General features: G+C 38.1%; 2 protein-coding genes across 4 annotated transcripts in view; both read right to left on the bottom strand.

The window, feature by feature from the left end:
- The window catches only part of TRPM7 (transient receptor potential cation channel subfamily M member 7), a 69,948-nt gene extending 43,751 nt beyond the window's left edge, over positions 1-26,197 (bottom strand). The window contains exon 1 of the mRNA XM_072402426.1: positions 25,995-26,197. Within this exon, the coding sequence (XP_072258527.1) occupies positions 25,995-25,997 (3 nt within the window). The 5' untranslated portion in view covers positions 25,998-26,197. The remainder of the gene's footprint in view (positions 1-25,994) is intronic.
- Positions 26,198-38,439: 12,242 nt separating this feature from the next.
- SPPL2A (signal peptide peptidase like 2A) lies at positions 38,440-69,653 on the bottom strand. Of its 3 annotated transcripts, XM_072402423.1 has the most exons (16): positions 69,392-69,650; positions 62,905-63,024; positions 59,610-59,792; positions 59,042-59,125; positions 57,178-57,311; positions 56,787-56,938; positions 55,875-55,971; positions 55,677-55,778; positions 52,978-53,059; positions 52,288-52,362; positions 51,255-51,311; positions 47,708-47,761; positions 44,282-44,381; positions 43,808-43,885; positions 42,835-42,995; positions 38,440-41,889 (listed from the first exon to the last, which is right to left on the bottom strand). In XM_072402423.1, the coding sequence occupies exons 1-16, from the start codon at positions 69,446-69,448 to the stop codon at positions 41,821-41,823; spliced, it is 1,605 nt and encodes a 534-aa protein (XP_072258524.1). In that variant the 5' UTR covers positions 69,449-69,650; the 3' UTR covers positions 38,440-41,820. The 3 variants fall into 3 exon arrangements, with proteins under 3 accessions (XP_072258524.1, XP_072258525.1, XP_072258526.1); XM_072402424.1 differs by lacking the exon at positions 47,708-47,761; XM_072402425.1 differs by lacking the exons at positions 38,440-41,889; positions 42,835-42,995; positions 43,808-43,885; positions 44,282-44,381 and having other exon boundaries at positions 44,388-47,761; positions 69,392-69,653.
- Positions 69,654-72,089: the final 2,436 nt, after the last annotated feature.

The raw sequence follows: 72,089 nt of genomic DNA, 5'->3' as shown, positions 1-72,089 counted from the left end.
GAATGAATTCCTACGCGCCTCCCAGTCTGGCCAATAAAGATACCAGATGATGTAAACAAGAAGGAGAATAAGGAAAAAAGATGGCATTGCCCTGCCATGGAACAGGGACAGGCAGATATACACAGAAAAGTCTACAAAGAGCCTGCACCTTAAAAAAAAAAAAAAAGCAAATTTTCAACACTTACCATCAATTTAACATTGCAAAAACCTCTAACACAGCTTTGTGTATATTTCCTTTTTGTAGTAATTTTTTTTCAGAGAATCTGAGGTCATTTTGGGTAAAATTGTTAAACCATTTAAAAGCGGTTTTCCTAAGCATCCATAATTGTTAATTTGACACCTTGGAGCTATACTTAAATCCCTAAATGAAAATTAACAGTTACTCAGAGCTCTAAATTATTAAAAAAAAAACAGCAATCCAAAGAGTGCCAAGTATGGCATGATGAAAATTATACAGTATAACAACATTTTACACTTCATCTGCAAAATGAAGCACAGCCAGGGGAGTTTGATCACTACAATATTACATTACAGCACACCTAACATTAAAGAAAATAACATCCTCAGTAACAAACAGCAAGTTAAAAAAAAAGATTATATAGGGAAGCTGTAACTATAACACACTGACTGCTATGTGTAGGCATTTTGTACAATTTATCGTGTTCAAGACTAAAGATTAAAATATTCTTAGGCAAATATAGTTTACATTTACTAGGTGCACAAAGCAGGTTTGCTGACTGCAACTTTTCTGTAGTTTTTAAATAAAAGCTTTATTAACTTTTTTTTGCATTTATTTCTGGTATTGCAATGTCTTCATGTGTTTGTCATAATTATTTGTCAATAAAACCCTGGTATAGGAATGCACAAAAATATATATTTGGTTAGATAACCATTTTATGTAGCTTTATTCTTATACCCATTTCCTATAATAGAAGTGGGCGCTCTGTGCTGACAACACAGAAATCCAAGACATCCATGAGCAAATTCTCATAAACCAAAAAGACTTCTAATTTGACTGCTTTGTCAACTTGGTTTTTTAAGTGTTCATAATCACCTCAAACCATCTGGCTTGAGTTTTTAGTATCCAAATTAAACAGGATAGCCAGGTCTACCGGTATGTCGCAAAACCTATCACATAGCCAACATCAGTGGATGACATATAAGAATTTTCTCTTTTGCATGGTTAAGTATGGTTAATGTATATTTTTGTAAAAAAAAAAAAAAAAAAACTGCGTGTAGTAGCAAATAAACAAACTGGCCCCATTCGCCTATGTGTTGCTAGCAATTGTGTGAGACTTCCCCCACCCCCTAGACTGTGAGCTCTTCGGGGCAGGGTCCTCTCCTCCTCCTGTGTCACGGTCTGTATCTGTCTGTCATTTGCAACCCCTATTTAATGTACAGCGCTGCATAATAGTTTGGCGCTATATAAATCCTGTATTAATAATATACCAATGAACTTAGAATGTGGAATGTTAACATATTGAAAACAAATTGACATGCATTATTTTAGCAAATACATTGCATCACAACACCCAGCACATTCACCATCATTTTACCAAGTATGCACCGACATAAAGCATAACAGGGAAAATAAGAAAAGTAACTTAAGTTGTGCCAACACAGAATGCAAGCAATTTAAACAAAACGAAGTTCTGTTAAAGAACAATATACTAAAATATATGGAATGCCCAATTTTAAGGTAGAACAGAAACAGCAAAATTAAGGAAACCTGAAATGTTATATATTTATATAGTGCAGCATTTTAAAGAGTTCATAGTCATGTTACTAACCAGCATCGACAGGAGTCCACCATCCAATGTCCCTACCACAGTCTAATGATCAAATGTATATTTGTGATTCACACACCATGCTCTACCAAACCAATATAAAAAGTCACTTGCAAGTGCAAAAACAAATCCTTAAGATTTTCATGGATCAATAATACCTCTTCCACATAACATTTCGCCCTGGTTTTAGTCTTCCGTCTTATGTCCATCAGCAAGCACTGCTAACTACTTCAGCAGACACACCACTAAATCATTCTACATTCACTCTCATAATTGGAGGTTTTTTGGACGGGCAGGTTAAGACAGGTGTACAACATTTGGACAATCCCTACGTACATTACAGTTCACTTAACACAAACTACTAAACATTTAAATATTATAAGAAAAAATATGAACCAATAAATTAGGACAAACAATTTACCAAAATTAAAAGCAAAGCAGACTTTTTATCTCCTGTAACTTTCGTGAAAAGGCTAATCTAATAAGGGAAATTAAATACTTTATTTCTGCTGAGCAGTGTAACCTCGGAGTGATAACCGATTCATCCACAACACACCAAATTAAATCAGTGCGTTTCTTTTCAACCCACAGTCTGCAAGCCATGGAATCACTTAGTTACAAGAAACAAAAAACTGTGAAATTAGGACTTAGATTAATCTGTCAATATAGAAAAATGGAAGCTGCAACATCTGATCTATCTTAAACGTAGCATACTCTGGGGTTGCAAACTTGTTCCCCCACTACCTGGCAAATGACATACCTGAACACACATGTGAACAGTAATGGAACACTACATATGAACACGCCTGCTCCATCCTGGACACGCAAATAGCAAAGCAACCTTCACACCTTAGTATTGTCCGAGAAATGCAATGCACTGCCCTTCTGACCAACGGCAGGCAGGGGATATAACTTTCTAACATAAGAAACAAATAATAGCATATAACGCACGTTTTACTCTGCAAAATACAAGACAGCACATTCATAGACCTCTAAAAGCCAGTGTGTTGCCTATAACAGCCATCTGTAAATACACAGATCACAGGTCAGCGTAAATTGAAACTATGGACAAAATAAAAAAATGACACATGATTTAGTCTGTCTCTAGGCTAAATGCTGCAGGTTTTGCTTTCCTTAACTGTTACTGTAACAGTTTTAATAACTATTGATCATATCAGCAGATTTGTGACTAAAACCTTCTTTAAATAGGGTGGAAATGTTGTTTACACTGCAGAATTTGCACAGCAGCATTGCCCCCTATGGATGGGGTAGTCTTAGTCCTAAGTAGATGTTGGAGGAACAACTTTGAGTTAAAACTTAAAAATCAAATAGTTTAAAAGCTTTGTTTTTTTTCTTTTGAAAGGTGGTTTAACCCAATTATTAAAAGCAGACTGCTGAAATCCCAGTAGAGTTGCCAACCTCCTCAAATGCCACATATGCCTGTTAAAATTTCTTGGTAAAACATACATATGATTGGCTTGGTTCCTTTTCATATACTACATTTGTCTTTGCTGAGATCAAGCTGGTTTCAGTCATGTGCAACCTCTCTTACTACTCCATAGTTATTAAAGTGAAACTTCAGACAGATTCCAAGGAACTTTCTGTCCCAACAGTTAAGGGTTCAGAACTTTGACCAGAACAGAAGGTGAAAGGAAGTTTTTAGACAGGGAACCCTTAAAGCTAGGCCTATACTAACATCAGAAGGGAATACAATACAGTAATACTGAACCTTACTCTGTGGTCCTCGGCCCCAAGTATAACAAAGTGCAATAAGCCAACTCTTTTAGAAGTTTGCTGGCTCAGACTTTGCTACCCCACTTGATTGATGCTGATTCCACTAGCAGGCAGTGTTCTCAGTGTGGCCTATGTACAGGTAATGGACATGTAACTTTTCATCCATTGCCTGGAAAGAATTTCAACTCAAACTTCACCATGCAATGTCTACGGCAGGCTTAGGATACCCTTACAGCAGCAGATTTCATCATGTCACGTATGACATTTAAGAAAGAATTATGTGCAAGTGCTGTAAATGAAGATAAAAAAAAAAAGGTCCATGAAAGACGCCTTTCTTTCGGACAGCAGGGACAAAGTGGAGATTGGTCAGAACCTACTTCTGGATTTCATTTTCTTTTCCCCTCAGGGACTTCTGCTTTATGGGGAGGGGATGAGCCCAGGAAAGGTGTTCAGAGATATTCAAGTGCTTCCTAAAAAAACAATGAAGAGATTTCCCCTCACTCTGTCTTGATGACAGTTGGAGTGAAAGTGAATCTACTCGATCAAACAAAAATTAAAGGTCTTGTTTTACACTCCCAACTCTCCACAAGTAAAAATGCAACAAAAAAATAAAAATTAGAGGGGAAACAAATTGAACAATGCCCTCCACCTACAGGAGGACTACAACATTGGGTACTTTCAGCAAGATCCTAAGAAAGTGGAGGAGATCCCAGACCTCAGAGGACAATGCTCCCGTACAGTGCCAGCACAAACCTCAAGACGAGGTGGAAAGAAGTCCGGGGTAGAAGGTAGGGGTTCCCAACCAGAATCCCTCCAAAGGTTTCTAGGGGTTCCTTGAATAATACCCATGTTGTGCCTCTAAGGTCAGTTTAAATGACACCAATGATAGAATATCAGAAAGGGTGACATGCTTCCTGCTGACCAGCAATGTAAGAGGATTTCTTCCTACTGACCACAAGGCTAAGGTACTGTGAGTTGTGGGCATTGTAATTACTGTAAGGGGGGTTCCCCAAGACCTTAAAGTTATTTCAAGGTTTGCCCCAAGGTAAAAAGGGTTGAAAAAGGATTGAACATTTACATGCAAAGCCCCCTTAAGAATAACTAAATACACAGTTGTTAAGAATCACACTGCTTGGTAGTACCTTAAGAAAATCCATGTTTAAACCTTAAATGCCAACGTCTAACTTTTATCAGTGCACTATGTTCTGTACTTATATTCCATTTAGTTTATTTGTTTAACATAATGACAGCAATAAACGGCAAGGGTAAGTCCACCTGCTGGGAATAGAGCTTCTCCCATCCGTTTCTTTTTTCCATTTGAAAGTTTAAAGAACACGTGATAAGTCACAGGTCTGCCTTGTGCTTAGTATCCAGCTCAGTTAATCCATAGCCTGAAGCATAAATTACAAACCCCAAAATATCTTTATCTCACAATCTTCATGGTGGAAACTAAGAGTTTATCAATGAACAGCCAGACAAGAAGAAATTTACATTGCAATCACCAACATCTTTGTTACTAATGCAAGGTGGCTAAAAGGGTATACATGCACATATAGGAAAATTGATCGTTGCTTAAGTATTAACTGCATACCTATGTTTGTACAAAACCTAAACCACCTTATAGTCAAGATCTCCCTGCCGCAATTTCCAACCACCATTGTTGAGTTTTGCACAACGAATGAGATTCCAGTATAACAAACGGAGACCAGACTTATGCCACTACTGATAGGCTTTGTAAAAGGTGGTTAGATTAAACAAAACATCCCCCTATGTAATGAAGAAGAGGTAGAGGGAATGTGGTTTATAGTGCTAACCTACTTCACGTCCTTGGGGAACAGTGCTGTTCCTTCATAGATACTAGATTGTAAGCTCTTTGGGGCAGGGTCCTCTCCTCCTCCAGTGTCACTGTCTGTATTCGTCTGTCATGTTCAACCCCTATTTAATGTACAGTGCTGCATAATATGTTGGCGCTATATAAATCCTGTTTAATAATGACAATAATAATAATAATAATAATAATACATGGTGCGAGATTCACATTCTAGGACAGGTAGCATGATACTGAAGTATCACCAGACATAGTACAGGGACAGCAATGGCTGCAACACCTCACCCCTAAAGTCAATTTCAGTACAAGTAATAAAGCCATAATTTAGTAAATAGCAATGTAACGGACATATGTTTAAAGCATACCTAAGCTCAAGAATTTTTACTTTACATAAAAGGGTAGACAACCCTTTTATTTAAAGTAAAAATTTTGTTTTTTGTTTTTTTGTTTTTTAAATGCAACACCCTTTTTGCCTAGGCGATCAAGAATGAATGGGGAAGCAAAACCTCCTGCCATACCTACGTCAGGCATCCCGGCTGGCTCTTGGCTGCTCCTTTTGCGGGATTGAAGGTAAGTGTGATTTTGTGGTTTTGGGTTTACTTCGGCTTTAATAAAGGCTTTGTAAAAACGGAGAACTTCTGATGTAAAATAAACAAATGTAATACTGGACCATATAAAACCCTAAATTGTTTACAACTTAAAGGTTCTAACCCAGGACCCCAGAGGGATACTAGGCAGAAGTGCTAAAAACTTGGTGCCCACCTACACCCCCAACACACAAATACACACACCTGTGACAGGACTGCAAAGTGCTGCAGAAATGCTCATGCTATATAACACACTTTGCATTATTATCACTAATCTTTGTGCACAAGTATATCACAAGACCAATGGGGGTCTTCAAGAAACTAAGATGCAAATAAGCATTACAAAAGTGTCTAAACTCCTTATTTCTATGCTTGCTCCAAGAAAGACTCAAAAAAGTAATAAATCCGAAAGTATCAAAAGAGCAAGGAAATGACGATTGTAAAATAAGTCACCAATATCAATACAAAAGCCAATATTTTAGTAATAAATTCATCCAAACAGTGCCATTGCCTATATGTTATATTAGCCAACACCACAAAAAGGTTCCTGATGAATAATGCTTTTGTGTACTATATACATTAAACATGTAAAAAGCTGGTAACAAACAAAGCTGAATGTCAGCTGCCCTCACAAGCTGATCAAATACATAATATGTAGATGGGGAGGATAAATATGACATGGGAACCGATGCCAAGGAATACACCAATCATGTGGTATGTAATGGTCTGGAGACATAAATAATGATATGTCAATACTATACAAAACGTAGACTAGAAACACGCTGTGAACCTTTCTCTTTCATCTGGCGAGCCATCCAAGCTCATCACACGGTATTCAGTAAGCTAATGCCTGAAATGTGTTTGGCTTATCGATTTTACTAAAGGCTCAAAGTGGATTTTAAGTCTCATGACAGGAGACATTGTCTGAAAATAAACCAACTGCTAACCTCTCTCCCCCTCTGTAAATACACATTTCATTTTTTTTGTTTTTGTTTTCAAGATTACTTTTGCAGCGCCGCACTCACATACAATGCAGTGTGCTTTTGTACAGTCCATCTAATCCCGAATATTAATAACTTTCACAGACCATTAAGTATACCATTTACTCTGCAAAGACTTCCAAAATGCTCTTACCAAAGATCAGGGCCTGTCATCTCTACTTGATTTTCAATCTTTCAACAGTTTCTGATAAAGCTTCCCTTAGTGCTATAAACAATTCATTAACTTTGTATCAGAAGCAAATGTTCCTATCTGGCCCTGACCTGTGTCACTTTAGGAGAGATGTCGGACAGCGGTCTTGTGTGCTGCATCTTAACTGAAATTTTTTAATTATTTTTGCCCTTTTACTGTAGTTATGATATTGTCCATTGTCAACCTGACAGATGGCAGATCATTCTATAACAAGGTTGTTTCTTACATATTACTGAATGATGGGAAAACCCTGTGGTTCTATGGGGGGTGCACAAAACTACATACCTATTATTGGATATAAAACATTTTACCAGTCATGTACACACTCTACATTTCTGTTGCCCTAAATAATTGTTGGTGATTGATATTTAAATACCAAACAACAATTCCTAACTACTCATACACAAACCCAGCCAGGGGGCATAAATTATTACACACACACAAACCTTCCCTGCCTTTCACGCCAACACTCACCAGACTACTAAGTATGTCACAAACTGCTCTATATATGATTATTATTCTACAGGATTTATATAGCACCAACATATTACACAGCGCTGTACATTAAATAGGGGTTGCAGAGGACACAGGTACAGACAGTGACACAGAAGGAGGAGAGTACCCCGTCCCCAGGAGCTAACAATCTAGGAGGTGGGGGAAGTAACAAGCAGTAAGAGGGGAGATATGTATTATTATTATTATTATTATTAAACAGGATTTATATATTGGTGGGTAAGTTGTGAGGGCTTTAGGAGACAGAAGAAAATGGGTAGGCATGTTTGAAATTATGGGTTTTGAGTGCGCCTTTAAATAGGCTGAATGTAGAAGAAAGCTGAATAAGACGAGGAAGACCATTCCAGAGAGTTGGGGCAGCTCTAGAAAAGTCTTGGAGCGGTGCATGTGATGAGTTAATGAGTAAAGGAATTATTAGTCATTAGAGGAACAAAGAGAGCAGCTAGGGGAGTATTTTTTACCAGGTCAGAAAGGTAAGTGGGACATAAACTGTGGAGGGATTTGAAGGCAAAGCACAAGAGCTTGAATTTGATTCAAGCAGAAGAAGAGTGGTGAGATAAATAGAGTCTGGATGCAGCATTCATAATAGATTGTAGAGGAGAGATATTATTTAGAAAATGTAAACACTTTTCTGATTACCACAAGAAAATAAACACATGAAAAACCCTTTTTAAAATGCCCCAAGGTCTCCCCCATAATCAACAACATTATAATGAATTTCAATACACAAAGGACTTTCTGTTCTGTTCCTATAGATCAGACTTTCTCAACCTTTTTAATGTAAGGGAACCATTGCGATAATTTTCAGGTCTTCACCCCTCCTATAATTTCTAAATCCACAAATACCAGTATATTAGTGTGGGAGTCAGTGGGAAGAATGCCTCTTAAATTGGCAGGCCCTTAAAAAGGTAGCCAAAAAGATCACGGACGTCACAAACTGACCTGAGCAATTTGTGCCTCTCAAGAAACCAACCAAAACTTCTAGAGAAACCTCAGAGGGCAGATCCTCCTTCATTGTTTAATTACAGGCCATGGTGCAGGTGCCCAATCTGTGGTTACCAATTTCTGTAAAAACAAGGTTAACCTAGCTGTGCTTCCCAGCACAGCTGTGTAAACTTCAGAAGAGTCTGGACAACCCAACAGATCCAAGATAAAACAGCTCTTATATGTGTATTTAGACTGTACTAATGCACTTGGCTGTTTGCCTGGAATTAAACGTGGATGAAAGAATATATGTCCATTGTGCTCATCCTGGAGGGACACAGTGTCACCAGTATAGTGCTATTTGCCTTACTTTAGATCACTTCTCTTCCAGACTTCCTGCACCATTCTCTCCTGCCTGTGTATACCAAGTGCATGCAAGCTGAACAGCTAGTGGTGACACTTTGTATTTGTTACTTCTATGCACAGCTTTGCCTTAAACCACAAACAGGTTCCGCTATGAGGAATTCCTACCCAATAATGACTAGTAAGTACTACTACTGGATTTAGTATACTTGTGGTACCTTCATCAACTAGGAAGCTAAATCAAAATCATCCAGATAGCTAGAGATCAGAGGTACTCAGAAAACAACAATTCTTACTGAGATTAAATTTTGTTGGATCGGTCAAAAATCCGACCTGAAATTTGGAGTTGGAAGTCATATTTTTTAATGATGGATCAGCCATTCCAACCATGACAGCTGTCATCACCTGGTGGCTGGGTTGGGTGAGCAGGAAAGAAGCCCAATCTTTATACAGTTAGGTCAATAAATATTTGGACAGAGACAACTTTTTTTCTAAGTTTGGTTCTGTACATTACCACAATTAATTTTAAATGAAACAACTCAGATGCAGTTGAACGTTGAGCTTTAATTCAGTGGGTTTAACAAAAAGATTGCATAAAAATGTGAGGAACTAAAGCTTAAACTTTTTTTTTTTTTTTTTTTTTTTTATTAGCAACCAATAAAAACAGACAATTACAAAACTCAAACCAGTGTAAAAGGTGAAAATAAAATGCTAATTTCTAATACTTGGTTGAAAACCCTTTGCTGGCAATGACAGCCTGTAGTCTTGAACTCATGGACATCACCAGATGCTGGGTTTCCTCCTTTTTGTAAAAAAAAAAAAAAAAAAAAGGCTTTAGTTCCTGACATTTTATTGAAATCTTTTTGTTCAACCCACTGAAATAAAGCTGAAAGTCTGCAGTTCAACTGCATCTGAGTTTTTTCATTTAAAATTAATTGTGGTAATGTACAGAACCAAAATTAGAAAAATATTTATGGACCTAACGGTGTAAATTTGCAGTAAACAAGCCATGGCCCGGGCATACAAATTATTATATCTGCCACCATGTACAGAGCTGTCATTCTCAGACTGCCTACTATACCCATCAATGATCAGAACATAATGAAATTCAGAAATCCAATCCATGATCAGAAATCAGAATTGACTCAGATCCCCCCACCCCCCCCCAAAAAATCCACCCAATACTGAAAACTCCAGTAATTACGAATCTAATGGACAAGTAGGTGAGAACTGAACTATTTTGAAATCGCTGTGCAGCCTATTGGATCTAATTCTGTTTCCTGACACGTTCCTGTCAGAATGCCAGTTACAAGGCTCAACTCTGTTGCTCTCATTTTCCTGCTACTGTGCCAGTAGACTGTTATAACCCCTTGCATGCAAACATATTACTTCTTTTGACTGCAAGACACAGCAAAACCAAATCCTGTCTGTTTACTTGAAATTTCTGGCATGCAAGCGTCTAACTTCTAGATAAAAATCTAAATATTTTTTAGAAAAGAGGGTTTTTTTGTACCCTAGTTGCCTTTTGCCACTTGGCACCTCCTACCATTGCAGATACCACAGAAGTGATTAGATGAAGGGGCTTTGTATGCCAGGAAAGTGTGTATGTGAATGTCCCACCTCTTGCCCTGCTTATTTCCATGCACAAAGAAGGTAAAGAAGACCCTTTAGTTAATGGATAACCATGGGACACCATGAGCATGCACAGGAGGCATAGAAAAGGAAAGAGGTCAACTTTGCCAGTACAGATGTTGGCAACATGAGAGTGACAGTAGATAAGAAGACTACATGCTGATACAAGATGTCACTGGAATGCATGGAAAGACGAAGATTTAAATGCACACTGTGGGAAGCTGTGTGCAATGACCGTAAGTAACAAGGGTGGGGCTGGATTTGAGCTTCATAGTTAAACTGCAACCCTACCTTACTTTTGGCTCATTTGTAGATAGCCATCTGTCGTGCTGAAAAATTGTAATCTTACTTCTTGCACACTCTATTCCACAGAGCAAGTTTTAAAAGCTCCAGCAACAATCCTGATCCTATCTTGACTGACAGACTACAAGTGTCTTCAAGCCATCTTCATCAACAGGACCACAGCCTGTCCATTCCTTAAATCCATTTGTTGCCTGCAATATCACCAATGTATTTAGCACCATGTGTAGGTGGGTGGTCTGCAGGCTAATGTATTTCCTAGCACACATGTCAAATCCTCCCACAGGTGAAGATGAAGTCATCAATTTTAGTTGAAAAAGAATACAGCATTTTTATTAGGATAGGGAAAGGGTGCCAATGATGCGCAGAGACCAAAGATTACACCTGAACCTTTTTACTGCCAATGTTTTCATCATTGTATTGATTCTTTTAGACTTTAAAGATATGCAAACCCTAACAAAAAAAAAAAAAAAAAAACTTAATATACTTTCTTTTGGTCTGTCCATTCCAATGAAGCATTTTCAGACATCTGTTTTCTCATAAGATGCTGCATTCTTATTAGTCACATTGTTCCAATTAAAATAATATAGAGAATAGGAGGAGGTTTCAGAAATCTAGTTTCTGCTGTTACAACACAGTTTGGTACACAAGAGTTGTCACTCCAAAAAAAAAATGCAATACTGGCAGAATCACCAGGCAGGCAAAAAGGGAAAAAAAAAAAAAAAAAGACCCAGGTTCGAATTTTGGCCATGACACCATGGAGTTTGTAGGTTCTCCCCGTGTCTGCGTAGATCTCCTCCCACGTTCCAAAAATATGCAGTTAGGTCAATTGGCATCCCACCAAAATTGACCTTAGACTATGGTAGGGACATTAGATTGTGAGCTCCTTTGAGGGAAAGCTAGTGACATGACTATGGACTTTGTACAGTGCTGCGTAATATGTTGGCGCCATATAATAATAATAGAAATATGATGGAAAAACTAATGCAACCTTCACATCTTCTGTCTAGAAAACTGCAATATATTAACCTCCACTGTCTCGTTACCCAGCCTTACAGATCACTGGCCCTTAGGAACTGTAGAATCATCCAGCTACATTCCTTGGCTACAATGCCGTAACAAATCCAGAGTGCTGGACTTTCCAGTCACATTCCTAGGACTATACTGACGCCGACACTGTCCAACAGCATACCCAGGAAACTACTGGCTTCCCTGTTCCCGGTTTGCATAAGCCCAGACACTGGTCCACATCATGTCCAGAATTCCCAATCATTTGACCTGATATTTTAGTTCCAAAATTCAGATCATTACTATAATAACAGTAAATGCTTTGCAGTATATCCATATTATTACACGGTATTTATATAGTGCCGACATATTACGCAGCACGTTACAAAGTCCACAGTCATCTCACTAGCTTTCCCTCAAAGGGGCTCACAATCTAATGTCCCTAACATTGTTATATGTGTTTATTAGAATGTAAGGTCAATTTGGAAGCCAAAAAACCTAACTGAATGTTTTTGGAATGTGGGAGGAAACCGGAGTACCCGGAGGAAATCCACGCAAATACGGGGAAAACCTGTAAACTTCATGCATATAGTGTCCTGCAAAAGCCAGAGTGCTAACCTCTGAGCCACCATGCTATCCATATTCATTATATCACTATTATTACTTCGGTATTGCCACAGTTGCATTAAAAAAAAATCAAAAGAATAAAGTTCAAAGATTTTTTTAAATCTCTAAGCACAACACCTCATGTCCAGGTGGTCAGTATAGGGGTCCAGGTTTGAATCCTTTCAAAATTGTGGTCACGATCCCACATTATAAAAGCTGTTTAACAGAAGCTTGCATCAATTTAGCAGAATTTTAAAGTTGAATTTTCGGTGCACTGATCAAAAGAAATCCAGGCTTCCAAGAGAGCTGGAGTAAAACAATACAGAGATAATCTTTATCCTCAGGAATTTACAGACTTAACATTCTGAATTCTGCGTTCTAGCTACAGCATGGCTGTGCCAAAGCATCAAGTTTCATGCACAGCACTATCTGAGCTGTTCCAAGAAATTCGACTTCATAAAACCCACTGATAAAAGCCACTACAAACTCAACGGCTGGGATACCATACTACTGAAAAGCAGCAAGCATGTCACTAGCAGTACTAAGTAGAACTACAATTCAAATGAAAAACCAATCGGTGCTGCAGCACTATTTGGATTATTTGTTTATAGATCGCAAGTCTAGGGAGCAGAAATTTAGCTGTGTGCACCTTTATGGAGTATGTACGTATACAGTAGTAGAGTCATGAATGCCCAAGTCTATTTAAACAGGCAACTCTAAGCTGTCCACAAGTAACTTTATTAAGATTTTGTGCCACACTTGCGTTAAAAAAAAAAAAAAAACACACACACAACAAAAAAGAATTCAAGTTAAAACAACAAAAATGGCTCCACAATGAGTAAGCTTTCAGTTAGTCATAAGGGGTGATGACTAAACACTGCCCATCTACTGTAACTGTAAGCCAGGAAAACCATTATTATATACTGGACATCCTAAGAAATTGTGGCACTAACACACACACCGACATTAAGGTTTTGTACAAAATACAAGTTTTTGACACTTGAATTGACCGTTTGCAGTGACAGATAAACGGACGAGTGTCCATTCTGTTTAAGATGGGGGGGGGGGGGGGCATGAGCGAGCAGCACCCCATGGTGCTCTATTGTCTTGATTTTGGAAGTGCTTCTTTCTGATCATTAATAATAGATCCCCAGTGATGATTGATGAGCGACGTTGGGCAACTGCTGTACACGTCAGATTTTCACACGAGCCAAGCACGACCATTCTCCTTTCTGATGTTTGTATACAGCTTTAAAGCGTAACTAAACTCAAAAATAAAAAAAAATAATAACCTGTCAATCCATTGGGAGGTTTCTTTGTTTGAGTCCTGTGTCATCCTGGTATCCTTCTTTGGCTCAGTGCACAGACAGCCTCGTCCGCCACCATCTTCTTCTCACTTCTTACGTGTTCTTTATAATACGTCACCCGTTCTTGCATTGCACAGGAGCGAGATCAGGTGACATAGATGGGGATGCATGACATATGTATCCCTGGAGGCTTCTCGCCCCCATTCTGTGTTGATTGCCATGGAGATCAAAACTAAAAGGGTAGGTGATGCACCCTTTTTTTTTTTTTTTTTTTTTTTTTTTAAATGGTGTGCACTAATACACTAATATACACATAATATTTTTACCTTACATTAAAGTGTTGATTACCCTTTTACATACAAGTAAAAATTTTGAGCTTAGGTCCACTTTAAGTAGGAGAAGTTTATCTTTACAATGACCCCTAGGTAGTGATGCCCTTTATGCAGTAACTAATTTATTCAGGCCAGACTGCTTCTGACAGGTATGGAGAAGAGGAGATTATATATATTTACACACACACAGTTTTTAGAACCTCCTTTACCCAAACCCAAGGATTCTGTTACCAGTAAACCTACAAGATTTCTGGTAAATGTTGGACCACCATGCACTAGTGTGGACAGGTTTGCTTTATCCCACTGATATTTGGAGAACATTTATAGGCAGTGGTTTTATTGTTAACATTTAAAACTAAACTTAATTGCTACACAATGATGTGCGTCTATTTTTTTCCAAAGGATATTCAAACACAAGTGGCAAGTGTGGAGAGATTCACACAAAATCCATCAGCCTCCAGACTTTGACTGAAAATCTAAAGCAGGCTAAAAAGGGATCATAAAGCTCCACCAGCTTGAGTCTGAAAAAAGATAATTATGCATATCCAACATTGGTGTTCCTGCTGGCTGATTTACAATGAGCAAACACTTCTGACATTTGGTTAAAAAAAGCACTCTAGGATGACTGAAGTTTCATCTTTTTGATAAAAACCTGTCATGATACAATACATGGCATGCCACTGATGACTTTATACTGAAAATTTGAGCAAGCTGTCTGATCTCTAACTATAAAAGCGTATGGTCAGTTTAGGAAAGGTTTGTCTAATCTACAAGACACATGCAATGGAATCCAGTCTAAAATGCATTGTACTTTGTCTGTGCTATAAAGGGTAGCAAATATTGAATTATTGGACTGTTATAAATACACCAATAATTAAGGCTTGTAAAATGCACTTTGGGTCATTAAAGGTCTACTGCATTATACAGCCCATTAAAATATACCCGTGACTTAATCTGCAAGCAAGGTGAAGTTATACATATAATTAAACATGTATAAACATCATTTTACCAGCACAATAGTTAGTTTAAAACACTGTTTTTCAAACAACTAGACACCATATTATTACTAAATAACACACCTGAAATAGAAAAGTGCTTGTAAGCAACTTTAGAAGTCTGGTATTTATCTTTTACATACAAAACCAAGATTCTGTATAGTTTATAGCACTTCAGAAGCACAAATCCAAAACCTAAAACATAGCTGAAGTCTTTTAACATAAGCCATGCAGATTCTTAAACATGCTCTAAATTTGTAATGAGGCCTTTTGCGATAAATTGCAGCGTTGTAACGCATGTTCAACCACACTTCCATTGAACTGTATGGGAGCAGTTGGAAACCACTTTGTGTGAGTTTGCAGGTGGTTGCATCTGCTACATGGTTCCTGAAAGACATTTTGCTTCTGGATATGCTGTTGCTTTTCTTTCTCCAGAAGAACTGCACCACAAGGTGTTTGTCAAGCACTGCTGCTGGCACTATAAACGGATTCCCGACACATTTATGGGCATTCAGTTCTGGCTAACCATTGGGTTTTCAAATACAAGTCCAAATGGGCCATAGTCCCAGCTTAAGTCTGGTTCTGGCTGTACAAGAATTTTAAAGAGTAAATGTCCTAAACCTTGCAATGCATATGTGAAATGAATGTCTGGAAAAGGAAAAAGCTCTCCAACAAGAATACAAGAGCAAAGTTGAAAATGTTTTGGATATTGTGTGTTCTTCCCAGTCCCTTTAAGCTAGGTAGTTACTGATGAGTTGGGTCACAATACAGGGGCTACCACTTACCTAAAATTTATTCTCACCCTGCTTAAAAAAAAATTCTGGGTTAAGCACTGTGTGTGACTGAAGATTCAGCCTTAGTTTCTACACTTGTGACAAGAGACCGTAGATTAAAAGTTGAAATTGTTTGTATTCCTTCCCTGCTAAATCAAACTAATTTAAAATAAGTCAATGTTCTTATATATAAAAAGACTAAAATTACTCACTGTTTATACTAAAGTCTATTGCTGGCCACCAAAGGGCCCGACGGGAGGTCGACATAAAAATGCTATTTACTTGCCTGTCATGTGGACCCCTCTTGTTTAATACTTTAAGCCACTGACCCTGAAGTATGCAAATAATCTTTTCTTTGAACATTTCCTAAAACCACTTGCAACAGACTTTTGCTTCCATTATAATACCAGTTACAATGCCCTTTAACTTTTTTTTTTTTTTTTTCAATCCAAGATGTGCTAAAAAAGTTATCTGTGATGAATTTGTTGGTCACCCTCAATGTGGCTGTGTAATATTTTATTATGAATCAAGAATTGTTTTGGTAATTTTATTTTTGTTTTGTAGGCTTTCAAATGGCAACATTTTTTTATGCCAAGCCATAGATCTTCCAGCAAAAACAGTGCAACTCCCAAAGAACTAAGTTAACTTTTACTAGATGGTACTTGCTGCAAGTAGCATCTGAACGCTTTAAGCTCACATCTCCAAGAGCAAACTCAATTAGGTAATAAAGATGTGACTGTACAACTCAGTGTGTTGCCATTTTTATCATAAAGCAATGCTGACCTCATATTTGACTTCTCAAGTGCTGTGTACATGATAGAGATATAAGTAGCTATACCACTTGGAATGACCCTCTGTGCTAATAAGGAAACTAGTACTGTGCTAATAAGGAAACAAAATTGTGGGCAGCTACCACTGGCCTTTTTAAAATGCTATTTGTCTGGATGTTTCTGGCTACAAAACATCCTAAATCGCTATCATGGAACATATGTGCAGCAAAACATGTTGAACTCCTGATATGTATATCTCTTCTGAGTCAGATAAAAACTTAAGTATTGTCATTTCAGTGGCAATGCCTTTACAAAAGACACATGGTCAGCGTTCATTGATCTTACCTAGCTGGAAGTAAACTTCCTAGCATCAGTCGCTAAAAGTTGTGTTAAAGTTACTCCCTTGGCAGTGTGGCAGAGAGAAGACTTTGAGAATGGCTGCTAAACCCAAATACTGTCACACAAGAGAAAGTCGCTCCCTCATATTTGAAAGCACCAATATTGTTCCCAAATAAAGCAGATGAAGGTGCCTCTAACCAGTAAATTTATTTATGGATTCCTATTACAGTTCCAACAATTCTTGGCAACACAATAACATTATATGCTATTGCAGATAATACATCTGAATGAAGCACATTGTGAAAAAAAGAAAATATTAAAATGTAGAATATTACAACTTGGAAATCATTAATCATTGAATACCCTCTAGCCAAAGCAGCATGTTACCAAGTAAAGAGCTAAAAAAGTTTGCATATTTAACACAACCTTCCAAAATAAAAAATAAAAAATCCAACACTCCCATATGTTATGAGTACATGTCCTTTCTCGTTGTCAAATTAGGAATTTGACCTGAAGGCACAGTGACATGCCTTAAACCTTTCAAACCAACTCTTAAAAAATTTCACTAAAACAAGAGAAAAGAGAAAAGCAGTAACTTTGAACAGAAGTTTGGCAGAGTTTGAACTAGAATATTTACACAATTTATTTTGTAAAAATTCATACAGCCTTTAGTAAATCGGCATCAGTCTGTCCTAACTGCCTGAACTCCATGCCAAAAAGAGTCTCTAATGGTGACCTGAGAAAGAAAGAATACAACTTGAAGAACTAAAGTCCACATTGTGATGGTTGGTTCATGCCACAATGGCACACCTTCAATCTTTACTGGTCACTTGGGATGGTGTAACCTTTGGAAATATGCACATAAAAAGTCTCCTCTGTAATAAGCATACCTGCCAGAAAAATTTCAGAGTAAACTAACTTTTCCATTTGTAATGCATAAGTATCTTCTCCCATTTACTACAGCAGAGATAGTGCCATTAATTTTTATTTTGTTAAATAAAATATATACATGTGAAGTTGCTTATCATGGTTGCAGACACCTTCATCGAGTCCTTTATCAGGTTGTCTTTGGTCATCTCGATTTGCCAGGTTGGAATGATGTCACTGCCACGCAGCTCCTTTTACATTAAAAAAAAATAGGTAACAGGCAGGCAAGTTTATTTTATTGCAGAAGGGACGTCACCTTTCTGTTCAACAATAAATAGCCTACCTGCTCATAATTCATTTTTCTTAGGCTTAGTTCAGCAGATACCAGTTTAGTGTAGGAGCATCCCACTGCCCGACTCATCACCAATCCCTGTGGGTAGTAACACTGAATGGAGCATTCCCGCCCCAACAGACTTCAGCTAATGGCAACACTGTACACTTTAATAGAGGACTCCTCGTTTACAAAGGTAGGCTAGGTACACAATGGGGAGCTTTCTGTTTGACTGATGGTTGTCAGGGGTGGAAACATTCTCCCTCTGTGCAATTTCCCGCAAAAAAGTCTACTATTCTGTGATTTGTGTGCAGAACTCAGTTCCTTGTGTGCGAAGAACTAAATATCTAATTTCACACACTTGTGTTGAGGCGCTGTGCTACAAAGACTTATACATAGTTCAGGCTTCAGATGCCTGCTGTTTTCTACAGCTAACCTTTTCAGCCATGGGTTGATTTCCAGCCACAATGCAGAAAACATACTGTGCTGGGTGCCCTTCTGCATTCCACACAATGTAAACATACCTTTGATGTTTTCTGTGTTCAGAAATACATTTTTACTTTTTATATATTTATCTGGGGTTTAGTTCAAAATGTTTACCATACAATCTTTTCTATATCTACCATGAAAACACCAACAATAAACACTATTACTGAAGGGAATCTCACAATACGGCCAGGGCTGTGAAGCCGATTAAGACTTTACTTCCAAGAGACTTAAGTAACTACTTGTTGGCAGTAATCGTATCTGCAGAACGATGAACTCATTGCATTGCTATAGAGATGACCGTCATTAAAGGGAGCCCATAATGAGAGAATTATAGAAGCAGCCACTGTTGGCCTTGACTTCCGTAAATGCTAGTTGCCTGACTCATGCTGAGGGTTGGAGTTAATTGGGTTCTGAGTCACTGACCCGGAACAAGAAAAAAAGATGAGAGATTTTTCTGACACTTTTACAGCATGCATCTTCCGAGTCTGTGACTCAAAAATATTGGCATTGCTCGAATTGGGACAACAAGCATTTTAGGAAGGAAGACTGGGCAGCACGGTGCCTGAGAGGTTAGCACTCTGGCCTTTGCAGCACTAGGTCCCAGGTTCAAAGCTCAGCCAGGGCAATATCTGCATGGAGTTTGCAGGTTCTCCCTGTGTTTGTGTGGGTTTCCTCCAGGTATTCTGGTTTCTTCACACATTACAAAACCATGCAGTTAGGTAATTGGCTTCCCCCCAAAATTGACCCTAGACTGTATTAAAGACATGACTATGGTATGGACATTAGAGGGACCGTTGGAAGTCCTTTGAGGGACAGTTAGTGACATGAATATGGACTTAGTAAAGTGCTGCGTAATATGTCAGAGCTTTATAAATACTGTGTACTAAAAATAATATTTATTTTCTTTATGACTGGGTCACTTTAAATTAGATGACACCTAGGTTGGCCATCAGTACAGCTGATCTCCTGCAGTCACAGCATGTCTATATGCGCACATCCCAGCTATAGCTTCAAGGCTTTTGTCATTGTTACTGATGGCAACAATGGGACACGCCTGTGTAAGGAACGTTGAAAAGGACACTAAAGCTATACAACAGTTACAAAGGGATAGCACAATTTGAAGACAAGAACAGAGAAATGTCATTCTTTAACTGCAAGGATCTAAACTAGCGCCTTGATGGGAAGACCACCAAGTATGAAACCTGCAATGTAAATAACTTTTGAAATACTAATAATTTGTTAAAGTTTGAGTTCATGTAGTCTTGAAGCATGCTTGCTTATGAACTCATACAAGCTTTAGACAACTGTATCCCAACTTTTCATCCCTAAAATGGAACTAGTCCCTTGTGACCAGGCAGGGCTTTATTGCAGAAAGATAAAGGCGATGTCCCTTTTGCAATAAGTCTTCTTACCTGCCTGATCTGTTAAACATCACGGCACATGTACAGCTCAGCGTTGGTCACCAGGATACCCGGCACATCCAGGCTTCCGCTGCGACTGCCGGCAATAAATCCCAGAATATCAAGATAGCCAAAGATCACAAGAAAGAAGAGAAGAAGAAAAGAAATGGCGGCACCATGCATAAGAACAGGGAAAGGTGAGTATCAGAGGGTTTAAATGCACTCCAACCCCACTCTGCACAAAACAGCTGATTTTAAAACATCTAAGCCACTTTACATTGGACAAGCTGAAGCATGTTCAACACATACCTAGCTTGTTCTACATTCACACCAACATACAAAAAATAAGATGAAATACACTAGCTTTTGGAGCGCAAGAGAGTCACATGAATGCAACTACAAACATATTAATATTTTAATTTTGTAATTAAACATTTCAGGCGAATGGGAAGCCCCAAGGGCTAAAATACTTAGGAATTCCCCAAAAGCTTTCATCTTCAAATGGTTACATGAGCTGCTGAGACTGATGATCTCTGTTTATTCTGTCAATTGCAGTGACTTACTGTACATAATTCAGGTCCACTGCAAACTTGGCATTGAACGTATTTGAACAAATGTTTTGTTGACCATTCTGTATACAAGGTAAACACAATAATCCCATACATGTACACACATGACCTACAGAGTTAAGGGCCAACACCAAAGCTAAAACCATACAAGCAAAATAGCAATATGGTTGATAAGATAATACAAACAGTGTACAGATACCAAGTGGTGCACAAAATACCTGTGCCATTTCCCGAATGTGTTTGTTCACTGCCTCTCATCTTTCAATTGAGTTGGTAGGAGGGTGAATTAGTTGTGATCATGTGCACCCAAAGTAGGTAGAACAATACACTGCTGGCTACATTTCCCAGAGTGCCTTCAATACAATGAAACCATACGTCTTGATGAGGAGGGGCAGGAATTGTAGTCAAAGGAAGTATGTGGTGAGCTGTCTGACCTCCTTAATCTTGTAATCAGAAGCTAAAAGGCATGTGAGGTCCTGAATACGGAGATCAATGTATAGCTAAACAATGGATTTTTTAAATTTGTAAAGTTTAGTCCCAGGGTGATTACCTACAGTTTACAATAATCAATATGATTGCTTTAGGAATTTGCCTTGATTTTAGGTTTTGCTGACATGAGTACTGGACATTACTGGCTGGCTAAGAGAGGGACAGACTTGATGTGAAGCCATTGTTCTGGTTAGCCAAAGACATTCTCCTCGATCTTTAAACCTGGCAATGCTCAGTTTTAGGAAATTACATGTGGTTTGCTCACTAGGATGCCCGATAATGGGGAAAACATTGGTTGTCTGTTCAGACCCCTGATGTTTTTTGAAGGGGACCAGCCACCCTCTCAGTATACTAGCGTCAAGGAGGTTTCCTACTAATTCCCCCTTTTTGGAGAGCATATGGGAAAAGTAGTGTCTGGAAGTAAAGCCCTAAAGCCACACTCCAGCTAAAACTTTTTAGTTTTGGACAGGAGGAGGGTTAGAACTGCACATCTGAATGATGATAATAACCCTTTGTTAGGTTCCACCTCTTAATCCTTAACAAAAAAAAGTTAAAGTGAGAGTTTTGTTTTCACAGTACACTTTCATTTTCCCATTAGGGAAAAATTTAGTTTTGCCATTGATGGATTTAACTCTAGTACTACTTCTGCTTTAATGTACAAAAAAAAAATACATAAAAAAATACTTCGAATGCCCATCATCCCCCCTAAAACTTCCACTGATCTTTTTCCGTTCCCAGCTATTACCAAATTCCAGAGCCTTTTTCCTTCCCAAGACCCTTTTCCTCTATTAACACTTTAACCCAAAACAGCCTGCACCCTCAATACTTCTCCATCCACTTTGCCCACAGTGTTTGGGACCCACAGCCACCCCTTTCCCTCACCACACTGTACCCTCTTCTCTCACCTCTCAATGCATACCTTTCCCCTATCACCCTCAGCAACCCACCTCTCCAACTGCCCACATCACCCTGCTTTCATCCTAATATAAACCATAATATGAGGTTACCTAGCTTTCATTTATGATGCACATTCCTTTAAATCCCTCTCTCGTTTAAAGGCTCAAGAGGTCATGTCAGTTATGAGCCTTACAGGACCTCAACAGAGGAAAGCAATCACTGGGCTTACACAAAGGAAGTTAACTTCTCACACCTAAAGCAAACATTATTTCAATGATCAGGAAACACAACAAAAGCATCTGTAGGATAAAAAAGGAAGATCAAGTCATTGCCTGCATACATGCTCTACAGCTGTGTACAGACATGCAATAATAATCACTGCAAAATTATCAATGAACATTTCCAGCGACAGTAGAAATAAATAAGATGTACAAACAATGCTGATCTCTGAGGAGGAACCTGCTGCGTCCTCCCCTTTTGGAGACATTGTACCATCAATTGTTTTACTATTCGATGGGATTGATAACATTGGGGACAGCTGTACACATGATTTTTGCTGAAAGCGAAGTGTTCATCTCAGGCGATAGATATCCAGCATCTGTATACAGCTCGACTCTGCAACTAAGTTTATAGCTCTAAGAAATGAAGAGGGACAGCATGACAGCCAGAAGAAGAAAGGTCAGAAATGACAGCCTAGAAGTTTCTCTCATTGCAGGTTTTCGGTGTTAAAAACAAACATGGAATTACAGAGCAGTAAGCCACAGCTCACAATATGAAAATGTGTTCGTAATTCCCCCTCCTCTTAGATTGTAAGTTTTTTTGTCTCCTTTCCCTGGGTCATTGTTTCTATCTATTTCTATCTGTCATTTGCAACCCCTTAATGTACAGAGCAGTGTAAAATGTTGGAACTATATAAATACTGTTTTAGATTGATAGTTCTGAAGGCTTATATTAGGATTCCAATGGTCAGGACAAATAGACATGGACCAGATTTAGTAATCATGGTAGCTGGGTGAGTGGGGGTTAACCAGCAAACAACAGGTACCCATAAGGACATATCATACGAACATTTCCAGCAGAATACAGCAATTTGATGGCCAGTTAAAGTGGAATTATCATTTAATGTAGAATCCCAATAGTACAGCTATGAAAATGCAAAATGTTTGTATAAAATGTATTTACAGAAACATACTGCAGCCTTTACAGAAATGACTACTTTCTCCCTCCTGCTGACTCCATGTTTCTTCACAAGCTCCATGTGACCTGCAGAGGGGTAGCTTGTCATATCCAGCCCAATACAGTCTGTGACCCCCCCTTATTACAAGAAGTAAAAGTATTCTATTAGATATTTAATGTACAGCACTGCGTACGTAATATGTTGGCACTATATAAATCCTGTTTAATAATAATAATAATGATGGCTCACTCAGATATGAGTCATAGCCAGCAACCTGATGTCACAGAACAATGGACTGGCTCCTAGGTATCCTCTGCATTTTACAGACACATTTATACTCTGCCAATGCTACACTTTGCTACATTATTATAAAAAAAAATACAAACGTATTACTTTGTAATACATTTAAGCCAACAGAAATACAATAAGTACTCAAATGACCCCTCCTATATCATTACATTCAATTTTAATATAATTACAATTACACAATATAAAAGTCAATTAGCAAAATACAAAGAAGCATTTTAACACCCTTTTGGCAGATAATAAAAACCAGAAGGATTAATTGTCATTAGTGACAGATCCCTCCATTGATGTCACATTAAACCCTTGGGGACTCTTCATACCTTGCCATTGTGACACATTGTACATTGTAATAGGAGTCTATTTATTTGAATAGGCTGCCAATACACCAAAAATGCAAGAAAAAATAGATCCCCCCAGTCCCCCAACACAATCCACAGTAGAAGGTTATTGCTATGTTAGCACGCCACTGAAGGTGAATAATGTTTCACAAATATCTGTATATTGCGGTAACGTAAGCCCTGACTAATCTAGAGTTTTGGAAAGAATGGTTAAAATGTCTTAATTATTTTGTTAACCCCAACACTTCCTGTTCCTTGGACACAAATATATAAATACACAAACGCAAAAGTAGCAATACCAAAGTTCCAACTCTACCCCACTTTTGAGAAAGTGTTTGTTACCAGACTGACGAGATTTACCACAATATCTGAAAACACTACCCAAAATAAGACCAATTTTAGGGGTTCCCCTTCTCCACCAGTCTTTATATTTTGAATACATTTCTCAATATATTTCTAAAATCAGGCCATCCTCTTGATGATCATGTGACAACGAGGTCCTTCTTTTACAGCAAATTCATCTGGCGCTGGGCAGTCCTGATTACTGCCCAGAATAGTGATCATGTAATCATGTCCGTCTCCTTCTCTGCAGCATTCACCTCAGTGTTTAACCCAGAAATGTTTTTAAGCCGGGTGGGAAGAACTTTTAGGCGTGTGGTTACCCAGTAATGTGACTCAACTATTCAGTAACCACTCAAAAACATCCAGGTGGATACTGAAATGTGCCAGGTGGTGCGCCCGGCTAAAAGGGGCTGGGAAGAACACTACACCTGTAAAACCAAACTGGTTATACCTTTTTTCAAATCTTCAATATATTTCAAGATTCTTCCACTTCTGCAGAATGAGCAGATGTGTATTATAAAAAATAAAAAGCAAGAAATCAATGTCCACTGAAATTTAGGGGCCAAAGCACTTCTATTTAAACATCAGGTACAGTCACATAGGCCCCTGGTCACGCTCCCATATTTATACCAACATATAACACAGCACTGTACATTAAAGCGTACCTAAACTCAGAAATTTCACTTAAAATTAAAGGGTAAACAACCCTTTAATGTAAAGTAAAAATTCTGTTTGTTTAGGTTTTTTTAAGTGCAACACCCTTATTTAAAAAAAAAAAAAAAAAAAAAAAAAAAAAGCAATGACCCCCTAATTCTCCATCGCCAATGAATGGGAGTGCAGAGCCTGCCGGGATACCTACGTCACGCATCCCAGGAGGCTCTTGTGTGCTCCTTCTGCACATGCCCGAGTATCTCGAGCCTTTTTGTGAAAAGATAAAACTTTGCCGATTTAACGCATGCACAGTGAGATTGGCAAGTTCTTTTTCCAACTTACATAGTTGGAAGGTGGATTTTTTTGTGCGTTAAGCACTTTTCAGTTTAGTACCTCTTTAAATATCATAAAGATGCTACAAACCGCAGCTATAACCTCCGAACTTCAGGAGCCATTATCACCAATACACAGATGGGCCTAGAGGTACATGGGTGACATGTGGCTGATTACACACGTTATAGGGAGGAAGTGAATCTCTATGAAGGTTACATTGTTTCCTCCATCAGACTGCTGATCATCCAGGCTGCAGACACTGACTACTAATTTCCAGCAAGCAGCAGACTCAGAAGTAGCACATTGTCCTGTACAGTAATGTGTGTAGGACATGACATTCCCCTCCCTCTGTGCACATGTGTGACAGCAGACCTGGCCCATGTGTGTGTGATATATATATATATATATTTGTGTGTGTAAATGTATATACTCAGATTGTAAGCTCTTCAGGCAGGGTCCTCCACTCCTCCTGTGTCACTCTGTATCTGTCATTTGCAACCCCTATGTAATGTACAGCGCTGTGTAATGTGTTGGCGCAACATAAATCCTGTTTAATAATGATAATAATAATAAATATATGTGTATGTCATGCAGCCAGCACAAAAGAAATGTCTGTCAGTGGTGCAGTGCAGGCTGGGCTCTTGCTCCATTACCGCTACTTGAAAGGTTGTCACCGACCCCCCCTTTCTTCCCTGGGGGTGCCCCCCAATACACAGCCCATGTCACAGGTCTGTCCCCGCCCCCTCCCGGCACAGTGCCCGGTACACAGCACGCAGTGGTCTGGCTGCCCGAGGCCTGGCTTCTCAGCCTCCTCACCATTCTCTTCACCGCGCAGACACAGGCAGCTCTCCTCCGGGGCTTTCAGCCATCTATTGGGAATGTCTCGTGAGGGGAAGGCTCCCTTGGCCGGTTGTAGCGAGCACCCAGCAGCCGTCTCCGCTCCGGACCCAGCGGAGGATAAGTCTTTCATAATGGAGCCACCACTCCGGACTGACGGAGGAGGACTGCCAGCTCTCTGCTACCTGTCACGTGCCTGCGTGACGTCAGCCGTCCTAGGAGCGCGCGGCGTGGCCAGATGCACTCGGAGAATTGGAGAAGAGGAGGCGCGAGCGCTGTGGAATGCAGAAGGGGCGTGGCGATGTCACATGGGGCGGGGTCTGTTCTGCATGGTGTTGGAGATCAATGTGTGGGCGTTCTTATCGGTCTGTGCAGAAGGTGCAGGGCATGGGTGAGCATGGAGATCTACCTGAACAACATGGAGCGAAGATCAGTTGGCTGCAGAGGGATAGCCCAGCAAGGCTAAAAAAAAAAATTAAATTACACATTAAAGTTTTAAAAAAAGATAAAACAGAATAATATAATAATACAATTTACTTTATTTTTTTTTTAGCAAACCTTTCGCTATTACGTGAAAGGTATGATATATTTAATGTAAAGCGCTGCAGTTAAGATTAATAATAATATTGGCCGGGACACTATCTGCATGGAGTTTACATGTTCTGCCTGTGTTTGCGTGGGTTTCCTCCCACATTCCAAAAACATACAGTTAGGTTGATTGGCTTCCCTCCCAAATGAACCTTAGACTGTAATAATGACATATGACTATGGTAGGGGCATTGTATTGTGAGCCCCTCTGAGGGACAGCTAGTGACACGACTTTGGACTTTTTACAGCGCTGCATAACATGTTGGCGCTATATAAATATTATGTAATAATGTGTAATGTAATATCGCTTCAGTGGCGACCATGAAACACTACAGCCAGTAAAGCTGCAGAAATGTGCTCCTAAGCACTAAAAACGCCACCAATGGCCGGCATGGCAGGATTGCTATCTATCCATCACATAGGTTGAATATAATAATATTAACTTGTAATTATATAGAGCCAACATACTCTGGAGCGCTGTACAAAGTCCATAGTCCTATTACTAGCTGTCCTGAATGAGAGTCAAAACATGGACTTACTGCTGCAAAAGCCAGAGTGCGCACCCTATCATGCCAGGCAATCTATACTTGTAAAATGAACAAAAAAACACACCTTCATTATAGAGGTGTACCCTGCAGGACTCCCGGCTGGGAGCAGATCTGACTCTGGGGCTGTAATGTACAAACCAGGCCAGCGCTTAGTGTAAGAGAAGCAGTATGTATCTGTGGATGGGGGGATTGTTTAGGACCTGCCTAATGTACATACCAAGCAAGGCATAGAGTCAACCAGCATTTATAGAAGGGGATCAGCCATGGCAGTGCTCTTATTTCCTCATAATGAGTTTTAAGGCCTTACCATGGGATAGGGCAGGAAAGGATCAGTACTTCTGTAAGGTTTTTATTGCCATCTGGGTTGCCAGGTGTAGACAGAGGGAGGTGCAAAGAGGCCCGTACCCTCAACAGCCACAAGGGGCCCCATGAGCCAAGTCAGTTTGGCCCCAAGTCAGTTCTGCACAGGGGCTGGCTATATCCTCCACTTGTTTCCCCTTTATCTGGTTGGCTCAAAGAGGACACAATTATAAAAAAAATTCTTGTGCCTATGTGGTGTTGATCATTTTGTGATACGGGTCACAATGTTGCAGTTTAATCACTGGGGAAGAGAAGATAAGCTCAGACTGGCGGTAAAGCTGGGATATGGTTAGCACTTCCTCATACTACTGAACCACTTGCAGCAGCCCAATAGAAAATGAATGGGGGCAGCAGTGTGTAGTATAATATCGGTCACTGCAGTTCGCTGCCTTTAGGAATCAGCACTGCTGTAAGGATAACCCAATGGAATGCTTGTTCCCACCGCGGGTCTGAACCTGTCCTGAGAAAAAACTTTAGATGTGTCTGCTTTAGAATAAAGTGACTCAGTAAAGCACAACTATCATTTTCCCTCTTTTGTATAAAGAAAATGTAAATGGTTCTCCCTGCCTGGAATGTGATCTTCCCTAGCGGGCACCTCTGGGATCCGGAATTCTTTACCTGTTTGTCTTCTATGTCTGCATGAGTAAAACTATCAATGGACTGAAATATATCAGTATCAAGGCAAACTAGACATTTCCTATTATCAGAGCTAATTATATCACATGCACAGGAAAGGGACTTCGGAATATATGTTGTAATCATCGTTTTATAGGAGAACAAAGGGCGAGCGCTTTTATAGCCATATGAAACATAAATATATTTTCCATGTCTTTCTGAGCAGCGGATATCATATTTTATTAGGCTGTACATCTAGAGGGTACTTGTGACTTTGACAAAGGTGATGTAAGGGGAAATGTTGTGTGTTTGCGCCATGTTATTTATTTTTTTGGTTTATCAATTGACAACATATCATTTTATTTGTCAGCAAATCACACATTTAATCAATATTTAAAACAGGATTCTTCAACCATCCAAACATGCAAAAATTCTATTATCTTTATATGACTTTGCACAAGATTGGGTATTTATATCATTATTGTGACAAAACAAACTGAAAACAAATATTTTGTAATAATACACAAACAAAAAATAATAAAAAAGGAGCATATATCATTTTAACCTTTTACCATGGGGAACCCTTAAAATAGTTCTCAGGTCTTTAGGGAATATAATTACTATATTAGTTTCATTAGTTCAGTGAGAAGAATGCTTCTTACATCACTTGCTATGGAAGAATGTCACATTACAGATAGCCAGGGGTGTCAGTTAAACTGACATGAAAGGCACAAATTGTTCATGAATACCCAACAACCTCTGCAACCCTGGTTGAAAAACACAGTTTTAAGGCATTAAAAGTGTATAAAAGCTCTCTGACTTAGGCTGACTAGTTTAGCAAAAGCTGGTTTAGTTCCCAAAGTGTTGCAACATGCATAAGGGGTTTTGTAGGTACTTTTAACTTTTCTTTTCCCACATATTTTAAAAATTACCATTAAAATGTATTCACAATTTCTCAATAAAAACAACAGTATCATCTATAAATGTTATCTTCATACATCAAAGTATTTTTTTATTGTGAACAAGATAATATGGAATAATAACTGAATATATGTAGAAAAATGAAAATGTTTGTATCTAGAATCAAGGTTTTGAAATTTGTTCTTGAACAAATCTCGATGAAGCTTTAATAGGGGAAACGCGTCAAGAACAAAGCTTTATATGATGAAAGAAGATTGATATAATACAATGTTAACAACAGAAGTACTTTGATGTATGAACATAACATTTACAGATGATACTGATGTTTTTAATAGAAAATTGTGACTAAATTTTAATGGTAATGTTTTAAATATGTGTGAAAGAAAAGCTAATAGTAACAATAAAACCCCTCTTTGCTTTGGAAATTTGATGTTAATAAGGGGAGTGGCACAGCAAATAGGAGCACTCCCTTTAACAATTGAACAAATTACAGGTAAGCCCCGGGTTAAGGACTTCTGACATACAGACACCTCCTAGATACAAGCGGGGCTTCCCTGCTCGCTGTGTGCAGAACAGAAGCTTCAAGGGGGAGGAGCCATCTGCATGACTTGCAGAAGAAATCTATTGCTAAACACAGCTGAGGTTGTGGGTGATCTCAGGGCGGTGAGCTTATTCTGCAGCCTCCTGTAACTCTCTAATGACCAAGACAAACTTTGACGTTGTTTCTTTGCATATCAAAGCACAGCTTACTCCAGAAGGTAATGGATGTCTAGTCTCCATAACATTTTTTTTTTAGTTTGTTTATGATTAACTTACAGTGAGGATTTTATATATATATATTTCCTAATATTATGTTGAGACAAACATCTGTCCAAATTGCATTTATTAAAATAATGTGCCTGTTCTGACTTACATATAAATTCAAACCTACAGTCCCTATCTCGTATGTAACCCGGGGACTACCTTTTTGTGTTTTTTTTTTTGTTTTTTTTAAATATGTGGCTTTTATTAAAATATTATCTGATGATCATGCAATAAAGGTCATTGTTCAGACACTTTTTATTATAGAGTGACAACGCACTGTTCCTATATCTCCTGTTGCTCTTTCAATACACAGACCACTTGTACAGTCTGCTGTAGAATTACCACGTGGCCATAGCTGGAATGTCGTATAGAGGGCATTTGACAAAGATCCTTGTGGTAAAAATACATATGTTTTGTGTACAGCAGTCTTTCTGTGGATCCCTAGGCTTCCTTCCAAGGTTACCAGGGGTTTCTTAAACAATGAGTAATCTGTGCCTCTCAATATTCATTTTGGCTATGTGTAAGGGTGACTACTACTATACTGTGAGCTGTGAATATAGTAATTATAGTAGGGGTTCTCTAAGACCTTAAAGTTATATTTTAGGGTTCCTCCATGTTAAAAAGTTTGAGAAAGTCTGGTATAGAGACTATGCAGTGGTTTTACAAACATAAAGGACTATAATCACATGGATGTGCACATGCCCATTTATAAAGGGGGAACAGGCTGTTTGCCAGAAAAATGTCAGTATTTATGCACAAACATCATTTTTCTATTTGCCCTTTTTATAGTGGAGATCGGCTAAAAGGAATATTTTAAAGAACCGTTTTTCAACATTTTTAACACCTATAATTAATGTCACTTTTAACATATGCTTTGCAATTCATCGTATTTATAAAGTGGTTATCAGCCTGACCCTGATATATTATTGCCACTTTGAATGTTTTTTTTCCCAGCTTTGAAAGTGGAGAGTGCCATAGGGATGTATTTCCAAATACCCCATTTGCTACTTTTGCAGCTTTCCTTATAGTAGGAATAGGCATCAGTTATTTAAATCTATGCCGACGCATTTCCTCTTTCAATAGTGGTTAATCAGTGATTATTAAAGAGTTTGATCGTTGGAGATAGCTGCTTTTCACTTTTAGAAGCTGATTGTCCAGAGAACAACTTTTTTTATGAATATGACATATTCATAAATAATAAAAAAATGGAGGGGTACATGTTTGGGAATTGGTTTTTGAATGTGTGGTCACAGGGATTATGGCTGCAGTGACCTCCATCACCATGGCTTTTATATAGAAGGGTATATAGTAAATGCACATAGTAATATTCTGTAATTCTATCCATACCATAACATCAGCAACTGTTTTACAATATTCCAGTTTCCATAAACTGATGCAAAGGGAATTCTGATTCTGATTGTCTGTTTTGTATTCTATATAATCTTGTAATATGTCATATATATTCCTAAGTGATTACAAATATAGGAATCATAACTTCATGATCTTATTTCTTTAATTTTGCTTTTTGTTTGACATGCAAGCAAGTTTTGGTAATACTCTAATACTATAACAAATCTAGCAGCTCCTCTAATAAACTGTGATAAAGTCTTATGTGTAATAAAGTTATGAATTAGTATGAATAATGCCAAGCCCTGTCATTACATTCACCAGTGGAAGCGGTTTTTCATCATCCAAACAGTATGTCACTTTCACATGTGTATACTAACCATTTGTTCCTTTCCAGATGAAGTTTAGGGAAGTATAATGATTGTTCCTTCCTGTATCAGACAAAAAGTACACTTGAGCCAATGGGAAAGTGATTACTCCTAATGGCAATTATGGAGTTGCATGTTTTTTTAGGATGCGCTCCATTACAACCTTTTGACTTGTGGCTCTATGACCCTTTTTCAGGGACAATGAATTCCAGCAGGATGTAAAGGATGAATATTAAACATGAAAGTGAGGAATTTCCAGTAGTTGGAAAATCAAATTTCCCCCCCCAAAAAACAAAAAAAAAAGGAAAGCCTATAAAGGAAGTCTAAAGGAGGGAATGTGCAGCTGCACAGGTCATAATAAGCAAAATGCATTATATGAGACAATTTATCCAAAAGTGATATTTAAACTGTATCTGTACCCAAATGTTTTTACATTCACTTGCAACCACCTTCACCTTTTAATAGACACAAAGTAGGGTAAAATCTGCAGTAGGAAAAAGCAATAAAAAGCTAAAAGTTTGGTATTCCCTTACTTACCAACAACAACAAAAAAAAAGTTGCATTTCTCTGTATTCTATTTTCTCCATTTCCTGTCCTGGGAACAACCTTTTTACCAGACCAAACTGGAAAAGAACTTCTGCTATAACTCCACTATCTACTTCTACTCTAAAAAAATAAGAAAAAGTTGTGCTGCTTCTCCTTTACGCAGTCTTGTCTCTTCTCTGCAGGGACGGTGTGAGTTACTTACCTTACTTACTAAAATACATTTAATGACATGTTACCATCTATAATGAAGTAACAAATCAAGATATTTTTACTTACAATGCCGTAAGAAAAAGTATATTGGTTTATAGGTGGGTCACACCAGTAGATGGTGCTGTTTCCTTATGTAAAGTGTGTAACAAATGCTGGCGCTTGGAGATATGAGACAAAAGTTTTTTATACACCAGAAGTCAGCAAACTTTTTTGGCCACTAGGCCATTTCACTGGTAGGCAGGAGCACACTAGGCCAGACTCTCTATCGAGAGTTCTGCCCTAATGGCTCCGCCCCCCACCAGGAACGCCCCCTGAAGGGAAGGCCAGGGGGCGTTAGGCCAGAACAAACCACTGGCTAGGCCGTATCTGGAACACATCTATTAGTTGCCAGGAATAATGCACAGAAGATTATTTAAAAGCAAGTGACTCATCATTACCAAATCAAAAGAAAAATAATCAAACTGAGCCTATGTATCTTTACACCCCCCCCCCCACTCCCCTTGTAAATAAATGTGCTAAAATGAACACACAAAGGGCTCTGTTTATAAAACAGAACTGTTTAGAAAACATTCCCTATCAGATTCCCTGTTTTATAAATAGAGCCCTATGAATATATTCATGTTGAATTTTTTGGCATTTTCTTTAATTACTGTTTTGAATATTAGCAGTGACGGACACACTTCATGCCATAGGTTTTTACTCTAGTAAAAGCATTTTCCTTGGTTTATATTCAAGTATATACTGTAAATAAATACATAGCTGCATTCTCGTGTGTTTTTATATCGGCCCAGAGTTCATATTTATTAATAGAACTTCGAAGTAACTCAGTAACACCTTGTGACAGTTATGTGTATTGCATTAACTTGCGTTATGCAGTCATCTTTCTCATTTCATCACGGGGTACTTCTAAAAATAGTAAAGCAGGAGTGTCAGAAAGAGACAACAAAGAGAACTGTAAATCCCTGAACATTGAAGAATAATAACTAGAGGGTCACTAAAATACAAAGTTATTAGGTAACAATAAAACACATCTGGAGAGAAGTTAGAAAACACTCTTACATTAAACTTGGCTTTTGACCGATGGACCAAGGTTGAGTGAAGTCGCAATCCTTGGTGGTCATGTGACACTTTGTGAGTTGGAACATTAGCAGATAGACTACATTCTCAGCATGCCTGAAATGCAGTGGAAATTGCATGTCTACATTAGGAGGAATTATAGTAGGTGGTGAAAAATTGTAGGACCTGTCCCAAACCAAAATCAAATTAAAAAATACAGAGCAATTGTTTTGGATACAAAGCTTTAATAAACTAAATGTCATTCAGCTAGGCTTCCAATTTAATTGCACACCTTGGAACATTCTAAGATCATGACATGCTACAATTTCTACTCCAAATGATTAGTAACTCAATTATGATTATGATCATACTAGAAAAAATAGAAGCTAGTGCTTCTAGTGCTACATCTGCAGTCAACCGATTCATTTTAACACCATTAGACTTTTGAAAATTATGAAAAGGAATAAAAAAGAATTACTGTTTTTACCCTGGTGGTCGTATCTACAGATCAAAACTTTCATCAGAAAGTTTTTTTCATAGGGCACCCTGATTCACTATGAGGGATGAGCGAGCAAGTTTTTAAAACTCAATCGCGTGGCAAATTTGGCCGTTCTCGCTTACCGAAATTGTAAGTGAAAATGGCCGGTGTAAACTTGCCGATCGAGCTTCGATAAAAAAAAAAGAGCCGGCTGCATTCATTGATTAGCTCAGTGTGCGATTCCTGGCACTGGAGGTTAAATGGGAACAAGCTTTCCTCAGCCATCAGAGAGCACTAGAGGTTTTGAATGGGGAGACTTGTCCCCATTTACCTTTAGTGCCGGGGATTGCAAACAGGATTCCCAGGGCTGCAAGAATGATTGCAGCCCTGAGAATCTACTGTGATCCCAGGGCACTATAGGTTAGTTACCCTCTAGTGCCCAGGGTTCACAGACAGAAGGATTCCCAGGGCTGCATGAACGATTGCAGTCCTGAGAATCCACTGCGATCCCAGGGCACTAAAGGTTAATTAACCTTTAGTGCCCGGGGATCGCAGTGGAACTGCAGATGAACTCTCAATGGAGTTTCTCCATTGAGAGTTCACCTGAAGTTCAGTTCCCACGGTCACAGGGCTGAAAAGTACAGCCTGGTGACCGTGGGAACTTTACGGTCAAAGGTGATTGGAGGAGGCACGCGAGAGCCTCCAATCAGCTGTGACTGCAGGCGAACTCTCAATGGAGATTCTCCATTGAGAGTTCATCTGCAGTTCCACTGCGATCCCCGGCACTAGAGGGGATAGCAAACAGGATAATTCCCAGAGCTGAATGATTGCAGCCCTGAGAATCCACTGCGATCCCAGGGCACTAGAGGTTATGGTCATCATAATGATTTCCTCGATCTTCCCATCGAAAGTTTGAGGAAATTTTCGCCAGAGAGGCATTCTTACTCATCCCTTTTCACCATACTTTATCCTTGAATTATTCTATTCTTAACACTGCCCAGACCATATCTGTTCTGTGTTTTAGACAGAAATGAGAATTGGCTGTAAAACTTACCTTTACAGATCATCAATGATCTAGACTTGCTGGCATGCAACCCTGAAGAATTCTTTAGTAGTACCCTGAGGCCTCCAAGGTGTGCTGCAGGTAACACTGAGCAAATAAATCTATGTACCATTGTTAGTGGGATTGCCCTAATGTAAACTCCTTTTGGCTTCAAATAGTGAGACTTTCTGAAGAATCCCTCCTGAACACTTTGGATAAATAATTGAAAGCGTATAAGGCTTCACTCCTTTGCTCAATGTAGCCCAGTCTTTGATACCTATCTAGTGGAAGTCCACTGTGATTCCGTCAGTAGCTGCTTGGTTAAGGAGGAGGTGTATATAGTGGAAGAAGCAAGATGAATTGAATCTGTTTCCCTTCATAAAGTGATGGATACTTGGGCCATATGGGAAATGTCTTCAAATATTCAGATGTCTATAAGTTACTGATTGGCTAACTCTCTTGTATTACTAGTAATACCAATTTGGAGTGTGGTGAGATATTTTGTGCACTCTCCCTTATTGTCACTGTGTTTCCCCTACATCCCTACCCCTTTTGTTTTTCCTTGAAGTCTCTTATATTCATGGTATGTTGTTCTGATAATTACATATATGCTTTTCATTCCCCTTTTATTTGAACGTTAGATAGCAGATTTGTACTGGTTTTGTACTTTTTGTTTTGCTGTACACCGGAAAAAATGTTTGGCTACTATGATAAATTACATTTTCTGAAGTCTCAAATAAAAAAAAAAAATAGTGTGAAAAAAATGTTTTAAACTATTGATAGTTTTGTTAAAATGACCTGTATTCCTATGAGTATGGCTGGGCGTGCTCCATAGCAATACTGTTATGTAGTGTTCACCACCTCCCTCCTCACCTCCTACACTAATCTTCTACTTCTCTTTCACTACTTCTTTAGTTTTCCTCTCCCTTTTCTATCCTATTCTTTCATCCAGACCTTTATCCCACTGTTTCTGTCTCAGGGTGTAGTTATGTGACTATGGGGGTAGACATAAGCAACTGGGGTTATCTGATTTGGCTGATTTTTTTTTCACACTGTTTAAGTCCATACCCAGATACTCTGTAGCTGACCATGTTAGATGTATATTTCACAAGATGTGTTCATACCGTTTATGCCGTTTATATCTTGTCTTTTCTAATTGGTCTTTGTCTTTCTTCTACAAAGAAATATTTTAATAAAAATATACACTAAAAAAAAGAAATTATATTCCTGTTCTGTGATAAGGGAATTGGCAGAGAAGTTACAAAAAGATATCAGACTAATCAGTATATTAGCTAAATTTAGCAGCCAACATCTGAAGTGTGAGTCTGGTGATAAACAACACTTGTTTTTTACAATGCAAGTACCGGTACAAGCACAATTGGAGACAAAATACAAACAAAAGTTACTGTATAATAACTGGTAGGGGTTGGTGCTGAGAATTGTCATAATGCCTTATTGTAATGTAAATGAAACAGTGTTTTAGTATAATTACATGACATTATGTGTTTATTTACTGGATGAACAACTTTCTGCAAACAAAACCTTGCCAGCATTCCAAATGTTAATTTGCTTTGAAGAGCAAACATTCATTGGAAGTCAAAGCAAAACAGTGGTGAGAGAGTGGGGAAAAGTTTAAGCCTTTGTTAAGTTTTTATTGTTGTATTCCATAGTTGCTGTATTCCATAGTTACCGTAACATTTTTATTTTGAGTAATGAGGTATAAAACCCCATTATGTGCAAGGATTTTTCATTTTTTTTGTTTTTTATATGATTGAATGGTAAAGTCAGTAGAGCTTCACCTCACCTCACCTCACGCCAAGTGATAGATTGCCTCATAGAGAAAATTACCCATTGCTCCATTCAAACATAAAAATTTATTATTTACTTCTGGAATACATCCTACCTTGCTTGGTTACTCTTATTTCCTTTCTTACCTTAGTTGTGAACAAAGAGCTGCAGTCTCAGATTCATTGCACTCATTTAATAAAGTATGCAGAACACATAATTAAATTTCCTTAATCCAAGTCCTTGTTAATCCTAGAGGTAGCAGCAGAAAGTACGAAAATACACAGCACACAACCGACAGAAAAATAGCAGTCAGGATACAGGTATTGCTTTTATTAATTGGAGACTGTAAGGATATTTTCTAGCTCTTGTCAGGCTTTTTCAAAAGTATAAAAGTTTATTGGATAGGTTTCATGTTTTTATAGTCAATAAAAGACATTGCAGAGGTTTTGTAAAGATAACAAAGTGATAACATGTATTGCAGTGCCATTAATTTTAGATGGACGCAATGCACTAGGTCAGGAAGTTTGTTACTTGCAGGGATACCAGGTGACAATAGAGCCCGAAAAAACTAGTACTGTAAACACTAAGTACAGTGCATTAATTGTGGGTACAGTATACGGATTTTGTAAAAGAGCATCAACCATCTCCAATTCTTATAAGTTAGTGAAGAAGTGAATTGTAAAAAGTACGCTTACTGAGGTGGAGTGCCCAAGAATGGCAGGATCCATTAGTGTCTATTTCCAAAATATCTCTGAACACCGATAAGAGAGGCCAATTGTAAGGTTTTCAGTAGATGGTACCTGGTCCCGGTTAGGATCCATAAAGTCAAATACCGCTGTCTCTCCTCTTTGTTTTCGAGGATGACAGAATTGCACTGTACTCCATGCTTGGTGGAGATGTCCTAGGGTTCAGAGATTTTGGATCAGCATTTTCAACCTAATACGCTCGGTCACCCAGGTAAACATCCCGAGAAAAATAGTGTGTGCTCTTTTTTCCTAATTAGAGGATATAGCCCCGAAACAGTTAACTAGACTAATGTAATATATCCTGTTAGCTGTCCAGATTACCATTGCTTGTTACTGGAAAGCTTCTAATATTTCTCTTGAATTCGCCAAAAACAAAGTTAACTGGATAATGGTCAATGACAAATTAACCTTTACTCTTAAAACAATCTTAACAAGTTCCACAATATATGGGAAAACTGGTTAGATTATTATCATAAATAATTCAAGCAGGGAACCCTGACCCTAACCCCCCCCCCAATTTTTCTCTTAATTTTTTTTCTTCAATTTGAATTTTAATTAATTACAAAGGGAGTGAATAATTAAAAGATACCTCTACCTGCCAACCTTTATGATCTCACTCTAAACTTGATATGCCTGTATACCTCACAAGTTTCAAATCTGTGAATAACACTATTTTTGTACTATTTGTACTTATTTGTATTATATTTTTTATTGTCAATATTGGAAAACTACCTTATCATGTACTGTATTTATACTTTTTAACCTAAGAGGTGTTGAACTATGTTTGATCTCATATGTTTGTTCTACTCATGTCTGGTTACTGGTTGGCGTTCTTCTTTTGTTTTGACCCCCCTATTCGCCCTTACACCCCCCTTTTTTTTACCTCTCTTCCTGTTATTCAATGCAAATTTGTTGTGTTATGTTATTATTTACTTTATTTGAAAATTTTAATAAAAACTTTGAAACAAAAGAAAAAAAAAAAAGAAACCACCAACACAGCACCAAACTTTTGTAATTAAATTACATATTTATTGAATCACAAATGTTTAGTTCCATAATAAAAATATTACAAACATTATCTTTTAGTTTGGATTGTTAGTACATAAAACGTTAGAAAGTCACTATTTTTATCCTGAAATAACAATGCAAACCTTGTTATCAAAAGTATGCTATAATAAATTCTTTACTGGTATCAAAAAGATTAAAAAAAAAAAAAAAAAAAAGAGAGGGGGATCACAAAATGAGTTTTGTGTAGACTGAAATTTGTGCTCGTACTACCGTACAAATCACAGAGTTGCAGAAGAGTTACAATTGCTTTTCACATTTTGTTAATGTCATACAGCATATTCTAATTTCATTTCACCGAGTTTGATGTACTACTCCTGCACTGTAGGACTTTGTGGGCGAAGTCTTGCTAATATATGCTAATATATAAAACCTAAGCCAAAAAAAGAACACAGAGCTGCTGCAATGACAGCTGTTGTTAAAATAGAAATAAAGAAGAACTCCAGTTCAAATTAGAATACAATTTTACCATAAGCAGAATCTTCAATCAACAAACATGTTTAACAAATAATATGGATACTGTGAGTAATTCTATTCTTTGAAATAGGAGAAAGCAGCCAATTTGTGTCTGAGACCTTCACCAATGTTGTGTTGTTGTCAACTACTCTCTGCAATACAGCAAAATAAAGCCTCCTATTACAAAGTAGATGCTAAGGTTTCTTCCCAGACAGCACATGTTCAGTATGACATAAGGAAGAGCAGTGGCTACACACAGACCAGAAACATCCATTTTACTAATACTACAAAAACTACATGGTTTTCTAGGTCAGTCCAAATGCACCTCCACAACAAGCAGTAACAAACTACTGTTTTATGACCCTCCCCCCCAACACAGGTCCATTCATACTTCTTCTTTAGGTGTGTTTGTAGCATCTGCTCTCCTGCATTACATCTTTATGTTGTCGTTACTGTGTGTTTTGTCAGGGGCTATTAATGTTTGTTGATCCCTATAAGCCGCCATTTAAATTGGTTTACAAAGGGTGGTTTCCTTGCTTATAAAATGTAATTAACCTAAATACAAACTCATATGGGCTGCTCTACAACTACAAGCAGCAGAGATTTGGTGCGAAATAAAAGCTCATGTACAACTTCTATATCTACATAACTGCAAAAAGCAACAATGTGCTAAAACCTACAGCAACCAAAAACAGATGAACTGTTGTCAGAATAACACTATGAGCTGATTTCTGCTTTATCACTTCTTTTTGTATTAAAAGTTAAAAAAAATTAAAAATCCTAATCAATTATTCACATACTGCTTCACAGGCTGGCAAAAAGTATTTTAATTAAAAGGGAAAACAAGTCAAGTATTACTTTTACAACATTACTTTACATTAATTTGCTGGTGGAAATATTTAAATCCTGCTATCTGGTTTGAAGTATCAAAACCTGAGTGCAGTAAGAAAGTGAGTGCAAGACAAAGCACCCTGGAGAAGGTGTGATACACACCAATCTGTCATAGGTTCCTGCAGACCTAATAACAGACTGCACCGAGACCTTTACATTTTACAGCTTCATCTTTTAATCAAGAGTCATTATATACTGCTTGCATTCAGCCTTAGAACTCAAGCAAGCACCTACATGTTAACAGTATAAATACATTTTCAAGTTTGGATATATAGTGTAAATGGCTTGACGATGGTTTATATACAGTTCTAGATAGGTGCATGTATTTATCTAGATAGGCTTTCTATTTTCCTGTAAACGTTCGACTCCAGCAATAATATAGGCATTGAAAGCTACATCCAAGCTAGTAAATCTAGGCTCAAAAAAAGCCTGATTAAATCTTATTTTGTGCATGTATGAAACCTGCAGGCAGATAGGATGTGACTTACCTGTAAAGAGAACAGCTACATGCCTAATACATGCTTAGATGTATCATAAAGCATCCTCCTAACAGTAAGGGACAATACAGGCAAGTTTTATTATAAAGAGCTGGGTTACCAGCACCAGTGGGGCTGTTCGAGCCGGGTGCAGATACCTTCAGAGTAAGTTCTTATTCAAAACATAATTTATCATTTCATTGTTAGTAGTTTTACTGGCACCAAGGGAGTGAGCTATAAGCTTATACTCAGGCTTAGTTACCAGGGGATCAGGAGATTACTGGTTAAGGGAGAGGAAAAGGCATACATTTTAGGGATAGGTTACTAATTAATGTTTCATTTTATGTCAACATAGAAATTGATGGCTTAGGTAATGATTTAAGGTTACCTTTAAGGGCTAGTATAAAGTGTTAGGTAGTATGTTTGCTATATAAATTGTAGGGTAATGATGGTCATTGGTGATGTTGGACATTTAAGTGCCTGCAAAGAAAATTACACAAGTTTCTAGTGTCAAAAAAGTAAATATGCTGTGCTCTCCATGTCCCAGATATTCTAAGAATATGCACTTTTAAATGAATTACAAGTATTTACCAGCAGTTTAAATTACAAATAAAAAACTACTGTGTATCTGTGTTAGTGAAGAATACAACTTGGAACAACTATATCTATACAGGCATATACAATATATGGCTTACATAAACAGGAACACCACTGTGTATTTTGCACTGGTAGGGCCAAGATTAAGCTAACCTCTAATACCTCATCATGAGCTGCTCTTATTTGTTCCTATATTCCTTCAGCATATTTGTCTTGACACAAATTTTGCCCAGCATTCTATGGATATGGCAAGTTCTGCCTGCTGAAGGAGAACTAAAACACAATGTGCAATACCACAGGTTTAAAAAGAGTATACTTAAGTATTACATTTCAGTTGTGGGCAGATGCTAGTTGGTTGAAACACCATCTTGTTCTGAAGAATGGGATTTCATGGCTAAGACACCTTATATCTCAACAGATAGAAGAACCCTTTGGTGACTTTGTCCATCCAAACTGAAATATATATATATATTTTGTTGGTGCACTAATCGTAAAAAATAGTAAATCTTTTAAAACTGAAACAAGTGGGTAAGCCATTTCCAAATAAGTCACCCTAATCTTTAGACAAATGTATTGAGTTGCCCTTTAGGAACCCCTTTTGACTACGTTTGGTATAGTGCAAAGATCACAAAGACCTTTTCTGTCTGAAGTAAGGCACAATGTTCTAGAAATATATCATATAACAATAAAAGCAGAAAAAAAAATTATTGTACCATGTTAGCCAGAAACAAATATATTACAAATTCTTTCATAGCCCTCCACCCCCCCCCCCATTCTGGATTTACAAACACAAAAAAAATTTAAAAATATATTCTGATTACAATTTAATTGGGAGAATACAGCACAAGATTTCTAAACCTATCTGAAATAGTCGTTGAAAAAGGAAGTTCATAGAAGCGTACATCATTGTACTTCTTGTGCTTCACCTGTAATATGTTCTTCGTTAACAGCATTTTCTGTCTGTTCCATTATCTAAAAAAAACAAAAAGACAAAAAAAATAAATAAATCGGAGGTTACTGCAAAAAAGAATCTCAATAAAAGGCCATCAGAGAATGACTGGCCTTTCTAATTACATTTCCATAGTTTACTTGCACGTAATTGAAATCAAAATAATAATAAAAAAAAAACTAATATCTATGTCATATTAGGCCTATGCTAAACATTTTCCTAATACAATTAGGCATAGCTAGGCTTAGTTAGAGCCATGCCACACTAGTGATTCTGTTGTTGGCGATAACGTATCATCAACAGGATTGCCAAGTGACCCCTTTAGCCTCCTCCTAAATTATTGCTGCTCCTTCCCTAGTGAGGAAATTTTGTAAAGTTTTAGCCAGTGAAGAAGCAATAAAGTCAATCTGAACAAGTGAAAGCTTGTTAGAATGATCAACAAACTCCATTAACCAACCAGATCAACATTTACAAGCAACTGTGTAGTATGCAAACATAACAAAACAATCTATTCAAAATTTTATTCTATAGACTGTTCTGTTGTTTTCAGTCAGTTTAGTTAACATGTCAGGATCAGTTTAAATGAAAGTGTGACTGTAGCCAATATAAATGTCGCTACTTTGAAGGGGAATTTCCAGAGATGACAAGCTTGTATGTTTATGGGAAGGGAAGGATGCCTGGGAGTAAAGATCACTACAAGAAATTCCAACTTCAACTATTTTTTACAAGCCCACTAAAGCTACAAGAGAGACGAAACTGAGAAAGGTCTGGTTCATTACAAGTCTGTGAATCTAAATCACAGATTTGGGAACATTTTTATTTAATATTCCTCTCAGGTATGATCCACAGATGGTAAGAGATTCTACAGAGACCAGGTTAGTGTATGAAACAGCTTGTAGCATAGACTTGCACAGCTGTGATCAGAAGTTTCCAGTAGATGTTTTATATCAGAGCAAATGTCAACATACCTCGTAACTTCCTCCATTCCAGAATTTCTTCATTTCTCTTCTTCTCCAGGCAATAAAAGAACTTGTCAGAAGAGTACATGGAACTAGATACAGGAGAGCTGGCTGGCCTGTCTTCATCACCATAAGAATGACAAATGTCAAAACCATCCCCACAGCATACGCTGCAAATTAAAAATAACCAGTCGGTAAATTAACAAAATATATCAATTATAAACTTAAAGCAACCCTCTAAAGAATAACAACACCCAAACAGTTCAATGTCACTGAACACTGCTTCTTTAAAAGACATCTTCCTAAAAAGTCTACTGTGATACTAAGGTAGTGTTACCACTGTGCTCATTAATTTCTCCCAATGACCTCCAGGACATTATATTGTCAGGATAAAAAACTAAAAAAGGGAAAATTTGTTTATCTAACAAGACAGGTAAAAAAGTGGGACTATCTTGCCCCAATATAGTCTCACTTTTTGTAAATCTCTTGTTCCTTTTTCTTTCTATGTTACTTAGGGACGTGGCCTGTTTTGCTTCTACATACATCTTTCTTTTCAGGAGATCGGTTTTATTTCTTAACACATTGATAAAAAAACTAAATTACCTAGCATGTAGGTTGGACCCTGCATGCGCCTCAAAGCTTATTATTAATTTTCTAGAGGAGTGAGCCCTAAAAGCCTTCCTAAGCTTCAATCCGGTTCAAGAGCAATGAACACTGTGCAGGACATAGATCTGAATAAGCTGCCGTCAAGAAATTCCAAAAAGTGATGAAGCTGGTTGGAAGCCTCCAAACAGATTGTTTAAAGGGGATGTCACACATTCTTATTAGGATCTGTATTTAACAGTACTAAACTGGAGTTGATGGGTACTTTAAGGGTCCCAGTACAGCTGCTTGAAGAACTCTGCATCAGTCTACAACCATTCTGGGATATAATAACTATAAATTCTGGGATATAATAACTATTTTTGTCTACAGCACGTACCTATGGTGCAGGATATATAATAAATACTTGAAGAGGCTGTTCGAACATCAAATCTTTTGCAGTACGCAACCAAAAGACCTAAAAAACACAAGACAAATAATTATAAACCGAAATGAACCTGTTACACATTTTATGTAGGGGCTTGCAAACTCCTATAAAGCCTTGAAGGCAACAAATAATTTATTAAATCTGGCTGATTTACTAATACGTCATGAAAATATTTTCAGGCTTGGAGGTGAGAAAACTAAGCCCATGCAGACAAAAGGTGCTGCTGTGATTGTGGAGACAAAGGGCCTAGTTATACAACATGGAAGTTGAAATTTCAATACTAAATAGCCTGTCTATAGTTCTAATGGTATCCTTTACATTAATATTGCCTAGAAAAGAGGTGTAATAGGTGTATAGCAATACAAAGCAAAGAGGCGCACATACAGGGCTTAGACCAAATGCATATGGAAATATTTCCTTACTCACCAGGCACAATGATATCTCCAAAGCCCAACAAGGACATCGGTATATCACATAATGTCGCAGCACTGTACTGAAACCTAGGCACCCTGATGACTACAGGTAACTGGAAGATAGAAAAAAACAACATGAAAAGGCACCCTTGAGATTTAAAGTAAACAAAATGTGCAATCATTTGTGTTGAATACAAAAAAGTAAAATAAAGAGCTTCATGAAATGGTTCTGAAAATTGTTAAAGAAAACAAACACATTGTCTGTCAAGGTGTGGGATGTTTCACAGCTTATCCAAACAGCTTCTTAAACGGGGTGTGATTTTCAACACAAATTTTCACCTATATAAAATGCAGTTTTAAAATCTTCGACCAAATGATTTGACAATTCATTTCATAAACCATGAAGAATAATACAAGATTCAGACTATCTAGCAAAATGGGACAGCATTTGTCATTGGAACATACAGTGTTTCCACAAACATTTACGGTCCCATCCAAGTCTTTGACAATCAATATCTCTCTTGATGCATTTCATAGTAACTGGATTCATTGCTAATTAATTGAAATGTTGGTTCTTATCAATCATTGGAACTAAAAGCCCCTTGCTTTGATAAGCTGTGAAACCTCTTAAACATTACAGTACAAATCCAAATGCATGTGACCAATTACTACTAGCTACATGTTTGTTTATAAGAGGTTTTGACAAGAGTATATAAGAGTATAAAAAATTACATATACTTTTTTTGTTTTAGAAATTCATCAAAATGATGTACAGTACATTTATTCTAAGCAACTAACAATACAGTGATTGGAATGAACAGATAAAAAGGTACAAAGGGATTATCAACAAACAGCTGACCAGCTAACTAGTAACTGCTAAAGATGATGTCTTCCAGCTGCCATTTCAATCTGTAACACTTCATTAATGGGTCCCACTTGACCTGGAATCTCCAGTTAAAGAACTACAGTATGATGTTGAGAATACTAAACCGCTACTACAGAAACCTTGAGGTCCAGAACCTGCATGCAGATGCAAATCAACCACCATTTGCAAGAGGTCAGAAGACAAACAAGGACTTGACCTATGTTCAGGGACCTAAATCTAGTTTAGGTTAGAGAAATAGGTTTTTGTTGCATAAGATTCCAAAAAATGTGCTGTGACTTACACAAAACTGTCAGGGTTTCTCAACTAAAGGACATTTATAACTTGAAGGCAGCCTTTTCTCAAAAGGTACCCACCAAAAGCCCAGACATTGCCTTTGGAAAAAATGAAACACTTTCAGCCATTCAGGTTTTAAAACTAGCTGCGATGAAATGTTGCACGTTGGGAAGGTTTTATTTAAAATAGTACAAAATGAAGAGCACACTTTCAAGCTAGCCAGTAAAACAACTACTCTGTTTCAACTACAATTCTTTCGCTGGTGTGGACAAATCGAGACATGCAACTATGAATTACTGGATTAACAAATGGCAGAAACTCCCCCTGATGCAAAGAGGCCACTACTATAGACAACTATCCTGAATTATCAGATTTCACAAACACTTGGAGGATCTTGAGGTCTGGAATTCAGGGAATCAATCCTTTTTGGGCACTATGACCAAGTTTGAACAAAAATTTTTAAACCTGCCAGAGGGGGGCAATGGAGCATACTGGAATCACAGCTATGTTTAGCTCGGATTAATGGCAAAGGGGTTTTAGATGGTGAAAGGGTGGATATGGGGTGCAGAAGGCCCTCCATTCATAAGATAAAACCTAGCAATGGTAGTGTATATGTGTTCACCACACAATGAAAACGGGGTACCTGCTTACCATTCCCTGCCACTAAAGCAGAGGGGTAGGAGGGAAAGTATACCTACCATTTTTAAACAGAACAAATGGGGGATAATTTCACCCACAACAGGCTGCCTCCAGCCAGAGCAGCAGCACAGACTGCCAAAGGGAGAAAGAGAACAGGGTGACCAATCAACTGGATGGCAATGACTCATGTGCCCCCCTATGGGAAAATTCACAGGCCGTCCAAATTTATCAGGTGTGGGTTTGATGGTTATGAACTGCTTGTGAAACTAAAGGGCTGGGATAACTTTGAAGGACCTATATTATCCAGCCTGTCACACATTCAACAGTTGATAGATGGTCTTAAAAAATAAATAAATAAATAAACCCAAAAAACTTACTCTTCACTTTTGATGATCTCACGATGGCTCCGCAAAGAGTCCAGTGGGTCCCATGCCACCCTTCCTCTTACTGCCTATGCGTGGGATTTGTACCTTTTTACATTCCAGGAAAGCCCCTTCTGTGTATGCCCAATCTCTGGCATTTGCAGAAGAAGCAGTCGACAGCCTCCTGGGATATGTGACGTATGTATTCCAGGAAGCTGCAGGTGGCAAAATATGTATGTATTCCAGGAAGCTGCAAGTGGCAATAAAGATAAAAAAAGGAAGGGGTCCTCCCCTAAAATACATTTTTTTATTCTATAAAAGGGATAGCCATCCTTTTCATATAATGCAAAAATGTGGTGGTGGGCCTCTTTAACTCTGGATAGTTCAATAAACTCATAAAATGTGATCATCCTGGAGAGAGGAGTTGTCCATGTTAAATCTATAAACTTTTGAACTAGAGAACTTTGTTACAGGACTGAAAGTGAGGAAAAATTCAAATCTGAGTTGTAACAGAACATGAAAAGAGGACACAGAGGGATTTCCTTGGTTTTGAAAAGCTCTATACTTCTTGTGATGTCTATTGATGTCTATGGGACAGTAAATGAGGGTATTTTTCCTCTATTGGATACAGATCACAAGAAAGTGGTTTTAACCATACACAATTAAGCTTTAAGTATATTGTAAACCTTTTTATCTGAGAATTAGAAGAATTCATTAAAGTACAATATACCAATACACAAAAGGAGAGCCAGTCTACTGGCTCCATGGAGAGCCAGTCTACTTGTTCCATGTTCTCATTTTCCATATTTGTTCTAAGCCTTTAGACAGACACAGAAACCTGAAACATTAACTTTATGGAATATTACAAACTATGTTTTTTTGTTTTTAATTTTACAGGTTTTCCGCATACATGCTTGGGATCTTCCACAGAGGAAATTAGAGTTATACAATCAGGAGCCAGGATAGTCTGGAATGCTATGAACATCAGTTAAAACATTTACAATTCTGTTAAAGGTGTGAAATGGTTGAGGTCAAATTTTTATATAAAGAAGAAAAAAAGTTCCATCACCCATTTTTGATGAAGCACAACAGCCAAACAGGTAGAAAAGATGTAATTATGAGAAATGGCCACCCCCGAATTTAATGTGAATACATATTAACAACAACTTGCATTAGGAAAAATAGAATGTACCAACAAAAACGATCAGATGTGAACAAAATAACAAGTAAACCTCAAAGAGACTGAAAGAAGAGTCGTGAAGATAAATACAGTCCTTACTTTCTCGTAGGTGGCTTGAGATTCAGCAGGCACCTCCACATAGCTCTCATCACTCTAGGATCAAATCCAAGTCACAGACATTTAATATCCAAAAAGCAGCAGCCAAACATAGGCCACAGTGAGGAATAAATAGTGTTCAGCTATCTCATATATTCAGCGTAATCAGCAATACAACATGATGGCATTCAAAACACTGGCTAAGAATGCCTTTCAAATTAAATATAGAATAAAACATTTCCTGTAAATATTACAATTGGTTATATAACAAAGGAAGTAAACCAAATGGAATATGCAGAACCCAAATGTCACTTTCCTGCAAGTCATATATCATTGTAATGTGATCTTGTCCAAGAACGAGGGTTTCATCTTTGGTTCCATCTATCACCCAGCACAGCAAATGCGTGCACACTAGCAGTTTGTGTTATGCAGGAAGTTTATTCAAAGGGTGGTTTACTTTGCAGTGTCTATTTCACTATGTGCGTGCACATAAACCAATATAGACACGCTGTGGGAAAGGAAGATTCATTAAACCTCGACGAGCATGACCTTCTTGTGATGTCTCTATTTTAATGGTCATGTATCCCTGCGCAAGGGGTATGTATACTACTGTATCCTCCTTACAGCAACGAGGACAAAGTCCCTGTCAAGGAGTATATATAGCCAGCACAAAGATTTAGGCAAAGCAGTCATAAATCTGACCAATGCAATGTAAAGATACTTTTAGTAGATTGACAGGTAAGAGCAGGTGAACTTACTCATAACATTTTTAACATTTCTGAGAAATCCAAAGAATAGTCACCTCAATACCAAATTCTTGAGTGCCCATTTGGTAATAAGGGCTTGTTTTTATTGACGTAGTGCAGATACCAGGTCACAAACGCTGCCCCAGAGCAGTTGCTGCAATGGGGGATTAGGGGGCATTTGATGAACACTGCCAACCACCCATGATAACACTCAGAGGAAGGCTGGGGTTGCAGCCAAAAGGCCTAAAAATGATAGGTGGCTTTAATGACCTATAGGGATGCTCCAAAAATTGGATGAGGTCAATACCAAAAAAGGTTAAATTTACACATAAATGTAATAGCCCATATCTCTGTATCTTCTGAAATATTTTGACAGTAGGTCCTCACTATGTATAACCATTTCTTTACTATATTTTCATTACAATCTTTCCAAAAAAAAGGATGCATATATAAAATACTTGCAGCAGCCTGTAATACCTTACATTACATTCAAATTCCATTCAAATGAAGTTCACCCACCTTTAGTAAAGCAGATTTATGCCAAGATGTCCCCCAGCCCCCAAACTACTGTGCCTTCTATGAGCCAAACTGGTATGTAGGAGAAATGCAAACCACAATTTTTATTACATTTATTATTATTTATTTTAGCGCTCCAAGGCTGGAGGGAATACACTTTTATCAGTGAAGCTGGGTGGTCCAGCAAACCTGAAATGGATCAGGTTCAGGATTGAAAGCATTTGATAACAAATAGCAAATGACTTTTAGTAAATCCATTCCAAGTTTGCTGGATTACACCCAGCTTCACTGATGAAGTGTATTCTCTCCAGCCTTGGGGAACTTTAATAAATCAGGGTCAATATGTCAATATTTTTACAAATCCCAAATGTCAATCTTTGATTCTTAGTACAGTGATTAAAGCTACTACAAATCCCCCTTTATAGCACAATTGGTATATGTTGAAATTTCTAGCAAATCTATGTAATTTGGTTAGTACCTTATTTACCATATCATTATGAAAGCGATTTTTCTATTTCTGCACAGACTTAGAATCAATATACAGGTAGTCCCCTGAGTTAAGGACATCCGACATACGGACGCCTCCTAGATAGGAACAGGGATTCCCTGCTTGCTGGTGCAGGACCAAGACTTGAAGGGGGGAGGGGCTGTTTGAATGACTTGCAGAAGAAATCGTTTGATAAACACAGCTGAGTTTTTGGGTGATCTTAAGAATGGGGCTGATTTGCAACCTCTTGTAACTCTTTAATGACCAAGACAAATTCTGCAGCTGTTGCTTTTTGCATATCAAAGCACAGCTTGCTCCAGAAGGTAATGACTGTACAGGCTCCATAAAGATTTTTTTTTTTTTTTTGCTTTGTTTGTGATTAACTCACTGTAAGGATTTTATACAGTAACTGACACCATGCTGTCCAATAATATCTTGAGACAAACATTTGTAAATAATAAATTTAATTAGTTGGCAGATCTCCTATGGTATGGTGTAATTTTTTAACATTTTGTTTTGAGCATATAAGTCTACCTGTTTAGAGTCAGCAAACCTAAAAGTAACATCTACATGACAGCCAGAGAGTTAGCAGTTTTAGAGGGTGCGCAATGAAAATCAAGTCCTGTTGCACATCCTTTTCCAATACAAATAATACATTTTTCCTAAAATATGCATTTTTCCCTTTTGTTACAAAAAGATTTTTAGGTTTTACAGATGCATCAATGTTCAGATATCACACCTGCAGTCTGTACAAAGGAACACTGTAGTTTCTTGCAGAACACATTGGTCTATCTTACACCAATATAATGGGATATGTTAGTATTTTTTTTAACGAAAAAAAAAAATACATAGCTGAACCTTCTAGAAAATGTAAAATTACTCTTGCAGAGAGGCTTCTCCTTGCAAAGTGAAAGTTAAGTGCTCAGTGTATGATAGCATTAAAATCAGGCTTCCTCCTCTCTGTGGGACCAATCTGCAGAAGCCTTTTCTTTGGCATTTTAACACAATACAAGCAGGGCAAGACTTCTGAATAGACTACCCAGGCCATGGCTTACGGCAGCATAGTCACCAGGGAGCATAATCAGACCATGCAACTGTACTGCATTAGATATTACTGTAGGCTGCATTGTTTGTGTGTGCCCTTTCTGCCTATGGGAGATAACACAGAGTAGGCTCTTCTATCTTTTTCATCCTAATTTGTATTGTAATGAACTGTTATTTGGACAATTCCTTTTTAAAATAAAGTTAAGCTGGGTACACACGTGCAATAATTGTTGTTGGAAAGGAACTTTCACGATCCTTTCCAACGACTAAGGACTGCACGATGCATGAACGATTGCTGTACATACAGCACCATTCTGCTCTATGCAGAGGAGAGAAGGACGGAGCGGCACCCACTGCGCACTCTCCCCCTTCGCTTCCATTACAATCGTTCGTCCTTTAACGTCCATGGATCGGCCAAGATGGTTGTTCGGACGACGGGCGCTGTACACACGCCAGATTCTCGTCCAATATCGGCACTGAGCCAATTATCGGAAGAGAAGCATTGCAAGTGTGTACATAGCCTAAGGCTAGGTTCAGGCCTGCAGTGGGATCAAGTGTTCCTGTACAGAGTCCCTGCTAGCCATTCTGTCCCTCCCCCTGCAGTACTGGAGCATAGAAGGGAAGAGGCAAGTACCAAATGGAATGGGAACAAGGAATATATTATGGGACATTTTTAAATCTTTAGTGTGCATTTTTAAAACAATAGATTTCCAGTAATATTACACAGTACTTTAACTTATAAAACTTATCTACATACCTTTTCTGATCTTTCCGAAGGACCAGCTGCCACTTCAACCATGATACTCTGACCATTCTGAATTTCACAACATAATAAAAAACAAAAAAAGTTTTGTATTAATACTATTATTAAAATATACATGACAAAAATTAATTTTCAATAATTCCAAAATTTCTTTTTACAGCAGAATTTATATGTTGAAGATTTTTAAATTAATAGAACACAACTCAAAATATTTGTTTAGGTACATTACTTAATAGAGTACTGGCCATCACCACTACATTGTATGCACTTTATTATTCTGTGTGGAAAAAGATTGTATTTGAACATACTATAATAAACTGGTAAAGTCTAACACGGGAGCATCTTCTAGCAAGATTTTTACCTGCTCTGCATTTGTAAAACTTTTATCAGGAACAGACAGTGATATCATCCTTCCATGAGTGCTGCAGGTGAATCATGGTTATAAATAAGTATAAATTTGAACTTTCTCCTTTTCAAGTAAATTTTTTACCTACATGAAGTTGGTGATTTAGGGTGGGAGAGAGAGCCCAGGCAGAATAAGTAGACCTTGCAATTTGGTGGTAGGTCTGCCTTAGACACTATACAGACAATAACACCTTCTTAAGAAGAGGTCACTGAAGTCTAGATAGACCAAGAATCAAATTTGATTTGTCAGCAAGCAAGTTGACAATAACTTTAATCTGTTAGCCTAGATAATGTTTGCATTGAGTTTTAGGACATGTGGGGCGTTTACACATTCTTGGTCAATATTCTGCTCATAATTTAATACAAGCCAACAAGGACTTAAATCTTAAAACAAGGTAATTTTGTTCAAAATTCTCTACACTTTTAATCACATTTTACTTTATTTACATGCTGACTGATTTACCAATGTGGCTCATTACTACAGTTCTAGTTTTAGAATAGAGCATACATTATTGTTCTTTTGGCACACGGAACCATTTCCTACAAAATGTTGAATGTCAAGTTTATAACCTTTATGTAAAATGATTTGTAAAATATACACTCCTACAAACTGTTTCCATACCTTAGTGATAAATGGAGTAATAAACACAAAAAACACATCATAGAGAAGAAGAAGACCTAGAAGGATCACGCAGGCCTGTAAAACACAACACCAAGTGATTAGTACATTTTATTTAGGCAGCCATCAGTCTCTTTCCTTTTTTCTTAAAGATTAGATATTTAATTAGTTTTAAATTATGAGTAATGTATTGTGTTTACCTATTATAGCAAATCTCTGGAATTCCTTATAAGTAATTACACTAATTCAAATATATTAAGCTTACACATCTGAAAATTATAAGCTAAATAAAAATAAAAAATTGGAACCTTAGGCCACTTAAGCCTATTTTCCCTACAATTATCGAGTACCACCAAAGCCATTTCCTGTAGATATTTTCAATAAATCTTGCCAACAAAAATGTGTGCAGACATTGATTAAGTTTGGTGGCTAAGTAAAGGACAATATATTTATAAGACAGAAAAAAATACACTTTTGACTGCTTTAGCTGTAAATTAATTCCTTTTCCTCACCACCTGCAAATTTTAGGGAATTCAATAAGGGACACTATGGTAGATATTGTGAACAATTTTACTATTGTACATCTTTAAAAAGTAGTAGACTAGTTTAGGAAGTGTGGTGATTCAGAATAAGCAAATATAGTTATGGGGGGGGGGGGGGGGGCTTTAAAACATAACAAAATATTCTTCTCACCTTGAAATTTGGCATTCGCAGAGTTTTTATAAAGTTGAGGCAAAATGCAATTCCTAGAATATCTTGCAATATCCATATCCATCTGAAATGGAGATGTAGCATAAACAAGTAAGCAGATTAATAGGACTAGTTGGACACCCCCTATATTCTTTATTTACTACAAAAAAACAAGTATTTTGAACATACATTGAAAAGTAACAGGTTTGCTGCAAATAGGCACCATAGGTTTCCCTTTACACACCTTCCTCACACTGTTCAAGTCTGCTAACAGACATTCCCAATACCAGGTATGGTGAACCCAAAACAAGGTTTGTTTCCCCAACCACCTGCACTGTCACATGTCACTTTCAGAAGATGAAGGACTGGGACAGGGCTGAAGTGATGGAAAGTTAAGGAAAATCATGTTGTTGTGCACTGTTGGCAAACATCGTGGTTTCTATTTAAATGCATGCAGCAGTATCTGAATGAAAAATACAACGCCTGATAAGGGCTGCATTTAACCTGTTTTGCATGAATGTTTAAATGTACCTCAATAGGTCATGCCACGTCCAAGGAAATTCAACACAAATCAGGTCAAGTGTAACCCCAATAGTTGTGTATGTTCCACACTTCTGCTAAATTTCAACATCATGGCTATTCTCCATTTACCTAAAGAAAACAAGTCAACATACAGTTTTTTACACTGTCCTTCTGCTAAAAAAATTTTTTCTGAGTGCACAAAGAAGGGCGCAGACAGTCATCAGCTTTAACCCAACTGCTTACAGCACACGTGTCAATGATATACACTTCACTGGGTGCCAATAGGTCAAACCATGCCTTCTATTCGCAAAGTGATTGCTAACAAATGGTTAAATCTCACATTAGTCCCTAAATATGTCTGTCAACAAATTGGTCATTACGCGCCATTCCAATTCACAAAACTGTATGTCCTTTCTGCCAACTTAGGTCAGAATACAGATAATGAGGTAGAATAAAAATTATTGCTCATTGCCATTGGTTTTCCCCCTGACATAAGGCACTTCTTACGTGCCTACATCTGTCCCCTCCACGATCACAAGCATTCCTACAAACCAAGTATGCATGTTTGGACCATGATTTTTTTTTTTAGAAAGGTCTCGGGCATACGGAATGTGTGGGCACACCCTGCTTAGCAGCAAAAAATCTTTACCATTGCGGCCATTTAACATTTCCTTTCCTTTTCCTCTGCTACTAATGTGTACTCGTCATTGCTTTCAACACTCGTCATGGCTACAAACACTATGTACTATTCAATGTTCAACAATATAGTGTACCGGTCAATGCTGTCTGCCACAACCTCCCTTACATATCTACAGTATGTAGGATCCACTGTTCGGCAGCAAACTGAAATGTCCCCACTCCCCATACATATTTACTATCCACTATTTAAAAGCACAATACCCTGTCCCTGTTATCAGTCAACATTTTTTTTTATTTTTATTTATTTGCAGCATCAAGTGCCTAACAGAACTAAGTGCCTGTTATTGCTAACAACATTCCAAAGCATATAAAGCATCCAAAGCTCAGCAGCACATTGTCCAAGTCATAACAGTCTAGCACCACTCCACACGTACACATGTAACATCCATTACCACGCAACACAATCTCTTCACCTTCTATACATATTTGCATTGCACAGCAGCACAATGTTCCTGCCACTGCCACCTATCAACAGTCACAATCAACATGCATCATTCATTGCCCAGGAACAAAACATCCCTTTCATGCTGAAAAAACTGACGACACAGTAGCAAGACTGTTATGCAGCACATTGTCCATATGTGTTGGAAAACAAATCACAGGGACACTGGCAGTCATAAGCACAATGGGCCTGATTTATTAAAGCTCTCCAAAGATGGAGAAGATATACTTTCATCATTCAAGATAGGTGATCCAGCAAACCTGGAAAGCTTTAATAAATCAGGCTTAATGTCCTAGCCACTAATTTCTGTCACTCTTACTAAATATGTAAATCTAATGCACAGCAGAACACCACCCCTGTTGCTGAACTCCTGGAAAATCAAACAACCTCCGTTGCAGTGGGGCTACCACTACACTACACAAGTTAAATGTCATCGGTGCCGGCCATTGCATTTTTAATTAGTTTAGTAAGAAGGTAATAATGTAAAGTCTAAAACCAAAAAGGTGGTGATAAGGAGATCATTCTGCCATTAATATCACAACCAACTTTTCTTTTCCTCTATATTTAAAGTTTTTTCTCTGCACTGACAACAACCTACCTGTGACTCTATGCAGATATTCAATCTCCCCCAAATGACAGCTTCTAGACTGCAACTTATTTGTCCTTTAAATTTTTACCCATTTAACACTTTCTGGTTGCTAGATTATTATAGGTAAAATTATATGGTAAGGCAGATAGCATTTTTCATAGTTGATCTACATCACTGATCATTGTGTCAGTGCTTATCAGTCACCAAATATTGATCATCACATTCTCACACTGCCCAGAACATCTACATATTTATTTTATAATTTCTGGGCCTGAAAATTCTGGAAACTACTACTAAGTACATATGCACACCAGCCATACATATTTTTTTTCTTCCAACGTGTGACACCAACAGCTGCACCGTGAATACAAACAACTTATTTATAGTATAGTGATAAATGTGTCACATGAAAGTGAAGTGTTGTTCTATACCCATTATCACATACAGTACCTATCTTCATTTCGGAACACTGCCCAGGTCACCGACACAGCTGCACAGAAGGCAGCCAAGAAAAGAAGCCTCACTTCAGCGCTTTTATTGAAGCATGACATTCTGTACAAAGCAACAAAGAGAGATAATGTTAGTGTAACTGCTGAAGCTTGCCTTGCAAAATGCATTTAATATATTTAATACATTAGGAAAACACACCTGCATCTTCCATATGGGATATTCCGTATCAATGCAGAGAGGCAGTTGAACAAACTCATTGCAGATGCAAGACAAAACACGCAAATGATAACATAAACTGTAAAGAGAAACACCGGTAAATAGTTGTACAAAATTGTTTGCACATACTAGTTTTGTTTACAACACAAACATATTTTCCTATTCATAATAATGCCATATTTAATTTTTAAATACTGCAGAAAGTTTGCAGTTCAAGTGATACCTTTATTTGTTAACTTATTGAAAAATACAATTTTGCAAGTAGGACTTAGGCTAGGTACTCACGTGGAATGGTTCTCATCTGATAATCGGCTCAGGGCCGATATCGGACAAGAAACTTGCGTGTGCACAGTGCTCGTCGTCCCATCATCCAAAGAACCGTCCTATCGGATCCACGGACGATAGATGACGAATGATCGTAATGGAAGTGAAGTGGAGAGAGTGCAGGGGGGTGCTGGTCTGTCAGTCACCCCCTCCCTCTCCATAGAACAGAACGGTGCAGTATGTACAGCCCTTGTTCATGAATTGTGCAGTCCTTAGTCGTTGGAAAGGAACGTGAAAGATCCTTTCCAACGACAATTATTGCACAATTTATATAAAAATTAGCATATTCTTCCAAAAATAGTAGCCACACACATCTGAACTTGTAAATGAAAGCCTATATTAAGCACTTAGTTGAAGACATGTATCAGATTAAGTAAAACACCTGCAAAACACGACTACCATAGTTATGGAGTTTCTCTGACTTTCTGCTGCTTATGTATATGTAATAAAACAAATGTGTCAATGCAAACTGGATTAGTCGACATGAAAGCTTTCCAAGTATGGTGCCCCCATCTACCAATGACTGAAAAAAATATAAACAAACTTTCCAAACAACTTCAAGTCCCTTACCTAACCATTTGTAGAAGAAGTAGAGAAGAAGCAGCATGACACAACATATGACAACAAACAGGATGACAGTCAAAGGGGTGAATGTCACATTTTCATCTTTCTTTTTCCTTCTATCAGATTCATCTTCACTTGGAGAGGGTCTTAAGTCTTCCCTAGATTTCCAAAGTTGCAAAATGAGTTTTAAAATAATGATTTTTACATTAGAAAACATTTTAGCACATTTAAAAACCAGGTCACTGTATTATTCAATACAAAATTTCAGAAAATAATGCAATAACTGACTGAAAACAGTCTTCTTTCTAAATTGGGATATTGTAAAAGTCATAGTTAGACGACTACACCTAGAATCATAAAACCATTAGTGGAGTTACAAATCCTCATTTATACTTACATCTCAGACAGTCCACTCCAGTAACCACCCAAAGCCACAGTGAATACAGAGATGAGGAAAATAACCAGCAGACTGATATCAAACTGTGCAAACGTAGGGGAGTACAGAGTAACATCAATATCCTTTCCAAGCACCTAGAAAATGAAATCAACGATAAATACAGCAAAACTTCCAACCAGCTAAATAATCACCTAGTATTCTTTTATTCTACCTTCTCCTATCATGACAATGATTTACACGTTTTACAATAAGACTGGTTTGTTTACAGATGACACCAATTCTTTATTCCTGCAAGTTTCTCCTAAAATCATTCTACTGTCACCCATGAAATCCCACTGAAAACATGCAGCACTGGCAATGGCAGTTACCATATTTTGTCATTTACTTTTATTTCTCTATTTCAATACCACAATGTGATGCAACATTTAGCTGGTATGCAGAAAATGAAAAATTCAGATAAAAATACATCCACGTATAAACAAAAAGGTTCTGCAACACAAATCAACCAGTGTCATTTGTTCATAATGAGCACTGTAAAACAGAGCCAGTTTTACATTTCTTAATTAAAATTTGATCGTCTCTTCTGTGTTGAAACAAAAGTTAACAAAGCTCATTAAAATTGCAAATTTTAATTTGCCTGAAATTTTGTATCGTATGTATTGTCACTAAAATAGGGTTTCTGATGCAAAGAACAATGACGATTTGAATAAAATTAGAATTGTAAATTTGTTTTGAACTGGGATTATGCATAGGACAATACTATAAGCACCTGTCCCCTGTGCTTGCCTGACCCTGATCTCAAACCTTTTACTTTCCTTCACTTTTAATACTCCAAATCCAATAAGCCATGTTTTTATACATATAGTATTTTAAAAGTAAATGGTAAAAAAAATGGTAATATGAGTTTCTTATAAAATGTATTTATTTCTATTGTCACTATAAGATATTAGGCAAGGCCATTGTCAAAAACTTGTTTTGCAAAAGTGGATCCTAAATTTAAATCCAATCAGCATATATTTTCCCAGATCCTACGTTTCGCCAAAGAAAACTCTATACGGCCACCTCATGGCAGTTCGACAACCTATTCCTCTATTTTGAAAGAACCACCCCCACCCCCCACTCCTCATTGACTGTATGGGTAACAAGAGTCAATTAAATTATGAGAGTGGAGGAAATTAGAGCTTTTGATAATGACTGCATGGAAAAGTTTAGTAAACGTTGGGCATGTTGGGAACATTATATTTGCTTAAGTTGAAACTCAGAGCCTCACCCACTGATTTCTAACCTCTTACTCTGAAGATACCAAACAGGTTACTAATGTCTGGTCTCCCCCATTCAACAATCCATAAACCCCCCCGCCTGGTTTATCTACGTCTACCATAAGCAGAAGTCTTTGTTACATGGTTTTTGTTTTCTTTTTGGTTTAGGCTGGGTTCACACAGTAATTTTCCCCAGCGTTTAACCTGAGGCTTTAAAAGCCCATGTTTGAAATTCCCATGCATTCCAAATAGGCTAATCTACACCAGGACGTTTCCTTGAGGCAACTTTATGAGCATTATCTTTAACGTTGTCTGCAACGTTTAAAAAATTAAAACTCAGAGGTTAACGCTGAAAAACGCCCCAAACCCTATATTTCTTTACTAAAACATAAACCATAAAACCAATCAGCATTGTTTAAACAAACAAAAAAAAAATGAAATTTGCATGCATTAGGGCTTATGTGACTGACAGCCAAATCAGACTGTTAGCAGGAATGGATTGATGTGAAAGATTCTGGCAGTCTATAAAGAAGAAAAAATAACAACCACACAGCACCACACACAACCATAAGCCTTTTTTATACACACTACCCACAATTACATACCTGTCCCATATTTATGACATCTCCATATTTAACATAGGCAATCTGTATTGTCAAGTGGTCACTTTTGTTGCCCTTAGGTGCTGGCTGCAATAGAAAATTCTGACATGTTAGAATAACTTCAAATGAACACTGTTAAAAAAAAAAACAATTATTATCAGGTTATGCCTACAATAATCTTACAGTTTAAAGTTTAGGGATATCTACTATCCAATTACATCTACAGCCCCTTAATGGAAATAGGATTTCTTGCTTTATAATAGGTTTAGTTGCGGCTTAGGTTATGTGAGCTGCCTTATCTTCTCCATAATTAGATTGTATTCTGCTCATTATTCTTTACCCCCCCCCTCCCCTCCATTGCAACTGTTATGTATCACTTCATGCTATTATGTGTTGATTCTCTCACTATAATGATAATATATATTATATGTAGAGGCAATTTTTTTTTTCAAGTTATGTTCATATTGACATGCACTAATACATCTCATTTTGGTTTAAAGCTAATGTGTTCTGTATGTATCTAGATATAAATCTATCAAGTCCAATGGAAATTTTTAATCCAGACACGTACCAGACCATCTTTACTAGCAATAAGTAGCATGGAAGCATTGTTTTCCTGAGCCAAGAGAGCTTTATCCAATATGTTGCAGTTTCCATCCATCACAAGGACTGCCATGTTCTCAAATCCTAAACTTGGAACTTCAGAACGGCTGCACAGCGAAACTGAACTTAAGTTTAACAACCTGTAAAAGGTCTGAAAAATAATGAAAAAATATAAAAGATGAATCAATAACAAAAATGGAAATTGTTAACCATATAGATATATTCTATTGTAAAGTCTAAATACTATGGTGCACTTTCCTGAATTTAAGTATGGCGAAATTCAAAGCATCTATTCGTGGAGATGCAAGAGGAAGTTAGAAGATGAGGAGAATTTCAGTCTTTGACATATGTAATCTGAATACCTGCCCCTATGAAAGTTACCCATGCCTCCTGTTCTAGTAACAGCTATAACATTTCTGATTTCCTTTTCTTGTTACTGTCTAGGTGACAATGGTCACAAGGACAAATAGAAGGGTAAATGTACCCGGGGAAGAAGGGCAATAAATGTTTATCAGAGGTTCTACCCCTTTTTCATTTAAAGTATATGGAGTCCAAGGTTTGAAGCGCCAAACAATTTATTCCAATTCAAAGCTATATTTACATAAATGCTACAATTAGCAACAGTTGCAGGTCATGTCCTTGTCCAAGCCTCAATGTATCCCTGCCTACTACAGAGGAAACATCTCTATACATATAAAGCACTGGAAATGACATTTATATATAAAGGTATTACATGGTATTCCACATCATTAATCATGCAAGACAATTGTCATTTCGTTAATAAGCGACAGGTGTCAACATGACGTCAATGCAGAGTTCAAAAGACAAAAATCAACTTGCTAACCTTTCTGACATAAACATAGTTACAAAAACAAAGATCAAGATCAACATTTAATCCCTTGTGATGAATAATACCCAGTCAATTCAATCTTCCTTTATTTTATTCATCAACTTTTGAGTTTTTGAACTCCATCCATAAAGATATATTTTAGTTGTAAAACTTTACGTGTATTTTCCTCAAACTATCTAGCAACTAGTAACTGCTTTAATGAATCTTCAATCAAGTATTTATGAACTACGGTGTCTGTGCTTTCTCCTATATAACAGTATCTGCAAGGGCAGATCAGAACATAAATAACAATCACTTTGACACGTATAGAACTCATTTTACAGGAATTCTTTTTTCCATTAGGAGTCACTATATTTAGTTCAGATTCCAACAATGTACACAAGGTAAACATAGGTAACAACCTATAAATAGGTAAACTATTTAAATTGTACTTTTTGGAATTCAGCTTTATCAGGCCTGGCTGTTTTTATCGTAATGGCTAAATCATGTAAACTATGCAATTGGACTTCCTCAGGGAGTGAAACTCAGTAAGAGAGGAGAACAAAAGAAACATTAGTAGCTAATCAATGCAATGATATACATTTTAAAAGTTTAAAATATAGCAAAACATTTTTGCTACCCTTTCTCTAAATGTACTTATCTGGATCATAATATCTGGAATATATTAAAGTGACAGAATTCTGGTTTATTTTATTATTATCTACTGCAACCCCAATAGTCACTTGTTTTCCTATTTTAATAATGTGGATTATTATGAATTCAAAATTGATCATTACAAATCGTGGTCCTGTGTTTCTGACTCATGACTGGCTTCATGTCTCCGTTTAAAGCAGGACTAAAGTATTTGAAAAGCTGTCAGAGAGGGACAGGCGATGACCGCCCTCCTATTCAGCTGTCAAAATTGCTGATCTACCCTGAGCTTTCCCTGAAGCGGCTGGGACTCCTACGTATGTCACCTCAGCTCGGCCAATCAAGATGGCCTAAGATTGAAATGAGGAAGAGGAACACACAACTCATGATAATCCAGTACCAAGCGTTGCATTGTGCTGCATTAAGAAAAACAAATGTCACAATATTTGTCAATTCTGGTGCCCATGCATTTAATTGTAAACAGATCACTAGGAATCCTGCAACCCTTTACTTTTGAGAATCTATGAAGGTGGAGAATATGCTTCACTGAATATGATTGCCCAACATCCTATGGTTACCTCAAACAAATGATATTTTTATACTACATATCATCTATCACTTAGCATAAGCACCTTACACACTACTGGTTTCTCCTCCTGTGTTTCCTTTTATCATTGTTGCCATAGAAGGATTATTTCACAATGAACTGCAACACACCTGATATTATGCTTTGAGGCTTGTTGACTTCGATAGCCTGTTCAACGTAAATGAGCTGCAACATACCTCAGCGCATAAAAGTTTAGTGCACACTGCATTATTTTTGCAGCACTCCACATGTGTGTTGGGGTGTAATTCATGGTATGAGCCCTTTAATAACAATAACAGAACCAATTCATCTAACATTAGAACATCTTAACGTGGAAATCAATTCTCCCTTTTAACACTGGCAATCAGGCAGGTGGTTATTGCAGAAAGGAACAGGCAATCAATGTCCCTTCTTCAATATTATTATTCTTACCTGCCTGATTGCCATCAGCTGTCAAATTTTGCTGAGGTGCGCACATGTTAATTGCTAGAGATACCTGGCTTCTCTTGCGCAATCTGGAAAAGAATGAACTCCCCACGTCATCCTGTTAAGACGAAGATCATTTCAAGAAAGAAAAAAAGGGAAATGGTAGCACCCCAAGATGGAATAGGGATAGGTGAGCATTGTGGGTTTAGTTCCGCTTAAAATATTACTATATGAATAAAACTGTCTTTATAAACCGTAAGGAGAACTAGTCCCATATTAATCACAAAATCTCAGTGTCCCATACCAAGAAAAAAATCTCTAGGTCATAGGACTCACCAACCCAGCAAGGCACACAAAAGGGGGAGGGGGGATACCAGCCTGCCTGATGTGGGAAGCAAAGGTGGTTTCTAGAAACTCCTCTCCTAGTTTTAACTTTGGATAGAAAAATAAAAAGGGTTCCACACAAAAGGGGTGTGTAGGGAACTAGGAAAGGCAAAGAAAAATGGCAGCCCAGAGAAGGAGAAGGAGGAGGACAGGGGGGCAGGACCCTTTATCCCAAAACTCATCACTTGCAACCAAAAGAAACTTATATTTATGTCATCTACTTAAATTTCTTGCACCATGGATATTTCTAAAAATAATAAATCACATATAGTTTGATGTAGACCATTTAAAGTTTAACACCAAATAACTGTTTCAAAATGACAATTCTTCTCTTTAATAGAGGCATTCTGAAGAAGCATTGGGTGTTTAGCATATAACAGAACTTACAGCATTTGTGTAGGTTGATGGAAGTGTTGTCCATGTGGAATTGTATGTGATACAGTAATCCTTTGCTGTTGGAGGATCTTTGATGACAACGGAGCGCAGAATGCCTCTGCTTGCATATACCTACAAAGCAAACACAGCTTTGTTTGCATTTTATTTAAACAAATACACAGGGAGTATACATAATGTTTTATAGATGAAAAGAAAGAATATCAAATATTTGGTAATGAAGATCACACTAAAACGAACGTACGACAAACAATAAATATAAATGCCAACACTTCCAGAGAATATAAAACCGTATGAATGTACAGCCCTCCCTTACTTCTAGTGAGTATTCATAACATCAGAACATGCTATTTAAAGCCTGGACATAAGCCCAATGAACACAATCATGTGTACTTATGAAAAGCAGCATAGAATTCCTAGCATAGGATGCAGATGAATAGCCTGATAGCTGTACATCAGTTTAAAAAAATGTTGTCTAATAAAATTTACATTAACCTTTAGTCCCAAATACCCACCTATGCCCACCCCTGGCATCATTATAAGGCCCTTCAGTAAAAACATATTTTTCACTTCAGATAGTGTTTAGGTAAGAGGTTTGTTTTCTTCAAAATGAATGGCTGAGTCTCTAGAATTTGATGCTTGCAGGACATAATATGAACGTACTACTTTCCTGTAGATATTGTTAAGGGCTGAAATTACTTCTTATCTTTTAAAGCAGCCTCAAGGTTATGTACATGGTAGTGTTAACATCAAACTACTGGTGATGGGAACAATGGTCTCTGTGGCTTCCAGTGGCTGGCCCCTTGCATCGCTATGATAGTTGGATGAAAAAGTTTTGCATGGCACCCGGCAGTACTGAACCACTCACTGCCACCTCCATTCATTCTTCATGATCGTCTGAGTGTGCAGTTCTGGGATGTGAGGAAACGATAACCACACCACAACCTCACTGCAGGTCTGAACGTAACCTTTAGGAATCATTACAAACTCAGCTGTAAGGACATGGGCAGACACCCTGGGTTTTCAACAAAGGCCAGCTCAGTATCACTTTATGCCTATAAAAATTTCCCCACTGGAAATGTATTCTTTTAACCTCCTGGGCCCTTCATTTCTGTCTGGAATATGTCTAAAAGCGGTACATTGTCTTTCATGAAAACTTATTTTACAGTATAATATAATAGTATGAGTATAATAAAGTTTGAAACACAAAATCATGTCAAAATATTACATTAAATACATTTTAAAATAAAATAAAAAATTCCCGCCCAGAACGGAATGTCCGCTTGCACCGTCGTCATCAGGAGGTCACTCATCAGATGCAGAGGACAACGGCCGGAGGAAGCGAGAAGACCGGGATCGCGGAGAAGGACCCCAGCGGATCAGGTAAGTAACGATTTACTAATGTTTTAGCTTTCAGCATCTTTTTTTTACCCCGAGTCACACTCTGGGTTACCGCTCAGGGGGTTAAGGAACCTTAGCAAGAAAGCTATTTTAAAAATTACAAAAAATTGTACAAGTGATTTCCAGTGATTACAAAAAATAAAAAATCTGGCTTCCAACAAACATTAGAAAACAAACTAGAATTTACTTTACGATCAGACTTCATAACTTTCTCCTTGTTATCCAGGACTGCAGTTCAAGTCTCTGAGGGGCCCTTTTTTAATCAAAAAGTTGAAAAAGACCACTGGACATCCATACTCTGTCCCACCAACAGGTTAGTTGGTCTGCTCTGGATTCAGGTCTGTCTCACTTCTGACTGTTCATGACCCAGATTACGCCTGCAGAATGTTTGGACCGCATTTATATTTATTTGCTTGTGCTTCTGAGTATCAGGCTGTAACTTTGCTATCTCTTGGTTAGTCATTGCTCTCTTTATCTGTCCGCATACTAATTTTTGTTCACAATAGGGGTCTGAACATGATTAGGACATTATTCTGCTTCAGCGAAAAATAATAACATAAATTTACAAGCACTAATATTCCCAAAATAAAAAATAACTATAGGTGGTGGTTAAGGCAGTGGCCTCAAACCACACCTGCAATGGACAAGCTGATAGGTCATCTAGAGTTCCCCCTTCCTACACTGCGTACCGGGTCCATTGACAGCAACAATCAGCAGCCTTGCAGCGTGTACCTAGCTATTTCAATGAATACAGCACAAAGCATGTTATTAGCACTGTATCCCACTGAGACTTTGACAAGAGAAGCCTAATGTAAGGAGAGCTCAGAAGGCCCTTTTAAGCAGTCGCCTACACCTACCCATAGAAATACCTAAATATAGCATGTGTAAATTTAACCATAGGTAATTTTATAGAACACATTATGTCTAGCTATTGTGTGTTTTGTACCCCCTGGACTGTGTCATCTTGAACAACCCCTACCTAAATATTTGTACATAAAATACATTTGTACAGAAACCAAAATAAAAAACATATATTCTTTTAGATGGGAAATAGCATCTACTAAGCTTTCATATTACCTTGCTGACGATTTGACAAGTAGGGGCACCCTTGACATGTCAGTATGTAGTAAGTGCAACCTCTGGGTGCAACAATCTGTCACTGTGCTCATCTTGTCTTTAGAATTGTAATCTATCATTCTCACAGCCATCAAATCATCAATCTCTACAACCTCACATGATGCATTTGTCATTTAAATTGTACAAGTTAGTTCAGGAAACAAAATTAATTTTGTCATGAATCAACCCTTAATATATTCCCTGCACTTTCCATTTAACCTCTACTTAGCACCCCAAGCCTCACTCATCTTCTCCTGTGTAATGTAAATTTGTTCTTTTGTTTGTTTTTTTGACCTTTTACTATGTAATCTTTTTTCAACCCGTGATGTCATTACAGGGGCTGCAAAACATGCAGCTTCAAGAGCCAAGAGAAGACCACAGTCTCTGCCAGTCTCTGTTACCAGTGACGAATCAGAGGCCAGGTAATGCAAGAAAAGGAACAATAGGGATCAGTCTTGCTATTGTTCCCAAAGCTCAGCATCCTACAGTTCAGTGTTCTCCCCAGCCCCTTTTATCTGGGTGCACGCCCCAGCACTTTTCAATAACTACCTGGCTGTTTTTGGGTTGTTATTTTTTACACCTTTTCAGCTTGAAAACAATTCTGAATTCAGAATACTGTAGCTGTCAGATATGATGATTATATGAATCCGTCCAACTTTCCTGTCTGACACTGAGCTCTGGGCAAACCTAAAACTTGCTCCATAGCACCCTTCCCCCGTGCTAAGTTCATCTCCTAAATAGTTTTTCACTAACCTTTGCCTTGTTCCATGACTCACTGAACTGCTTTGTGATTCCACAGAATGAAGTATACCAGTAGGGGATTTCTCAGCTCACAGCACTGTTTCTTACACACTGGTCCCAGATTAAATCTTTCCAAGACTGAAAAAATAAGACTATCATGTGTGAACCAGGGTGAGCCAGCAAACATGCATTGGATTTGGTCAGGCTTTGAAAACATTTGCCAAATAATAGGAGAATATTTCATGAAATCTTTTCCATGTTTGTTGGATCACCCAGGTTTACCCATTATAATCTAACTTCTCCAGGCTTTGGGAACTTTATTTAATCAGGTCCACTGTGTTAAAATGCAATCCATGCACCTGGGAGGCACCCATTCATCTGACGCACGTAGGAGTACTCGGATAGCTTTGCAGATGCTCAGGTATCTCACACAGGAAATCTAGAAGCCAAATTTAAAACGCACTCATGGATGCTCCTGCAGCCTCCAGATTGACCCCTTTCAATACCATGGCATGCGGTACATTTCATGAACATAGAGCTACATGATATTGTGTATTTTATTTCACCAAGGAGTTCGGCTTGATGAGATAATATCTCAGATTGTATTTTCTCTTAGTTGGCCCTGGAGCTCTTCTGTATGAAAATCCCATATTCAATCATTTCATCCTCCTGCTCATACGTTTCATTCATCACGATCCTGCAATCAGAATCAAATCTAAAAAGATTCCTCTTCTCCTCCTTTATCACTGTCTGTATCATTCTGTCATTTGCAAACCTTATTTAATGTGCAGTGCTGTGCAATATGTTGGCATTTATTTATTATTTAAATATTGTCTATTAATAATAACATTACAAAAACATATTCAAGGCAACCTAAACTCAATCTATTTTATAACCATGTACCTTCAGGTGTATAAGGCTTTTAGTTGGATAAGAACACATGGTCATTGTCCAAGGGCATAGATCAGACACAGCTAACAAATCGGTATAACTATCCTAAAAATCCTATCCAGCGCTTTGCCAGCGAAAACATGATCTGCCACCATAGCAAACTCTGGGTACTGGCATATGATGGGATGTGGAGATGCTGACAGGGAAATATTATATTATTAATAATATTATTTGAAGTAGTTCAGGTTTAGACTGGGGTTTAGCTGCAAACTTCTGCTTCTGTAGTATATTTGTACTGCAGCAACGGATAATGTGAGAGCCAAAATAACCAGTCATGGGACCCAAACGTCATAGGACCAACATGTCACGTAAGCAAAATGATGTACAATTTCTGTTCAGGGGAAGAAAATTTCAGACAAAGCTACTGACAGACCACCCCGAACTGAACATCTGACCCAGGAGCCGCTTCAGCTGAGTCAGCAGGCGTAGTGCCTAGGAAGAGCAAGATGGGCAGCACAGTGGCTCAGTGGTTAGCACTCTGGCCTTTTCAGCACTAGGTCCCAGGTTTGAATCTTGGCCAGGATTCTATCTGCATGGAGTTTGAAGATTCTCCCTGGGTTTGCGTGGGTTTCCTGCCACATTCCAAAACCATAGTTAGGGTAATTGGTTTCTTCCCAAAATTACCTTTAGACTGTGTTAATGACATTTGACTATGGTAGGGACATTAGATTGTGAGCTCCCTTGAGGGACAGATGGTGACATGACTATAGACTTTGTACAGCACTGTGTAATATGCCAGTGCCATATAAATACTGTCTAATAATATTAATGGTCAAGATAAGTGTCAATCCCTGTTGTGATATATGAAACAGTCACTTTATTAAGACAAACTTGATTAAATGCATAAAAACCATAGCTCAAACAAAAACTAGCAATGCTGAATTAGGCAATAGGGTGGAAATTTAGAAAGTTGTGTTATAAAAAGTGACACCAATGATGGCCACTTTTTGGCTCTCTATAAGGGTGACATTCTTCCCACGGACCACCACACTAATGTACTGTGATCTGTGGATATGGGAATTATTATCAGGAGATCCCCGAGTCCTGAAAGTTATTTTAAGAGGTTCCCCCATAAGGTAAAGAAAGGCTGGTATAGACCGGGTCATCTATATAGGGATCTTGCCATGGTTGTCATGTTGGTGTGGCAGTAAGGGTCAGTTAAGATCCACAGCTAGGTCACGCGATCCCGTGAGGCTGGCACAGCTGTCACTTGCACCGCTGGACTTGTTCTTAAAGCATCAGCATATTTGGCAGTGAGCGGTACTGAACCTCATTCTTTCTCCATAGGGCTGGCGTGGGTACAGCAATGATTTCCTGGAATGAGGAAGTGGTAACCACACAGCACATTCACTGCCAGCCTGAGCTTTGCCAAAAGTAGCCTTTCTCAAACTTTTTTTAGCATGGGGGAATCCTTGGAACAACTTTCAGGTCTTCAGGGAATCCCTGCTATAATTACTATATCCATACTAAAGAGAGGTGGTCAGTAGGAAAAATGTCTATTACATTGCTAGTCAGTGGGAAGAATGTCACCCTTACAGATACAGTATTCAAGCTGGAAATTGGTGGCAGCCCCTGTATTGTGACTCAACTATTCAGTAACCACCCAAAAATAGCCGGGTGGTCACCGAAAAGTGGCGGGTGCTAAAAGGGGCTAGGGAGATCACCGCAGATAGCCAAAGAGATCATTGGGATCAAACTGACCTGAGAGTCAAAGACTGCTCATTGCTCAAGCAGCCTCTGGAGGAACATAGGGATCCACAGAACCTTTAGCTGAGAAAGGGTTTGGACTGGCAGTACTGATTCCCTGATGTCATGCATAATCCAGGGAAGGGCACCCATGGGTGGCATCACACGCTATCCAAATGTCAGAGAACCCCGGATCCACTGCAAGCAACTAAATACCACTTCCATATACGCTCTCTATCATCTCAACTAGAGCTCCAGGGGAATTCAGGGCTTAGTAAGACATCAACGGCCCTGACCCAGTTAGTGTGAACCAGTCCTGTAAACATTCACTGCTCAGTAGACATTAGGTGAGCTCCATATTACAATGGGCAGCCCCTGTCCCATCTACATACACAGGAAGCCTGCTGATCCCTGGGAATACAGAGCAGGTCTCCCTGTGAAGTCTTTCCTCTGTTATCATTACAATAATGGCTGTCTATATAAGATGCCATCACACAGCCAGCTCCTCTTGCTGGCACATACCAACACAGGTGCCATACAGCCCTGCCCCCACCCCCATGTCTGATACCTGTTGCTGGGACATTACCTGTGACCAGGGCAGCAGCAGGAAAAAGAGGAGGCCCAGCAGACCGGTCGGGCCCATTGTTCAGCTGTCAGTCAGCAATTCCAACTGACGGGCCAGGGTTTCATGAAGACAGAGCCGCTCAGAGATTCGACACCCGGCTTCCTGGAATTCTCACTTCCTGTTGTTCACAGTGCTGTGTTGATAATGGGACGGCTCCGTGACCGCCCAGCGTTCTGCCCTCTGCCCGGCGAATAGTGCGTTGTGACTGTCCTGGGGAAGCGAAACCCGTCTCCCTCTGCAAATCTCTGCATAGTAACAAGTGACGCGGTGATGAAAGTCTACGCATGCGCATTAATCTCCCTGAAATTCCCAGGCCTGGGACGTGTTGAGCCTGATAATGAGGGTTGTCATGGTAGCTGCTGGTCAATTGTTGGTTACTCTTTTGGTTATAAATAAATAGTTTCATTCACAAGATTTTGGAAAATATCTCTTCGCTTTTGGAGGGACAGCTTAGGCCAGTGTTTCTTATCCAGGGTTCCTCCAGAGGTTGCTAGGGGTTCCAGAAGCAATGACCGCAGGTCAGATTTAGGCTATGTACACATGTGAAATAATTGTGTTTGGAAAGGTTCCTTCATGATCCTTTGCAATGACTAACGACTGTACACAAACGAGTGCTGTACATACAACGCCATTCTGCTCTATGGAAAGAGGGGAGAGGAGAATGACGAAGTGGGACCCCACTGTGCTCCCTCCCCCATTACGATTGTTCGTCATCCATCGTCTGTGGATCTGCCAGGACGGTCGTTCGGATGATGGACGACGAGTGCTGTACACACGTTAGATCCTGGGCCGATTATCAGACGGGAACCATTGCAAGTGTGTATCTAGCCTAAAGCAGAACTTTAAAAAAAAAAAAAAAAAGAAAATTCAATTACCCTTATAGGTGGAATCCATTGATCCCTGCAAGATGTTAGTTCAGTAGGTCCTACACCGCCCTACCATCCTTCTTCCTGGCGCGGACTGGACAACGGGCGCCACCATCTTCCTACATCACGCGGTCATGCGCTATGCAAGCACAAGTTGGGTGAGGCGCTCTCCTGTAAATGTAAAAAAAAAAAAAAAAACTTGCTAATCTCAGTGTGCTCAGATCGGCACTTTTTTTTACATTTCAGAAAAGCCCCTTCTGCTCATACCTGAAATCAGACATGTACAGAAGGGCATCCTGCTGCCTCCTGGGATTCGTGACAGTGGGCTTCCCATCTAGTCTGTACGACCGTGGCAGTAGAGACAGAAGGGAGGGGGTCTCCCCTTCTATTTAAGAAAAACAATGTTTAGAAAAAAACATTGTAAAAATACATTTTTTTATCTTCCCTTTAATACAAAATGTGTTGATAGGTCCACTTTAAGACATGACTTTCTTACCTCGCTAGTGGAATTAAACTGCTCTGAACATTGGATGTAATGCCATAAAGAAACATGGCTGCATACAATATGAGACTACATATAAGTACATACATATAAGAGATAAGCGCTCTGGCCTTTGCAGCGCTAGGTTCTATATCTGCATGGAGTTTGCAGGTTCTCCCCGTGTTTGTTTGGGTTTCCTCCGAGTACTCTGTTTTCCTCCCACATTCCAAAAACATGCAGTTAGGTTAATTGGCTTTACCACAAAATTTACCTTAGACTGTATTAAAAGATATATAACTATGGTAGGGACATTAGATTGTGAGCTTTTTGAGGGACAGCTAGTGGCATGACTATCGACTTTTTACAGCACTGAGTAATATGATGGTGTCAAAGAAATACTGTGTAATAATAATACATATTTTATACATTGTATACAGTTTGGAGGCCTTGCATATATGGATAAATTCATATATCTATATAAATGGTCCATATAGAGAATTCTCTTGTTAATCATTCTCATTAAGATCATTACAAAGGACATGAGGGCACTCCTTGCATCTGGAATAAAAAAATGTAATATCCAGATAAGGAAGGGATTCTTCACTGAAAGATCTGTGAAAATGTGTAACTGGCTCCCTCAAGAAGTAGTTTAAGAAAGTTCTACAGATTGAGCCAGTTTTTTTGCCTTCCTCTGGATCAACTATGTCCATTGGGTTTTTATCTGGGATATGTTTATTTCCCTAGTGGTTGAACTTGATGGACTTCTTGGATGTCTTTTTTCAACCTAACAATGTAAATTTATTCCAGGATCTGTACTGTATTTAGTTTTTAATCGGACATGGCAGGGGTGTGTCATTTGGTTACAAAATTTGAGCTAAAAAGAGTTCCTCTTACCTATTGTCAGGAGATGGGAGGTGTAGATTATTGTGCTATAAGTGAAAGTGTCACTTACATGAACCTAAAGGATCATAAAATAATAATAATTTTACAGAGAGCTAACCCTTTGATTGAGCCTACCTTGTAAAAGAATATTATAGAGCAATAAGGAACTCTAGAAATAATAAACACTCTGACAGGTCACAGAACACAGAACATAATTTATAGAGAGTGCAGAGGTCAGGTTTATGTGATATTTAACACACAATGTGCAGCGGATAGGACCATCAATATACAACAGTATACAGCAGGACTGTCAAACTTTGGCCCGCGGGCCAAATCTGGCCAAGCACGTCCTATTTTTGGCCCCCAAAAGAATTCTTTATATGAATTGCAGCTGGCCCGCCGCCACTGCAATCTGTAGTAACGGCCAGCC

This window comes from Pyxicephalus adspersus, chromosome 2 (assembly GCF_032062135.1).
Source record: "Pyxicephalus adspersus chromosome 2, UCB_Pads_2.0, whole genome shotgun sequence".
Classification (NCBI taxonomy): domain Eukaryota; kingdom Metazoa; phylum Chordata; class Amphibia; order Anura; family Pyxicephalidae; genus Pyxicephalus; species Pyxicephalus adspersus.
The sequence above is the reverse complement of the archived record's forward strand: the minus strand, read 5'-3'. Positions and strand labels throughout refer to the sequence as shown.

What these genes read in the sequence shown, in the direction of transcription:
- SPPL2A (XM_072402423.1), bottom strand. Translation starts at nt 69,448, where the DNA reads ATGGGCCCGACCGGTCTGCTGGGCCTCCTCTTTTTCCTGCTGCTGCCC. An exon ending in TGCGAATGCCAAATTTCAAG is followed by an intron (nt 52,363 to 52,977) that starts GTGAGAAGAATA and finishes TGTGTTTTACAG; the next exon opens with GCCTGCGTGATCCTTCTAGG. An exon ending in GGAATGGAGGAAGTTACGAG is followed by an intron (nt 41,890 to 42,834) that starts GTATGTTGACAT and finishes TGTTTTTTTTAG; the next exon opens with ATAATGGAACAGACAGAAAA.